The 60,948-nt window shown below is 31.3% G+C and overlaps 1 protein-coding gene across 1 annotated transcript; it reads right to left on the bottom strand.

Moving 5' to 3' along the window:
• Window positions 1-16,415: 16,415 nt before the first annotated feature.
• LOC127715251 (allene oxide synthase-lipoxygenase protein-like) lies at window positions 16,416-55,197 on the bottom strand. The gene is made up of 12 exons (XM_052221584.1): window positions 55,120-55,197; window positions 50,450-50,547; window positions 48,067-48,202; window positions 42,763-42,858; window positions 40,158-40,254; window positions 37,428-37,545; window positions 35,550-35,610; window positions 29,375-29,483; window positions 28,656-28,747; window positions 22,971-23,144; window positions 20,484-20,647; window positions 16,416-16,826 (listed from the first exon to the last, which is right to left on the bottom strand). The coding sequence occupies exons 1-12, from the start codon at window positions 55,183-55,185 to the stop codon at window positions 16,712-16,714; spliced, it is 1,326 nt and encodes a 441-aa protein (XP_052077544.1). The 5' UTR covers window positions 55,186-55,197; the 3' UTR covers window positions 16,416-16,711.
• Window positions 55,198-60,948: the final 5,751 nt, after the last annotated feature.

Below are 60,948 nucleotides of genomic sequence, written 5' to 3'. Positions count from 1 at the left end.
AAGAGAAACATAGCGATCCTGCATTCCGTCGTCGGCGTCGTCAACATTTAGGTTCAGTTTGTGGTCAAATTTTTTTCAGACATCAATAACCTTTTCTAACCTTCATTGATTAAAAAAAAAAAAATGGGCAAAAGCTTTTTTATGATAGATATACAATATTCAGAGTTAAATTTAAAATTTCAAAAATATAAATTTTCATTTCCCGTATTTTATTAGAAAACGGACTTTAAGTTTTTCATGTGTCCCTCATTTTGTTAAATTTTCATGGCGTTTTATGAAAAAAGAAAGATTTATTTTGACCAAAAGACATTTTCCAAAGCATAATTTTGAACTTTTTTTTTATTTTACTGATAAATGGACTTATAATTAAAATACAGTATGGAGTAGAATATTCTTTTTCATCCTGTCGTTTTTTTTTTCAGTTTTATACTAAGAATAATTAGGAGGAAGATTAACCACACCTTTTTACCCACGTTTCAATGCTCTTCAACTTTGTACTTTATCTGTCCTTTTTAATTTTTTTGATTCGAGCGTCACTGATGAGTCTTTTTTAGTCTGGCGTACACAGTTTCAATCCTGGTATGTATGGTGAGTTTATTTGATGATTCAAATGTAGAAATGTCAGCATTCCAATGGAAATTTTGTATATTGTTCCGATGTCTGGGTGTATCATTATGGAGCGTTATTTGCTGTCGAGTTTTCATATGTTCCGCGCATGAAATCATTCTTCATGATATGTGTTGTATCACGTTGAATTTTTGTAAATTATATTGAGGCTAATTGGAGAGACGAAATGTTTACATTTGAGCGATTTTCCATTTCTTCAGTTGTTTAAAGTTACATGCAATCCCATCTTGGTGTAGTGTCTGTTCCTAGTAACCAATAGAAACGAAAAGAAAAGTGAAAATTTTTTGTGATGCTCAAAATATGCATTCATGAAACAGAAGAAAATAGGTGTCATCCTGGTTTGCCCACTTTTAATTACATGCATATGTAAACATAGGGGGAATTGTTGTTTTAACAATTATAGTTTCTTTCTGAATTATAGTCATATTTTTTACCTTTTATTTTACCTGAATAATTTTATAAAAGATACTGTATTCTGCTATTAAATCAAGAAAAATATGCAAAAATAATTTATATTTGATTTAGTTTATAGCAGGAAAATGTATTGAATTTGACAAAAAGACAAAACTGTTTATTATTTGTACAATTAATCACAAATAGTTTTAATTGTTGGTATATTCTGGAAAAAAGTAAAAGCTAAAGATAAGAATAAATGTCATTTAAATTTCTTTTTATATATTCAACTTATTTTTTTTTATAATTTTAATGAATACACTGTTCTGAAATTTAATATAAAAAAATCCAATTAATTCTAACAAATAGAATATAAAAGCAACTGTTCAGTAGCCGTTTTTTTTTTTAGAGAACCACTACTACATAGAAGGACCCTGCACTACCAATCACCTGGAAGGATGGCACAACAAAATTGAGAAGCGACTCCAACATGCCCATCCCAACATCTCGAAATCATTGAGTTACTAAAGAAGACCCAGGCCCTAACAGAATGTTCTATTATCCAGTATGCAGGCGGAGGAGCACACCCACCAAAAAGACGAAGATACAGAAGAATAGACACCAGACTCAAACTGCTAAAAGACAGATACCAAAAAAAGACTCGGGGATCAGTGTAAAAGACTGCTCTGACGTAGCAACCCATCTTCTCAATTTGAACTGAACAACTTAGTGAAATATTGTAATTTGTGACTTGGTGAATATAATAATTTGTGACTTTTGATTGTATTTCCCATCATTATACAAAGAGTGCCCCATATTACCTATTTTACCCTAGTGCTTTATTCATTTCCTTTAGTATGCAATGCATTTATAAACTTGATTCATATATTATATAAATTATGTTTTCAATAAAAGAGAACTTATATTGGTGTATTTAAATCATTAAAATCAGTCAGAAACTATTGAATTATTAAGACACCTTTATAACTGCATGTCATTGTTTTGTACATGCATGTTAAATGAATCGATTGAAATGATATTAAGTTATTGAGAGAATTTGTTTTTTATTTATTCTTTATTTTTCTATACAAATGAAAATAGAATTACAAAATAAAAAATACCTGAATATATAGAATGATCTATATACCTAAGTTGGAACAGAATATACAATTGTATGCTCATTAAACCTTTTGTCTTTTTTGTTTTCTCTACTAATAGATAATTAGCACATACTTACAACTTCTCGTCCAATCAAATTGCATATATTTAGTTTCACATTAATTTTTAAATATCCTGCTATTAAAATCTTTGGATCTAAAAAATGTTTTTGACAATTGCAAATTTTATCATTTAAATAAAGGGTAACACATATGGTTCTTTATACCTTGATTAGAGTACAACGATATCTTAAAATTATGATAATGTATCATCCATGCAATTACTTTGTACACAGAAAAGTGTGTACTATGAAACCTTGTAAAGGAAAATTAAAGCAACTTGGTGATAATCTTTTAAACTTTCTTAAGGAAAGTGATCTATTTCGTCATGAATTGATTGATTTATTGATTATTGGTTGCTTAATGTCCAGTGGCAAATATTTCATGCATGTTCAGGACGATGTCATGAATTGAAAAACTGTGATTATGTCTGAAGATAATGTGCCACCTATATATATATATATAAACATATTCTGATAAATCTTTTAGTTTTTACTTTGAACTAATAAAAAAAAAAAAACACAGAACCTATAATCTCTGATCTATTTGTAGTTGCTTTTTAATGCCTATCTGCTAGACTATATCTTTGGGGACAAACTATCTATATGTTTCAAATTTATTATAGCTTTAGTTTTACTGTGAAATTAAAAAATGTTCAAAACATGTAAAGCTTCCACTGCAATTTAATTATTGCCTGCTTTTGGTCAATTTATATTGTCATCTTACCATGTAAGAAGAACATGTATAGTAAAACACCGCTTTATATCAGTATACATACTTACACCAGCAGCTACCATCTTTTCATTCTGGAGTGAAGGGCCTTTTGAAATCACATATTTTACAATGATACTAGTGAGTAGATTTGTACGACTTTGCCCCCAGCAGAGCTATAGAAAAACAGTACATTAACGGGTGTTATACGGACACTTTTTAGATGATACACGGACAATTTTTAGTTGTTACACGGACACTTTTTTATGAATAGAATCACTCGTGCATGATCAGTGAGTTCATGGGCACTTTAAATTTCAATTAGATTTGAACTTTTTGTTTCACCGACATATTTCCTGTCTTTTTAATTAAAATATTTTCGTTAGCATCAATAACTATATTTGTTTCAAACAATTCCAGTAACTATTCATATTAGTACACTAAGGGATTGACCATTTAACTTTAAAAGGTGGGTTATGGTTTTTTCCTAAAAAAACCATTTTGATCCCCAATTTTATGAGAAAAAATATATAATTATATTATATAGTTGAACAACTAAATAATTTTCTTACTCAGAAAAGAACACACCCCCTTTTTGAAGCTAAATGGTCGGTCCGTAAATGTTTTTTTTCTTCAATATATGGACATGAATAGTATTCTGGACAATGCTGAAAGAAATGCTGGTGCCAACGTTTATACTTCAATAAAAAAGACAGGAAATATATATAAAAAAATCAAATATAATCAAAAGATAAAATCCCTATCAACTCACCAATGCACGATTGATCCTATAAATAAAAAGAGTCCGTGTAATACATGTTCAAATAGGCAGCAAATCTGGAAGAAAATCATTCAACTTATGTCATCAATTTTGGACGGTAAGCTCTGATTGGATTATATAATGACACGTGTTTAATCCTGATCAACACTATCAGAGACATATAAAAACCTATAAGCATGATTTTTAATCCAAAATATATGCCTGTATGTATCTAATAACAAGACAAAATCCATTTTTTCATAACATTTCATTCACTAATGTACGAAAGCCTATTAGGGTCACAAAAAAAATATTTTTATCTCGTAATTACGAGAAAACTATCGCGTAATTACGCGATAATTATCTCGTAATAACGCGATAATTATCGCGTAATTACGAGATAATCATTGTTTTATCTTGTAATTACGAGATAAATATTTTTTTTTTACCCTAATAGGCTTTCGTACTAATGAGATAGGAAATTCATTTTTTTTAATACACTTATATTGTTATTGAATGCATATATATTGAAATCATATATTTGGCGGCAAACGTACAATTTTTATGATTTTTTTAGGGGGAATTGGGGGCTGAAATGGCACATCTTGCATTCTTTCAACAAAAAAATGATGAACCCTGTTTATTTTAAATTTATTTAACCCCCCCCTTTTCCCCCAATAAAAATCAAATGGTAGCTTGCTTACCTCTGAAATCTTTTTTTATACATTACTTACTTGCGAAGTTGCATTTCAAAAATTCTCAAATGTGTATAACATTCACCTTTAACTTGAAATGGTTCTTTTTATAAAGTTATTAGATTCTTGAATTTTTTGAGAAAAAAACTCTCGGCTGAAGGGAAGTGAGAAAAAAAATTGAGTTTAAACTGTAACTTACATTAACTGGTATATGGCCATTTAAGTTTCTAATATCTTTAGTTTTGCTACCTCTTCTAAATGCAAAATGTACTTCTTCCTTCTTGAAACGTCGTACAAGTCAGATACAAAACAAAGGTAACTAAAAACAGGCCGGAAACAACCTGCCGTATAGTTTGTCTGCACTTGTAGTCAGGTCAAGGTCCTCGGCTATCGCCTCGGACCTTGACCTGACTACTCGTGCAGAAAAACTATCCGGCAACGGTTGTTACCGGCCTGTTTCTTTGTTACCTTTGTATTGTATCTAATACTTACAAAATTCGTTAATGAGCTCCGTTTTACAAACACCTGTGATACAAGTAGTCAGCCAAAATAAACTATCAATAGACCAATTAAAAGATTACTCGAGTTGTAAATATGTGCTATTGGATAGTCTATGGAAAGGTATATACTATGAAATTAAGAGCTCGGGGCAAGCCCCTCGCTCTAAATTTCATAGTATATACCTTTCCATAGACTAACCTAGACTTGGTATAATTAAATGTGGGCAAACCAGGAGTAAACCAAGAAAGTAATATGATTTCAATAGTCATCGTTAAAGGTATTTCGTTAAAGATAGCTTTTAATAGCACACTTTTTGCAATTCCCCCTTTAGCGTTTGAAAATTTGAATGCCTGCTGGACAATAGAACCATGCAGTATGCCTTCGTTAATCTGGTATAAGGACACTGCATTGTGGGTTAACATCAATTTGTAGCCGAATTAGCGAATTAATTAAAATTTCACTTAAACAGAAACATGTATTACAAGAAGGAATAATATCAAAATATACAAAACGATACTAATTTTAATCGTTAATCTTTTACAAAAGTTTAAGATCTTTATATGCTAAACAAAAACCCACAGTACGGTCTCTATACATTAAGATTTTTAAATATGATAATTTTTAAACTTGTCCGTTTGTACGATGTATATTTAGGGATACAAGGCGATTTGTGATACTTAATTAATAAGACAGCGACCCAACGAAAGAAAACATATGTCGTCAGAATACGGTCTTAAACAATAGACAATTATTATATATCAATACATGTTAATATCTAATTTTAGAAATGTGTGAATGTATATTGTCAAATTTGCATTACTTCTATTTCAGCTTTTACACGTTTATTTTGTGAACACTTCTGGTATTATCAACACTTAACAAAGAGGCTTTGTTACTGATATCGGCTACACACGAAACATGTCCACAAATAGTAATACCAGTTAGTATTTTGTTATTTTAACTTGAATACGTATTAACGTATGGTAAAGAGAATCCATGTATGTATGCTCCACAATTTTATAAAATAAGTTATTATCATAGTTATCTTAATTTGTATGATTATATAACATTATGACAGGTTGTTGTTTTCACACTTTAGTGCTTCGATGGTCTCTTGGTAGTGTGTTCATATTGAATTCGAGAAGTCATGAGTTTGATACCAGTCGTGTAAAACATCAATGTGTTGAACTAAAATTGCACGTTATATTTGCCTCTTGACTTTGAATTCACCAGCCGTCGAATACTTTATCATATCTTACTAAAAAAAGACAACTATAGTCCATCATAATTATTTCATATTTAGAAATAACTTTTAGTAGACAAAAAATATATATAATGGTAATGTAAAATTTAAATGATACAGGTCATTGCACAAATTGTACAAGCATTCAATTTAAATAAAGACACACAGCTTTAAATTTTATCGTCGTTGTCCACGCGACCATATTGCCAATACAGTGCTTTGAAATGACGACAAAACATTAAGTACTCATACTTTACGATTTCATGTCAATGAACTATCCTGAAAATATGAATAATTATATATCGGAGATATAAGCAGAATGTTGCTATATTTACATAAACTGAAAAGAAAGACAACTTTATTTTATTTATTTTCCCAGGGCCAATACGAATTGCATTAAGGACAGCACAAGACAGCATCAGTTTAAATTTAAGTATTAATGATGGATCACGCGACAAGGAAAGAAATCCGCAAACTGAACAATTCACACGGAAGTCATCCAATTTTTGCGATCCAAGAAATATGGAAATTGAACTTATCCATTATAATGATGAAAAGATTGGGGAACAAGAAACGAACACGTGGTAAATATATTACTTTACTAAAACGTCGATGTTATGCTATCCAATGGGATGTATTGGGAACAAAATATAAACTCAATGGAACAAATTGCCCCTGTTACATGTACATGTACCTCTATAAAAGCTCAGACACTGGTATGGGAAGATTAGAGGGACTGAATGATTTATTGGCGAACTGCTTGTTGTTTTTTCCTTAATGTCTAGTGGGAAATATCTCTTAAAATAGATTTGACAAATAAGCTCTACAATGTGATACGACACGGATAAATGGTCGAAAACTTAAAATGTCAAGAAAACTGAGATTATGTTGAATATGGCCCATTCTTCATACTTCATTCTGTAATTATCACAACGACCCTCATACATTTGTAAAGCAGCGTAAAGAGAATTACGAAATGAATCTTAAGTTTGGGATATATTTATATTTAATTACGTTTGAATTTAGTATCAAATAAGAACGTCTCACAAGTCTCCTCTTGCATATCATAACCTATAGCTACATGAACATTACATTATTAAGCTAGATATTTGTCATTGGAATACATTTAAAAAACATGCTAAGAAAATAGAAAAATGTAGTTTGTAGCAGTGCCATCACTTTGCCCACGATATCAAATATATAACAAAATTATGTTTATTCAGGTAAGGGCTATCTATACAAATACATGATAAGATCACATTACATCAAAATTTATTGGAAATACCAAAAAATTAAGATAATTTATGATAAAAAAAAGCATATCCTAAATAAGACAATTTTGTAAAACTCGTGCTAAATGTATTAACAACTATTATCATGTTAAAATGATTGATTAGTTGCGGTTTGCTTAACGTCCAGTGGCAAATACTTCATTCATGTTCACGAAGATAATTTATTTTAAAATTTATTTGATCTTGAAATGTTTTCTTTCATTTACGATGTTCAAAAATATAGGTAAAATATTCCAATTTATCATAAATATAAAATAATGCTTGATTTGAAATATTTAAATTTAAAATTAGTTTACAAAAGCGCTAAATCTAAAAAAGATATTATAAAACTGACATTTTATCAAGATTTGCAATAGGTCTATTAAATAAAAATTATTTTGTCAAATTTGTTTTGTTTGAACTGTACAAGACATAAAATGCAAATCCTTTCCACACGTCTTTTTAAGCCACGGATTTCAGAGGATCGTATTCCTGAAGTAAAATCTTTATCTAAAAAAGCAGAACGTCTCTGAACTAAATACAAGTAACGTATATGGTGTATCGATTTATTTTAAAGGCTGCAAACCGAGAAATAATTGTCTATGTTAAAACGTAAAAATCAAAATAGTACTTTGTCATGCAGAACGCACTTTCAGTTATTTCACGCTAGTTTGTCCCAAAATGTTATTGAACTTTTGATATGCCTGCTCGGTTTTTCGATTATCAAACAAAGTCAATCAAGAAGTGTAATAGCTAGGTATTTTGAGTTACGGTGCCCAACAAAAAGTATCTAGTTATCGCCAATTCACACCAGTCCATCAAATAGACCGAGACCCTTCAATATGTGGTACATGTCCGCTTAACGAATGGCTAACTACATTACTTGTGAATTGCATGAAATTCAATCTCTTTACTAATTATTCCCGTGTTCGTACATGTAAAATGAAACAATCTAATATACGCGGACGAACTAAAGCCCTTACTAAAAATAGATGAATCAACAAGATTCTCTAGTCTTAGTGCACGACATTGCTTGCTATCTTACATATCCTGAGTCTCATACTATTATGAAACGTTTATGATTGATCTTTGATGTCAATGAGCTACTCGTGCTACCGAACACGCCTTTCACTTTCAAACGACTATCAAATTTAGTTTTTCAGTCAGTTCTAACATATTAACCAATCAAATTTGAATATGAATGTAACACGTTCAGTTCGAAACCGAATAATAAGTTGAAATGAGCATTTCTGTGACATAATTGATACGTTTTGTACAGAAAAACTGGTACAAGCAGAATTTATTGCTAGTTTGGGAATGGATATTAACCAGTCGACAACACATTTTTATTACATATATCAACGTGAAAACGCCACATGTGGGTTGTTTGACACGGATGGCGGCTTCGAAGTGAGCTGAGGAAAAACGATCAAGGAAAGTAAAGTATCAAATTTTCTCATTTGAGAATTGTTAGCACCAAATGATATACATGTAGTTCACGGAAGGTAACGACATATAATCTATTTCCACCAAGCAGAAGCAGACGTCCCCAGTACTAAATTTTCTCAAACAGTACTGTAACGGTGATATATGCATGTTTTTATTGAGCTTTACTTTTACTTCAGTTAGACACCAACATGATTTAAAACATACTTTTCTCAAATTCTCCGTTGATAAGATTAGAAATTATTAAAAAACAAAATTGTTTTGACGTTGATTTTTGTTCCCTTTTGATCATATGGCTACACAAGCACTGAAGAACATACATGTATTTATACTTTTTTGGGCTTTGAGCATTCCTGAGGAATACATGTATAAATCAAGAAAAAAGCGTTTCGGACGCACCAATTAATAAAGTGTTATTTCCATCTTATTGTTTTTTTGTCTATTTTATGACAACTAATGACACTAGTCTATTAGGCAGGGAAGCTTAGTAATCTTTGCTTTTTCTAGATTTTAAATGATCTAGAGGTGCATTTTCCAAAATACAAATATTTGGTTTGCAAGTTTGCTGTTCATGTAGATAATTTTTTCAAACGGAATAGCACATCCTAATCTTTACGGTCATGTTGTTTACCGTACCCGGAAATTTAGATACCGGCTATGCGAATAAACCTATCAATCCTTTAAATAAAGTTTTCGACAATAACTTAAAAATGCTTTTTAGCCGTTTTCATGGAACTTTGGTGAATTGTTCTTATCTGTTGACGTAAGCTCCTTTTCGGTTTTTATAAATTTTAGATTTTACGTTTCAAAGTTATGGAATTTTATTCATAAAAAGTGGGGATTTTTCAGTTTTCAGACAATAACTCAAAAGTGCTTTGAGCAGTTTTCATGAAACTTTGGTGACTGGTTTATATCTATTAAAATAATCTCCCTTTAGTTTTTTTTTTTTATAAATTTCTGATATGACTTTGAGGAGTTATGGAACTTTATTCGTTGAAAAAGCAAAGAGCGTATCATGCGCTAATGGCGCAGCTCTTTAATATAGTTTGCTCTATTGTTGTACTGTAACACCACTGTCCCACGTTAGAGGAGGATTGGGCGGTCACAAATATGTTTATCCCCGCCAGATTCTTTGAGATCTGTCCCAAGTCAGGAACATGTAGTTCACTGGTTGTCGTTGGTTCATGTCTGTCATACTTGTTTTTCGTAAATTGTTTTGTTATGCATTAGGCCGTTAGTTTTCTCAACTGAATTGTTTCATATTTTTCATATCGGGGTTTTTTTTATTATAGCCGACTATACGGTATGGGTTTTTCTCATCGTTGAAGGTCGTACGGTTTCCTATAATTGAGTACATCCATATCATTCGAATTTTAGTGGATAGTTGTCTAATTGGCAATTATACCAGATCTCCTTGTTTTTTTTATACAAAATTATTTCAGTCAATTAGACGATGTTTACGTCTTGATAGGATTAAATACAAAGCTTGAAATTGACTACAAATTTATATGCGATTTGTGATTTTTATATGCAGGTGACACGGTCATTTGATATATTTTGCAATAAGGTCTAGCCATCTTTCAGCTGTTCATTTACGATGAAATTTAACTATACTTTTACATGTATTTTATGATAATAAAGCGAGTATAATCCTGACTTAGTATAAATATGTACTGTTGTCTGCTCTATGGTCGGGTTGTTGTCTCTTTGACACATTCCCCATTTCCATTCTCAATTTTAATATCCAATGAAAAAACCAGACCAATAAAATAAGGTATCAAATGGAAGGTAGTTCATCACTGAAGGTGTAGTTTGTATGATAGAAGGACGAAAAAACTAACACGGCATTCAAAAACCTTTAGTTTAAGAACGACAGTAATCACCATGAACACGTACGAGTAGGCAGACAACAATTTTTCTTGTATTGTAATTAGATCTATTTGAAGATTTTACCGCAGTATAAAATTCATGATAACCTTTGGGAATAAATTTAGTCAAAGGATCAATGAGTTAAAATAGATTGCATTTAAAAAACGGGACCCATAAACAACATCACCGTTAAAATTAAGACGTTATATCCCGCTTTATATATGAATTATACAGGTACAGCCAAAGTTCCAAACCAAATATTTGTATCTTTGAAAGACATTGGTAAACGTTTTAAGTAATTTATGGGTATTAACGTAGCGAAATCCTTGACTTAATGATTTACTAGTTATGCATAGATTACTTTCATTGAAATCTAAAACACGGGGACATAGCAAACGATATGGTTATAATAGGTACACTCATTGATTGATGAATTAAAACATAACTAAATATGTATTGCTTTACATTGATGAAAACAGACTGTCGATACTATTTACTAAACTTTTAGCATTGCGCAAGGCTTTTCGTAGGCTGATTATGGCGTCCTCACTCTTTATCTGTTGGATGTGAATCGATTGATACTTAATTCTAGGATAACAGAATTTATTCAACAGTTGTAATTGGCTTTGAAGTAGCTTTCAATACCTGCGAGTACTCTTTTGTTTTTATACTAGTTGTGTTGATACACCATTTTTTTTTGTAAAACCCTGACTCATATCGAAATATTAATAAAAAGATCTCGAAATGGTGCTATTTAGGCAGTTTTTGCATTTCCACACAAAATCATGAAGTTTGAAGCCCAAATGCAACCATTTGAGGTAACAGTCTAATGTCTTATGCACATCTCAAATATGTTATCTGGCAAACCTTTGTTTTTTTTTTATTTTCAAAATCATTGGGCTTTAAAGTAGCCTTATCTAACCTTTCTTTGGTAAAATAAAGATTGAATTTTTTAACAGGTTATTTAGTGCTTTTTGTGCAATGCATGAAACAGTACGCCTTGAATAAGTATTGCGTATAGGTTAGAAACAATATCGCATATACATAATGATGCATAAGGTATCGAATCGTTTAATTAAATTAAATGATTGTAATAATAATTATAATAAAAGTAAAGGAATCTTAAGTTGCACATATTGCATGTACACTGCAGTTCCGGTCAAAATAAAATAAGTAAACGATGATGTAATCACGATGTGTTTTTTTGAAAGAAATGTTATACTTATTAATCAGCAAAATATAGATTAGAGTGTGATGTGGTAAACTTTTTTCAGAGGTTGCGATGAAAGTGATGACTTTAAAGCGTATTTGAGTGAAACAAGTGTCACAGCATTGTAAATACCATTATATTAGTGTGGAAGAGCTTTATTGGATTGATATATTAAATATCGTATTGTTGATTATTAATCTTATTAGAGTTTTTGATATTTCAGTTACTCATTGTTTCTATTTCTAGCACTAATGTTCTAGTATCATTCTCTTTTCCCTTTGGTGAAACTCTTTTCTTTCACATCATTTTGGAGGGAAAATTCTAACCTTTTGATTGGTCAATCTTTGGGTCATAGGCCTTACTATAGGTTTTCTTTGCTTCTATTAGATTTAGACTGCAGACATATTGAAATGCAGTATTGAATAATTACCTATTTGATAAATTTATTTGTTATATTCATAATTCTTCATATTCTTGGATTTTCCATATTCTTATATTCAGGTCAGTTGCTTTACCTTATTATTAATAACAAATTAATAGTTTGTCATTTTAATACTTTATGAAAGGGATTGAATGTATGTATTGGATGAATGAATATTTGGAGTATGGAAGAGTAAAAGATTAAATTATAAAATAATAACACAGAGTCATATCAAACCTTTTAATATAAAATATTCTAGTACTTTAATTATATATTATAAAGTTGCATTAAAAGTGATAAATAGATAAATTTCGTATTTGAATAATACAGAACTCCGGAACTACATATTTTAAATTTATTTTATTCAATCAGTGAAATAGTCCCGTCATTGGACATATGAATGTTATACTATTATTTATTCAGGATATGTATTGAGTAGTGACAGCACTGTGCTATTTTCAAACCAGCACACTGACCTATGTACCATATATGGTAAGCATTATTTCTATGTTGTTTACTTGTAATGTCTGTGCTGTCTAGTTCTACATAAGTAATTGCCTGTCTTTGTGAAATGTAGTTTGTGTGATATTTTTATGTTGATCAGAATTCATACTTTGTATACAAATCTATTTATACAATGGACAACTCATTAAGAGATTTGAGATGTATATATTTAGTTGTTATTATGAGATATATGTGAATATTGTATTGGAAAATTAACAAAAAAGTTAGATTTTTGTGTTTAAAGGGCTTATTTGAATATATTGATATTTGAAAGAAATTAGTAATAAATTTTAGTTATTCCCCTTTGCCGATATGTTACATATACTGTCTTGTCATGTGAATATGGGCCCGTATGCATAAAGCTACTTAAGTTAAGATATCCAATCGTAATACTAATTTATCGTAGGACATGAGGAAAAATCCGTCCGTTCGGAACAAATCTTAACTTAAGTAGCTTTATGCATACGGGCCATGATTTGTTATTACATGTTTTAGGGTCTAAACATATAATGTATTAAAAGAAGCGAACCTTTAGATTACCCCGTTGTAATAGAGGTAACCGGTGAGATCACGAATCACGTACGAATCACGAACGTATCACCTACTTTGCCGTATGACAAGAAGCGGGATCATTAATTTCAAGTTAATTTAATTGTGTTAATAATGCTTATACATGTATATATACATTTTATTGTAAACTTTGAAGGTCTGATAGACCGTCCAATCAAGATTGAATATTTAGTCAGTCTATGTTTTATGTAAATTTAAAATGAAGATCACGTTTGCTTTAGTATTTTTATTTATTTGTCACCATGGAGCTGTCATCTGTATTACTATATTTACTTCTTGGTTTGAATAATGCATGAGCATGCTGGGAAAGGAAAAAGAACAACAGTTCATGTATGCAAATAACAACTCCTTTGATAGAAAAGTGGTATCTGACAAGATACAACTACCTGCAAACTTGAAGCTTTTAAAAACAAGTAACAACTTTAATTGGATGCAGTACCAAACTCTCCCAAACGGTACACACATTTCGCGTTGAAATTGTGACCAAAACATGAGTTTAGGGACCGACCATTTAACTTGCATGGAAAAGAGGGGGGTATTTTCGGTAATAAATAATTTGATTCCAAATTTTTAGAAACTGAATGAAAAAAAAAAATGGCTAGAAATGGAAGAGACAAAAATAATTTCTGACGAGAAAATTGAACATGCCCTTCCTTGAACATGCCCTTCCCCCAGCCCCATTTTCAATTTAAATGGCTGGTCCCTTAGTTCAAAATTTCTGCCCCAATCATAGATTTGCCTGATAATTTTCGCCTAGTCATATATTAGGCCTGAAATTACCGGCCTAGTCATATAATAAGGTTTAAATTTCATACCCAGTCATGTATTTGACAAGTTGAAAAATGACTGACCAATTCTAGCGGAACGTCTGTACATACTTTTATATAGGAAGTGACCCCTCCTTGGGTGCATACATGCAAAGCTTAAGAAAGAATTAACTGAAAATTTGTATTAATCCGAATCATTGTTTAGAATGAGCTAAATAACAAAAGAAGGGGGGAGATTCCTTGTACTCTTTGTACTTAGGGAAAAAAGAAAAAAACGAATACCGAATACTTAACAGAAAACTTCATATATACTATGTGTTCTTTCGCAGAATAAACGACGAATAACCAAATAAGATATAATAATATAATTTTATAATTCCAGCGTATTAAGTTCCAATTTTTTTTTTCGGCGTACTATTCTTTTTTCACGGACCAAATATATGAAATAATACCAGCAATACCGCATACTAAATGGGGGTTAGGGGACGACTCTTTGATTCTAGGATCGGAGCTGGTGTCAAATGATTTTTTTTTATTATTTGTTGCAAATTTCTTGTAAGGGACAGTCCCTTACAGTCCCTTGCAAGAAATTTGCAACAAATAATTAAAAAAAATCATTTGTCCCGGACCGACCATTTAACATGAAGAGGGGGCGGGGGCATGTTTCTTTCGGAAATAATGTATTTGATTCTGAATTTTGAGAAAACAATTAATCTGGCCAGGTAAGGAAGAAAAAAATCTTATCTTGGATAATAACCACAAAAAATAATGTTAAATTTGAAAAAAATAATTTGTCGCGCCGCATAAAAAAACCTTTAAGTTAAATGGTCGGTCCCTAATAGTTTAAATGTTTATTTTTGGACAAATATGTATTCAATATCTTCTATATGTTTTTCTATCAAACACATGCACCGTGGTATTTAAAAGATTGTCCTCATGATTAAATCATGCTATCATTCCACGTGACTATTAAAAGTGTAGAAGGTGATCACCACAGGTATATAGACAATAATAGTGCATTGACTTGACATATCAACGATATAAGGATGAGGCTTAGAAACGGGGAAATGCGAGGCTCTGCCGAGCTTTTTCCCCGTTTCGGGCCGAATCCTTATATCGTTGATATGTCAAGTCAATGCACTATTATTGTCTTTATACTGCAATCTAAAAAAAACATTTTCAATTGTTGTTTAATGTGTTAATGTTATTATTTGATTTAAATATTGGGAAACTTCCCCCTTTTATAAAAAGGCCTCATATCATGCAGTCGGAGAAATATACAACACGATGAAATGTACATTACCTGTTGAAACCCGCAATCGATGGTGAACGAATTTGTTTGAGAATGAACTAAAATATCAACAATAAGCATAAAACATAATGATTTATAGTTTGCAAACCAAAAATATTAACAAGTGAAATATGTTTTTTTTCTAAAAATTGCAAAAGAAATAAGTTTGAGTCGTTGTATACATTGGAAACAAGAACAGGTTGAATAGGTCATATGAATAATTAATTATAATTTCGGCAATTTCTATTTAAATATTCATGAGGAAAAGTGATATCAGGTCAGTGACTGTATATGACATAGAAATATACGGTCAACGCATTTTGACTGCTCAAATAGAACGAGTGCAGTATAAATACATTTATACGTACTGTTTCGTTTTAATCCGTACATAGGCACTTCCGGTATATAAGTTAAAAATACATTGTCTTATATATCCATCCTTATACTTGAAAGCTCGTATTTTATCATTGTTTTCTAATAAAGGAAACTTTGTGAGGTGTCAAGGGTTATTTTAGTCGATTATTAGATTTTAATGAGCTTTACCCAATATGAAAATCACTGTTCCCAATACGTTCGTTCGTCATTATTCGTCGGTTCGTGATCTCACCGGTTACCTCTATTATGCAGCATACATCATGTAACTTTATATAACCACTTACATTTCTTGTCAAATTTATAAGTTGGCTTGTAAGATTTGTAAGTTGACATGCTAGATAATAATCTGACAGGTAGGAGGGATAAATTCATATTATTAATGAAAGGGTTAAAATATTACTTTCACTAATACCAATTTTATTTTTGACTGATTATGAAAAGTGTGGAATATTTTGATCGATGTTGTTATGGAATACGGGAAAGAATACGAAACCCAGTTTTATTTGTTTTGTTTTTTTAAAGCAAAAAAAAAAAAAAACATATTTGTTTTCGAAAGTCACTCAGTACGGTTGTTTGTCCTTATGTACAACCCTCACAAAATGTTAGAAATCGGCACCATCTGCAGCTTAACATCCTGTATGGTGATTTATACTTGTATTTACTTTTTTAAGGTTCACGATATAAACTGCATTTTGGCAAAGTATAAAGAAATTCAAGTTTTTTTTCTTTTCGCATAATTCCTTCACAAGGCACATTCATTAAGTTAATAATATTCTCATAAAAGTCAGCATGCAACATATTTATATGATGGTGTTATCGTTGTTGATTGAAGCGATAACTCTAAATAGAAATAGAATTTGGTATAGTTCTTGGATGAAGCCAGTCATAAGCTGGTTCTCTCAATTTGTTCCGTTCGTCAATTGTTTTACCAATATCTCTCAAGTTTTGTTGAAACCTACGAGAAAAACAACAAAGAAAATTAGTGACATAATAATTTTGGTTTTAATTTCCTCTTTGGTTTATTTTTATTTAAAAAAAAAGGAGCAAAGATTAAATACAGGATTTAGTTTGATGTTCATTCAACGTATGAATATTACACACTCCCATGTTAATATATCACAAAATAATAATATGTCTTGAAATGATACAAACGACAATACAATCCAATATAATAATTCTATTCAAATTTGTGATCGGGGGACCAAATATATCAAATATGAATAAAACTGCACACATCGGATGGAATCCTTATTTGAGCTAAGTGACTCATTTAGCGTACTAAAACGTTATACCTCGAAAGATGTATTTTATATAATTAATTTTGTTACAGCGCTCTAAACTTAATACATTCCAAAATAAATGTTGTTGGATTTCTAGTGCTCAATTGTTAGTTTTCTTTGTAATGTTCTATGGACAGTTTTTGGTCTGTTAATTTTTTTTAATTTTTGGCCATGGTATTGTCTATTTTTCTTCGACTTATGGTTTTTGATAGCCTCGTTTGTATCATCTCCCCTTTGTTCACAAGTTTGTAAAATTTTGCCATATTTTTCACATGAGTTTATCACAGCACTCTTAATGTGATAAAATGATGTAACATGTTTTATTCAAAACATTTTTTTCTCGGACGGAACCGTTCCTTTGTTAATGTATATTACCAGTGTAAAATCTGTCAACGTGTAAGTTTCTTCCATACAATAACGAAGATAGTTATAGCATTCTGAGAAAAGCAGAGAATAGGTTAAAAATGAGAGTACAACAACGGTCGAAATATACCAAATTTGGTATACATCAATTAAAGTGTAATGTAGCTTACGTTTACGCAACTTGGTTAATACGTCACACATTGGGCTTGTTTTACTTACGCCCATTGCATTGATAAAGGTAATAGTTTCAACCTTCAAAAACTGCCCCAGCTAGGTACTGAGTTGTCAACCTTTTTAAAAATACATTTACTGACAATAATAAAAGCTGACTTATGGTTTGTGGGATTTATAAATAAAAACCATCTATATTGAGAGATATTAAATGAGGACAGCATTTTCCTTATTTTTATCTAGAAGCGTAGATTGTTCTTTTTTTAAATTTAAATTTGACGCAATGAAATAAAAACTAGCATGTATCATTCACCTCCAAGACTTGTATGCAAAAAGCGTTTGATGAGATTACCCTTGTACCAATCATTTAAAATTCTTCAATTAAATATGTAATGTCGTTAAACCTTGTAATGGTACCGTTTAAAACAAAAGTTTAGTTATGTAACCAAACTGTGGTTTAAAAGAAGTATATGTTTTGAAATTATTACTACATGTACTAGTAGTACAATCACTGTTGGACTTTAAATTCTACAATATTCTTATTTTAAGATCTACAACCATATTGTTTAATTCTTCTCATCAGATTATTTTTAATCTGCTACATTTTGAACAAATAAAAAATAACTCCCGATTTTAATGGTCTTAATTAATGTATGTTAATATGAATCAGTATACATTTAGAATATAGCAAAGTGCTCTCGACCAATGAAATTGTAGGATTTGATGCCTCTTAATTGTGAAGAATGAATGTAAATCATGTTCTTAGTAAGGGATTATCCTATTATGAGGGTCTATTTACAGTTCAAAACAACGAGTTTCTATGAATGAGTTACAACTACCCCGAAGCACATTTATCCGATTGAAAGGATTTATCACACAGTGATTAAAACTGACTAAAATTTGAATTGTGAAACAAACAAAAAACTCAAAATAAGTTGAAGTTTACTGTGCAGTAAAATTGGTAGAAAAAAAAGCTTTAAAATAAACAAAATACCTAAATCTTTATAGCTTTCAAAAACTTTGATCACTGGATCAGCGGTTTGGAAGAATAGTTATTTCCAATATTCTGATGAAAAAAAAAAACAGGAATTTGTTTAAGTCTTGAACATATTAAAAAATTTTAAAGGCATTTTATTTGAACATTTCCCTGACATAATGAAATAGTATTTGATGTACTGAAAAGCCGTACCAAAATATTGGCTGCTAACTAAAATTTAGTTGTAACTCAAATGTATCAATTGATTTCAACTGTAAATTAAAAAAAAAGGATAATTCCACACTAAAACATTACATGATTTACATTCATACTCACAATCAGAAAACATATACAATTCCTTCATTTTCTTTGTTCTGTTGTGTCACATAATATGTATAACGCATTTTTTAAAAAATATTTCCCAAATGATAAGAAAGTCCTCACATCACTAAAACTAATCCATAAACGAAATGCCTAAAAAGGAAGTCATGCATTAATTATAAACATTGCACTAACAATGAATCTAATTCTTATATACAACCAATTAAGAGATCATTTGAGCCTTGAGCACTTTACAATATTCTAAGTTTGTAAGAGAATGATAATCCCTTACTTCATGATAAGTACTCGCTAACGCTCGTACTTAATCATGAAGAAAGGGATTATCATTCTCTTACATATACATACATGATTGAAGGACATTTCTATTACAGTTCACGAAAATGTTCACATATTTAGTTTGCTTGTCGGATTCATTTGTTTTTGATGAGAGGTATTTTTATTTTACAGTATTGGATCTTGTAGAATAGAAAACATGTGTACATTTGCACGATTGCCAATAATGTCGAACCTTTTTGAGGTCGGCTCTTTTATTTTCTACCTGCGAGTGAATGAAAAAATAAAGATTTCAAATTCTAGACTTAGGAACAAAACTTGCTGCTTCATATGCAAATCTGATAATGGACCATCTAGAACATTTTTGTACTACAAAGAAGCGGAAATATTTGACCAAGATTTCCGTAAATGTGCTCTAGAACATTGGAAATGATATCTTGTTGATATTTAGGATCAAATCAAATGATGATCTAAACAAGTTCAAAGACATGTGAACTCTTTCCCTCTGTCCAGTTATTTCGGAATGAAAGAAATGATTAGAAGGATAATTTCATTTACAGCCACCGACAGCCAAACAATTAGAAAAGGCATTTAATAAGAGCTAAATTCCAAGCCTGTTATCTTTGATGATTTTTTTTTATTGGAACAGAAAGAATTGTTCAGTTAAAATTTGTACTGAACCGTAATGCAGCGTATGTTCAAAATATTATAACTACGTTGAAAGACAGATTTTAGATATTTTCCCAATTGACAGAAATTCGCACCTTTCAAACGCAACAAGGGGTGCGAAGTACACCGACTTGAAATGAAGCAACATTTCATTAAGATATTTTAACCAAAGATAAACACCTCAATAGAAGAGTTATACAACTTATCTAATTTAAAGTAACGCCATATTATCTTATACGGCGTCGTTTTCCTTAACAACGTTATCAGTGTCCATACAGATGGATGACAGCGCTAGAGAAAAAAAACCACTTGTTTATTTCTTATAATTTTATTCTGGAATATATTATAAAATGCATACATAAAAAAGATTTTTTTTTTTTTTTTTTACATATATCTGATTAAATAACCAGGTTACGATTCATTATATACATTTAGTTATATATAGTAAAACATTATATTTTCGTTTTCTCCTTAAAAGTTAAAAAAACAATGTAGATGAATATCAGAAATATTAATGATGCCTGATTTCTAAACTTACTCTTCTAGTATTTGAATGGCTGGTGGATCTGTAAATGTCAATTCCTCAAAATCACCAAGTTTCTGTTTATCTTTCTCACTTAGTAGTTTCGTGATTGCCATTAATTTTAGAAGTTCGTCTTTTGTAGCAATAGATTGCAAAATAGTTTCAATCGACACTTCACCCTTAAATTTTAAATTTGACAAAAACACAAATGTGTAGTTAATATAACTTTGCCCTCACTTAAGAATTTAGAGCTGTTGTTTATATATAACCATGATTACGTGTTTATCCTTTTTTACGATTGTCGTTCTTTTGTGTGCATCTTTTATTGTTTTAAGTTGTCTCGATTTTCCATTGCAATCGATTAAAAGGTCGATGTCATTTATCGTTTCAACCTCAGTGTATATACACAAATAGTATTTCCAGACACATACTTTCTTTACAAAGAAGTCTAAGCTAATTTTGTTTGAGAGGTGAAATATGAAGTAATACTTCAACTTTACATAGCTGAAGCAATTTAGTGTTTACTGCTACAATTATGAAAAATATAGATCTTTACTAAGTATTTTTGTTGTGCTTGAAGAATAAATATATGCGAGGTAAACATCATGTAACAGCAATACATCAACACATTTAACCAACATAAAATCCATAGGTAATCATACAAAGTGTTAACATCGTAAAACAGTCTACCAAATTTGCGTTTCATAGCAAATAGACGACACAAAAAACAAAACCCTCATTCAAAGAATTTAAAGTGGCTATGGCACCGACGGAAATTCTGATTTGAGAAAGATATATATATAAGCCTGTTGTATGTGTAAGATATTTAGATTAAGAAATCATAAAAAAGTAATGTTTCAATCCATATTCGACAATCTAACTGGCGAAATATTGAAGAAAATCCTTAAAAAGATACTTCTAGAAGCTACTTGGTTCTTACTTTATACAAGTATGTTTGAAAATCCTTGTGTTAACAGCACACCGAATTTTTCTCAACTATGAGTTCACAACCTTATTAAAAGACGGTCAATTTAAAGCGTATCCGTTTACTTATAAGTAACTACATGATCTACTTAAAACAACATGTCACTCCGAGTTTGTTGCAAGGCGTAAACAAATCTTCATTTCATTGAACCCTAAAACAACTAAACACTCTTTTTCTAGATTGGTAATGGTGGTGTTAAACGAAATGCAGGCTTGTGTAAATAAACGGATATGGGGGTAATGGCACGAAGGCTGTACAAAATTACTCAAAGCAACACACAAAAAGACACCCAACCCATAACTGACCATGTGTATCCAATAAACACTAAAACGTATAATATACTATTCAGGTCGAGTCCTATGAATATAATACAAACGCGTTTTAATCATTAATAAATAATAAAAACAATGTCAATACATAAGTTATCAAACGAGTAAATATAATTGAAAAATTCAAAAACTACTAAGTGTCATCCTACTCGCCAAAAATAAATTCACCAATGCCATTTTCTTTATGATAATGCTATATAATTGGACTTGGAAGTTATTGTAAACGCATATTTTCCAATGTATTCAACGATATTTCAGTCAAAGGTAGTATGAGATATAAAATTGAAGTAAACAATTGACTATGGTGCAAAGTCTTGAGGCATGTAATATCAAAACAAATGCAAATTAATCAAATTTTGTTCGAATTATTCCAAGTTTAATCTACTTTAACTCTAAAAGAGTTCATTTTGTATATTTAGTTATACTATTATTCATTTAAACTTGTATATCCCTAGATTCGAATATGTGAGCGTACCTCGTACGGTTAAACACGGTCAAATTGATCAACGTCTATATCAAGCAAGGGAAAACAATTATAAATGAGATGAGTCTTGTTTTTTTCAGGAAGCTAAAATATAGTTAATGGTTCACATTTTTCTTTAATTCTTTTACTTCCTGATTATTAGACACAATAGCACAAAATTGATATGAATAAATAAAACATTATTAACCTTTAAAATAAAAAGAAAAAAGAAAAAGTAAAACCAATATTGGGCCATAATTAAGTATTTTAGTTAAATCATCAACGTTTACCAAAATATGCATTTATACTTTTTTGTTTACATATATTAAACATGCATACATTAGAGGACCTAAAAGAAAAGTAGTATTATATAAACTTTTAACAAGTCTATGGTAACAGTAAGCGAAAATTAAACAGAATGAAAACAAATCAGAAAGCATAAATTGCATACAGGTTACGGCATGTGTATTACTAGTACTATATACATTCTTTGTTTGAAAAATACATTTGTGGCGGTTTTTGCTGCCGTTTTGGTATTTTATCGCCAGCAGAGTATCTTAACTCATCATTGAAGACCTTCAACCATCAGCTGAAAAGGTATATAAAGGCCACGACATTTGATATATGCTTATGTGTTTCGTTTCAATGGATTCCAACTGGTATGAAGGAGTTTTATATCTGCTTTGTTTTTTTTATTTTGAACGAGATAGCAGAACACATCTCACCTTTTCCTTAGGAGGAACTCCATGCATAATAAATGGGTAATTAAATGGATCTCCATACTCTTCATACTGTTGGTAGTTGGCTACAGCATGTCCAACGCTACATGCATAAATGATTGGTGTCAATGTCATAACTAGGTGGTCAGTTGTTTCAAATCTCCCTCCATTTTTGACGCCCTGCAAGTGATATAATACCATGTGCTAGTGTGATTTTCAAGCACATTCATGTAATCATGTACGTACATACACGTTCTATGTTTCTGAGAATATCATAAGAAATACGGTTGTTTATATAAATTTAAATTGTCCTATCCCAGTGAGTATTGTAAAATTAAAAGTCTTCCGAAAAATTAATGCTCCTATACAAAATGCAACAAAGTCTTCTAGCGACGTCATGCACTGTAACAATCACTTGTGATAAACCATTGCACTGACAAACATTCATGCCCAGTTTTTAAAATAGTTATTCATCAAACAGATAGAAAATCGATTATTCGGTACAATTTAAAGTTTCGGACGCAATATGAAATTAGTAATTGAAACAGAAGCTGAATAATTAATAACGAAAGTTATTGACAGATGACAAACGACCTTCCAAGTAAGTGACTGCAGTACCAAATCCATTTCGTTATTTTAAACATATTTTCCGAAATGTAACATAGTTTGGAAAAGAAGGAATTTAATAAAAAAAACTTAATTACGTCAAAATTTAAGATGATGATAACTGGTATTCTAAGAGAATGCTATTTCAAGCTTTTCCAATGTTTGATGAAATCAAATCGCTTGCATAGCACTGAATCATTATCTATTTTCAAGGGCGCTTCATCGATTTTTTTTGTAACTTGGTCGGAAGAAATGTTCTTCTCATCACCATTCAATGATGTCACTTATTTCAAAATGTATTTTAGAAACAAAAATCTACAGGACACCTTTCTCCCCAACACTATTATATTTCCATGGTTAGTTAACCACTACAATGAATATCTGGTTCAAAGCCCTTATTCTAAATATAGTTTTGAAAACGTTCACACCATGACCAACACATGCAATAAGTTGCAAGTTGATGTGATCAATATTAAGTGGTGAACTACCTTCAACCAAAACTTTAACCATGACCAGACGGACTAACTGACGAACAGACAGAATACCAGACAGGAAACTAATACAGGCTGGTAATAAACAATTTTAAACACAAGCGAATGAAAAAAAATTTAAATATTTTGCACTTGCATACATATTCGTTCTTGATTTCCTACAGGTAGCAATAAAATGGTTGATGCCAAACAAATGAAATAAAGTCATTGAACAATATACCGTCATCTCATGATATATAATCGATGTACAATTTATTCCCAAAGCTGTACGTTCTGAAGCGACAAAATAACAAATAATGTAAGGAGTTAATATACAATATTAAAATATAGCTTATGTATATACACAATTTACATACACAAAATGTGTCATACACGTTGTATGCATGTTAATTAAGTAACCTATGTTAATTATGAAATTCCAATTTAAAAATGCACATATATTGACAAACAAAAATCTCAAAACTGCGATACAAATGCTTAAGATATGCAAACAATTAACTTAAAATTACAACTGGTATATGAAATGCAAACGTATTGTCCTGTAGAATATGTCTATTGCGTTGTAATTGTAGGAATTTCATTAATAAAATTACCATTTACAGTGTATAATTTGTTTTCTGTACCGGTACCGTTCGTCGATTTTTATCTGAACCTTAGTTGCACATGTTTGTCCTAATGATGAACCGTTCGTTAACACAAGAAATATTGTTTAGAACTAATGATATATGTATTGTAATACCCATATTTTATTTTTTTTGCAGTTCAAGTTAGCGTTAATTTTTTACTGATATTTGTACTATTACAATATTGCTTAATAGTGCGGTTAACAAGGACAGGATATCTTAAATCGAATTTTCCCATCGAACACGCACTTGAATAATATCTAATTTGAAAGGCGAAACCGTTTACTATAAGAACGCTCAGAAATGGTCACAGTCGTTTAAAACTTCACAAATCGTTATCAATTTTGATATTTTTCCCTTTTCTATATTCTGTCTAAAAGAAAAGGTATATTAATTTGGTTGTAGTAACGGTAGATTATAGTATCGAATCCTGCATATTTGTCATATTTCAGATATTAGACCATTTGTCAAAATAATGGTTTTAATTAAAAAGCTCAAAATATCAAGCTTTCGACCATATACAGTCAAAATGACACTGACCTTACAAACTACTAACATTATTATACTAAGAATTATTTTTCAAGATAGATAAAAAGTTATGACATTAGCAACAATACTGAAATGCACCTTTTGAAAGCTTGGTTTTATAAGAAAAGGGTTATTTCATGAACAGCTGATGCAAATTGATAGTCTTTCGAAGTATTTTAACGATGATAAACAAGCTCTTGCCATTTAGGTCTTTAATCCTTACTTTTGCCCTTCACTTTCAAGTAGAAAACTCCCAAAGTTCTTGTCAGTCATTTGTAACCCTAAAATATGAAAGTGAATAAACACGCCTAATCTGTCCAACTTCAATACAATGCGAACGTTAAAACATGTAAAAATCCGGGTGTGATCTCAGATGATCCGGAAATGTTAGTATTTTCTGCTTCGAAGAGAAACCCATCGTGTTACTCTTATGAAATACTTTGACAAGTTATATCAAGATATTTAGCATCATACATCAACTGTGTCCATATGAAATGTGTAGTAATTTGTCCTGATTAAAATAAAAAACAATTGAATTTGAAGGGCATATCTAAGCTCTTCGTGAACATACTCAGTAGTCAATTCGTTTCAATTTTGTCAAAATTAGCTAACACACTGATTCATTATGGATTTGAAAGATGTTAATTCTATTTCGTTTCTATCTATATGTATGCAACCTATGTATGCTATGATTGACCTTAGTTGGAGATTTATTGCGCATGTGCGCTGATCGTGTTTACTTTAAAAATAAGTTCCGAATTAAAGATTACACCCCAGTTCTACTGTTATACTTCATAGTTTCTATTTCTGAAACATGTGTAAATTGAACAGATCTATTGTTTACGAATAACAATGGATTTTGACCACAGGGTGTGACGAGCGGGGTTTCTGGAAATCCCTGCTTCTACACCCCGCATACAAAGCCCATTGTTATTCGTAACAATAGAAAATTGATGATTTTTTAAATAGCATGAACATAAGAAATTGCTAATAGTGTTCACTACAAATTGTTTCATGATATTAAAAAAAAAAAACATTTTAGGAAATTCCAATAAGCATCTATATGGAATACAAAAATAATCCTTTAAATACTCTTTTGCTTGAAGGTAATTTCTTTTTATCGCAGTCATATGTCTCTATTCTAAAGCATTGATCTTTAAAAAAATGGGGATTCTAACCCCGGACCGCCCCCCCCCCCCCCCCGTTTCCCAGTGGCCGATCCGGGGTTGGGGGTTTCGCGGGTTGGACCCGTCTTTTATTTAAAAGATCAATGCATTTGAATGGTTGGACCCCCACCCCCCTTTTCTCTTGAGTTGGGAACCTCCGGGGTCAGCCCCTGATTGCCCCCAAAAAGGGAGTTCTTCTATATTAAATATTGTATGTTGAGCGTGTCTGGTAGTCGGGTTTTTAATGCAGACACACCTATCCCTTAGTATGTTCGAATATGAATGTTTGATTATTCTCGAGAAGAGGGGGAGGGTTTTTTTTTTGTTTTTGATAAAATCGTAAGATATAAAATACAGTTATGATTACCTTTATTAAATTGATACAGGTAAGTACTTTGGGTTTTAATATTGTCTTTGTCTTTAGTCTCTTATACCAAATCCAACGCTTGCCACAAAATGTCGTCCGTCTTATACCCGTCCATATTGACAACTGTATACCAGGAGTATGATGTATTTTTTGTTTGTAATAAGAATACACGAAACAGTCAACCTTGACCTGCTGATCCATATTAGCACATGGATTTAACGGGAATATGCAAAACAACTTGACATTTGTAAAATATACTCACTTGTCAAAGTTTGAACGAAGATAACCAAAGAAAGGTTACTAGTGGGGTTTCATGTAACAAAAAAAAAAAAATATTTTTATAAATCATGGTTTGATATTGTCAATAAATATGCTATCGTTTTTTTTCATTTAATAATCAATGTTAACAAATATAGGGTTTAGAATGTGGTGTAAGTTAGTTACACACCTCGGTGTATAACTATTACAGATAAACTAGGTTCACACAGAAAACCATTTCGAACATAGAACACTGTGCATCTAATTCACCAGATAACAAACTTAAGACGAATACACAAAACCCTTGTTAAAAATAGACGTAGCAATTTAATTCAGTTATACGGACCGTCATGTTGCGGGTGTTCTAGTACTGTTTATTGATATATATAAGTCTAAATTGAAAACAACGTTCAAACCTATGATTGCGTTGGATAAAAACCGCAATATTTATACGTGTGCATGCAACACAAATTTCTTGTAAGAGGGGTCTAAATACAGCACAAACAACATTTTCCAAAATACCAAAAAAGTGAAAAAGTATATTTAAGCAAAACGCATTTAAATATAACATACACCCCAAAACATGAAAAAAGGTTGTTATTTAGACGACAAAAAATATGACCAAATAAGGAGCTTAAGGTGGCTCGGGTGTCTTCCTCCATTTTGGATTTCGAAGTAGCAGATAACGTTGGTCTAGATATTTCATGAAATGTGCAAATTTTGAGAGTAGTCATTTATGTAAAAGACTTTTGATGTAAATATAGAAAATTGTGTGTTTTATCATAATTACGGCTGTAATTTCTCAAAACCAACTTATTTGTGTTTGATTAGATTTTTTTTCAACTTTGCCAAATAAGGGGAGATAACTCAGATAAAGTAATTTTTATAATAGAAAGTGTTGTGAATTTACCTATTTTGATATGTAGCAAGAAAACAAGTTCGGTGACCCCATTTTTCTCTTTCTTATCTCAAAGCATCTTATAAGAGCTATCTTCTAACATTTTATCCTAAAGTTCTATCAAGTAGTTTTCTTTTTATCACACAAAATTTGATTTTCCATGCATAATCTATACAAAATCTGACAACTTTGCACAACCTCTAGCGTGAAAAAAAGTTCGGTGACCCATACTTTTTATTATATCTTTGAAAAAAGCATAATTTTCACAAATTATCAAAAAATTCTATCAATTTTAATTAAGACGCCCCAGCCACCTTAATAGGCCTTAATAAAGAATTTTCAGTCTGAGGGGCACTTTATTCAGGTATGCTGATATGATATGCTTATTTCCAGCTGTATTCCCTATGCAATTGTATTTATTAGGTATGTGATACATTTATATATTTAACATATAATACAATTAGTTTGTATATAACTCTTTATGTGTTAAAGTTACATTCTGCTATAATTTAATATATAATATATATTCAAAAATGAAAATTGGTTGAATGGCTATATTGTTTACAACATAGTTAATGCCCAACAGATTGGATGGTTGTCCGAGAAAATATGAAACCGATAGCAAATAAGACACAGACAAAATCTAATGTGTTTTAAACTTTACAACCAAATAACCCATTCAATTCTAAATCAATACATCATTGTGTTAGGAGTTTGTAAACATATAAAATATAAAATGATACAAATTACAAACCTTAACTCCAGCACCACCATCATCTACTGACATAACAATTTCTGCACCCCAGTCCTGTATTTCATTGTCTTCTTGAAGTGAACTATCGTTTTCTGTTACAGAAATAAACATCTTGTTAACCACTTTAGACATTCAATACTGCCATTGATAAATTAAGACGAACGCTCAATGTTTCAAAAGATAACATAATACATATGGCTTTTTCATCTTGGTGTTCGTGTCACGCTGGGAGAGTTTAACCATGTTTAACCATGTTTAACCATGCCACATTCTGTATGAATCTGTCTCGAGTGAAGAGCCTGTAATTCAGTTGTTGTTCAGTTGTCGTTTGTTGCTGTACATTATAATTGCGTTTCGTTTATTGATTTGTACATAAATTAAGCCGTTAAATTTCTCGTTTGAAACGTTTTACATTTCTAATTGCTGGGTCGTTTATAGCTTGCTATGCGGTATGGGTTTTGGTCATTGTTGAACGCTTGTGTCGTTTGATCTCTGCTGGAGAGTTGTCTCGTTGGCAATCATTCCACATCTTCGTATTTTTATATACTGATTTATGTTTGCAATTCAATGTTCTAAGTGTTGGGATTAGTAAGAACCATGCTAGAGCTGTAATGCTTGAATACAGTGAATAAATGCAAAAAGGCTTATACTTTCATAAACCGATAATTGGTATTTTTAAGGAACAAATATGATAAAAATGAGTTATATAAAAAACTTACCATAGTAGTGAGTCACATATTTCTGAACGTAATTTTTGATGGCGTCATAAAGGAGAAGCGCATCATCCCTCATCTGATAGGCATCAGTTAAGACAGACTGTTCAAGAACCTAAAAAGTAAAACAGTTTAGCATTAAGCAATATTACGGCCCTGTTATCAAACTGTAGAAAACAGACAACACACATTTTGTGTTACATACATACATTATGTCATCATGCAAATATACTTGTTTTAATGTTGCAGAGACCACTCTTGTATGGACTATATGTTTATTCATTTTTTAAATTAGCTTAAACCAATTGCAATACATGAAATTACTTCACAAAAATAGTTAGTAAATAATTTTGATGCGTCCGAAATGCTTCTCTGGATTTACTTTCATCAGGAATGTCCTACCGCAAATTGTTATAGTCAAGGGTGTTTAATCTTAAATATTAAGAAGCAATATGATCAAAAGGGATAGAAACAGTTAGCCGAATATACTAAGGGTCAATTCTTCCTGAGAGTGATATAACCGTAGTTTCTTAATGATAGAAATAATTATCAATTTTCCTATCCTTCATAATGATGTTCCGTTAGCTACTTCACACAAAGAGTAAAGAGGTACATCTATTTCCTTTGTATGTGTTTCAACCACAGGGTAAAATATAAATATATCAAATCCTACTTGAAATGGAACATTAAAGAGTTTACATCATTATTTTGATTATTGTGCAACAATTGTACATATTTGCATTAAATCAAAATGCTGTTCAGCACAACATGTTGCTGGTGAAGGCATTCTAATTCAAAGTTGCAAATTTTACATGTTTTTGTCAAATTTTGCCTCGAAGGACATCGCTTACCAATATCTATAGCTTATCGACAAAATATAGCGTCACTTCGAACAGAGTTTTTGTTTTGTTTTAAGATTTCCTTCTAATATTTTTGGGAAAAAACTCAAAATTTGCTAAAAACCTGTCAAAATTGCGGTTTTTGGCTATTTTCTGGCGTCTATAATTATCTGATGTGTTTAGAAACGAGACATACTATGGTCAAAACCTAAAAGTTAACACGAAATATACTGTGAGTTTTAGATAAGATTGAAAGACTAATTTTTAATAGCCCTGTAGTGAAACCAAATTGGCCCTACTCAGATTGTGCAATATGTTTTGTAGTAATGACTCAAAATTCAGAAATTTGAATCTTTTGTAAGAAGGATATAGATGACAAAAAAGTGGTTAGCAATTTCAACAAATTGTATCTCAAATGTAGCTTTTTCTTTTGTGGCAGAAACTGAATGTCAAATAAACTTAAAGATATCAAAGATACAATAAGCGCTGTATAACAATCAACTTTTACTACAAAACTTGTCTACAACAATCGGGGTACAACAATGAAGTGTTTGTTTAAAACAGTCCATACACAACTAGTACAATCACATAAACAATTTGAAGATTCCATTAAAATTTTGCAAGCTGTCCTGCATTAAACACTACAAAAATCGTATTTTCTCTGTCTAAATGACAATATAATGGAACACGGGAACATATAAAATAAAAATAAGAAGATACCAAGGGAACATTCAAAACACAACTAAAATCTAAGACAACACCATCATGACCATGGCAAATAAATAAATAAATAACTACAAAATGACAAATAAGTCCACAAAACACTACATAGAAAACCAAAGACTGAGTAACATGAACCCTACCTAAACAGGGGTTAGTTTCAGATGATCTAGACGGGTTTGCAGAGTTTGCTCTACAAGTGAAACCCGTCGTGTTATGCTTATAAAACACGTTGACAAATTGAATTAAGGTATTAAGCATCACACGTCAACCCAAATTTACTTCTATTGGTATCATGAATATTGTCGATAAAAACACCCTCTGTAAAAATATCAATAACATGAATAATGTTATAAAAGAATTCAAGATCGACTTATTTTTAAGGATGAAGGATCTCTCAAAAAGAAGTCATACATTGTTAGGTCGACTAGGCAAAATACCAATGAGTAAATCATATAATAATTTTAAAGAGTGTGATACAGTATCCGTTAGTCCAATCTATGAGTACATGTGTATACTTTCTTTTATCCATATAGGATGTTCCGACGAACGGATGAACTTGAAGATCATAACAGGCATTTTCTTAGAATAAAAAAGATTAACAGAGGTATTGATTTAAAGAACTTATTTACATGACATAATCGTCCAAATCATAGAACGTCTTTATCTTTTTTATAACCACACATTATTTGAATAAAATAATGATCCATTTATTTTTTCAAATTTCTAATTATACGTGAATGTCAATATATCATAAAAAAATAGGATATGAATGCCAATGAGACAACTCTCCACCAGACCAAGTGACAAGAAAATTTGCAGCTATAGGTTATTGTACGGCCTGCAACAATGAGCAAACACACTACCGAATAGCAAGCTACAAAAGGCTCCGATATGACAAATGTAAAACAATTCAAAAGACAAAACGTACGGCCTGATATATGAAAATGTACGAAAAACAAATTTGATATATCATAACAAATTACCACCACTTAGTTACAGACTCCTGACTTGGGACAGGCACATTCAGACTGTGGCGGAGTTCAACATCCTTGTAAATAAACAGTTCTTCTTCAACATGATACTGTATGATATGCTTTCTTTGGTTATGTTATTACATGGGACAAACAGTGTTATCCGAAATTATTAAAATATTACTTATGATTACTTATAAATGAATTACTAATATTGATTACTTAAAATGAGCAAAATAAATTACTTAAAATGTTCCCAAATTACTAAGAAATAAATCACTAGTTTTTACTAGTCAAAACTAATGATTATTACTCATGATCAATAATTTGGACAAATTCACCTTTTCGATTGGTGTTAGTGAATTACTTTGGTGGAAAATCTGAGTATTTTGTTAAGAGTCTTCTATTTTCCATCTACAACTATTTAAAAAAAGAAACAATTCAAAAGTCACCTGAAATATACCAGTGTAGAACGTGAATGCAACTTTAAAAATGTTATGTTTTACTTTTATCGAATAATGCATTTTTATCGCCTGTGTATATTGTTGATATTTAGGCATGAATATATTTTACCTTTTTGCCTTTTATCTTACGTTGTTTTTCTTTTGTTTTCTGTATCTTGTTATAAGCTTTAATCAAATTGTAGTAACTTTTTTGAAGCATTTCACATTTTGCTATACCATACTGATTCCCAATCAAACTTAGGCTATTATATTGAAACGGAAAATAAAAATCAGATTTTCCTTTGACTTAAAAATATTTTTTTTTAGGATTATGTTGATTGTACATACACCATTTACATGTTTTCGCTAAATTTTAATTTCTTATATTACTAAATGTAATAACATGAACACTATCAAATTACTGCATTAAATGCACATTTCGACAAAAAAAATTTCATTTCTATTGTCACAAAAACTAAGCATACTATTCAACTACTAGGTTAAAATTGAAAGCTTCAATTCACTATCAATATTTGGGTTTGACACGATATTAAGAAGAAGAGTTGCATAGATACAGTGTCACCAAGACTAAACAATTCAATCCTGTTTATCCATAGTGCTTTCCTTTTGTGTTTCGGTGCAATATTGTGTAGGTAGTGGTAAATGAATACAGATATGCTGGACACACTGATGTTCTTACCTCTAATAAAATTTTTATATGCTTTGCTGAGCACACATATTAATGATAAAGTCAATTATTTTCGAAAACAGTACATTTGTTTTATATTTATACTGCATAATCGATCACGACTGGAAAAAAAAGATTCTTCATATGTAGTTAGCAATACTGATAATATTTCTAAAAAATAAGGAGAATATCTTTGATGAAAATAAATGAAACATTGATGAAAGCTTCTTCATGAAAAGCATTTTTTTAATTTTGAGTTAGTTGGAAAATATTATTATACTGATACTTAAATAAACATTTGAATTATTTGGATTATTGTATGAGTGTTCGCTGTTAGAGTTGAAATAAAAAAATATAAAAAAAAAAAAAAAAAAAAGAAAAAAAACCCATAAACGGTACATAAAAGACGACACAACGTTTATATTCATTTTTTACACTAAGTGAGTTAAAACGCAAAATATGTGGAACTTCAGATATGTGTGTGTCTGACCTAAACATTGAAACTGACAGAGAAAGTCAGTTGAAAACTTAAATTAAAGACGGAGAAGATGACTTTGATTTTCTCAATTTGCAAAATAAAGACATCCTTTTGTCCTGTATGAACAATTATCGAATTCAAATAAATAACTACTTTATATAATGACATTGGAATCAGTTTAACACCCCTTGTACATGTATATGTTGTGTACAAGTTATCATTTTGTATAAATTGTAATTTGTATTTTGAATATGTACAAATTGTAATTTGTACAAAAGTGCTTGTACAAATTACAATTCGTACAAAATTTGACTAAAGTTCACTTATAACTTGTACAATAATTTTTAGTATGTATTTTGTAAATTGGCCTCAGTGACAATTCTGATAGAATAATAAAAATTGGCCCCATTGACTATTCTGATAGTATAATAGAAATTGGCCCCAGTGACAATTCTGATAGTATAATAGAAATTTGCCCGAGTGACAATCAGGATGACACTGAACTTGCTGTGGGGGATAATGTCATTATACCAATTCCTCAGTATGATCGTGCCCCAACTGATCCTCGAAATATCCTAGGTGAAATTAATTAATCTGGAGAATTTGGGTACCGCATTGGAACAACTGTAGGAATTTTAATAGCGTATAGCGGATTATTTTCGCTTATTTTGGCGGGTAAAGGAAAATTGCGAAATAAATTCCACGAAAATTTACGCATACGTCGGTACTTTCTAAAAACTAAATCGTTTTGTAAACGATCTGTTTTTTCCAGGTCGACAGGTCAATAACAGTTTATGATAATTTGAACATCATAAATGCCAAAGGGTATTATTCACATATATTTAATAAAAATATAATATGGCTGTCAGGTGTTAATAAGTTTATTGGTGTCAAATGATATAAGAGTATAGGTACTCTGCCCTGTATTTTATCCTTATTAATTAGTGTCAAATTATATAACAGTTGCAAGTCACTCTTGATAATTTTATCAACTAATTAGTTCATCAAAGGTTCCGTCAATTTCGTAACAAATCAACCGTAACATTTACAAGGAGTTTGTACGCCTTTGACAGATATCTAAGTACTGGTTTTCTATACTTTAACTGTGTCCAAACGTAATCAATAAATAAGACGTTCTGCAGGTAAAACAATCATTTGACCATAAATATAGACACTTGTTTGTCAATTTTTACAGCTTTTTAACTGCACCTATTTCAGTATCCGCTAAAATATTTAATTAGAATTGAAGAATCCGCCAAAATAAAAACCGCCAAAATTTCTCGTATACTTTCTTGTCCCTAAATCGCGAAATTTTACACCCGCGAAAAAAACCCGCTATACGGCAGGACATTTGTCGATAAATCAAATTGAAGCTGTTAAAAACACATCTTTATTCGCAGTAACGATTCCTGAGTTTCAACTTACGCTACGTAAAGCAGTTAAAATGCATTCAAAAACTGGTGATCAGCGGTTTCTTTCATGTAAATGCAAAGGGGTGCAGCACTTCTTAATGTAAATAAAAAACCAAACGATATTGTGCAATTCCCAATGCCACAAATCATTCACATGCTCAACAAATTGATATAGAACTATTTTTGGTATTTTGTAAATAAGGTTTATTGTGTGGTCATTGAATAAAATTTTTTATAGTGTGTATCAATGCTGTTTTTATAACAAAATCCATACTATAAATTATTGTTCAAATTTGAAGTGAATTTTAGTCAAATTTTGTCCGAATTGTAATTTGTACAAGCACTTTTTGTACAAATTACAATTTGTACAAAGTCAAAATGAAAACTATAATTTGTACAATATTTTTGTACAAATTATATATGTACAAAATGATAACTTGTACACAACATATTCACTGTAGTAGGAAGTATTCCCACTTCCAAAGCTTTTACAGTTCTATCTAGTTTTGTAAATTTTAGAAAGTGTTTTCATATTTGCATCTTTTTTTCTTCTGGGCATAGTTTAGTCTGTGTTTTCAGCTGGGGATTATAATCGGATGCAATCTAATTTTCTTAATTTAAACGTACCCCTCGTCTTTTTAAATCAGCTGGTAATGTCCCATAGTCTTCCAAGCTCCAAAAATCCATGCTAAAATAGGAAATTGTAAAAATAGGAAACCTGATGATCCAAAGAAGATAATTAGCATTATATACTGGTAGCATAAGTGAACAAAAATAAAGGCAAGTTTTTGGAATAATTAATTTTAAGCAGTCAACAGAAACCATTAATTTGTTTCGAAATTTACATTTTTGTAACCTCTTTGGGAAACCCCTGCATTACGATCTCTTGGTTTGGTGACCTTCGGTCAGTTTCTACACAATGTATCTTATTATGGCACATTCTTGTTGATATACAGATCAATAACTTGTAAACAAGTTTTTAATTTTGGATTTTATAAACTTATTATTAGTTATTTGAACTTTTTTGGATATATATAAAAACGACACCAAGCTATTTTTGTTTGTGCATTTGTTTGTGCATTTTTCTTTTGAACTGACGAAATACTGATGATGAGTTGGACCTCATTCGCCGTGTTGAATATATATGTACACGAACATTGACTTCGAATATGTAAATATATCGCACACATTAAAGAAATGTTATATAGTAGTGTATTCAACAACAGCGTTTACGATTGTTATTTACACTTTTTTAAACTTTATTTGCGTTAAAACTATAACATTGCAGAAACTGTCGGAAGTTGGAATTTATACAATCTATATGGGAAGTTGTTTTCATTTCTTCGTTCTCGCCATCTTTACGTATTGACATTTTGCCTAAGGTGTTGATACTAGGACATAGCTATACAAATGACCTAATGTTACAACCTGGATTTAATGTAGGGCATTGTAGTGCGATTTGTAATGGATTTGGTGGAGGCACACATTGCAAAACAACGCAGCCTGAGATTTAAAAGCCCAATTCCTATACAGTTTCAGCCCTCAGTGGTAATTTGGCAAATAGGACGAGATGATCTGTGTGATGAAAGCTTAAAACGAGGAACATTTTTATGTTATATTGTTAGGTAGTCCATGTCTTTTATCCTTTAAGGTAGATCATATATTCATCAAAACAAATATGGTTTTTAGATATATACATTTTATGTAGATTATGTATTTGCTCCATAGATGCTACTTACAAACATGTATTTGGTAGGGAAATGTTGGACCATGTATTTGGTCAATAGATGTTACTTAAAGACCATGTGTTTAGTCCACAGATGTTAGCAACAGACCATGTAAATGGTTACTTAGTGACCATATATTTGGCCAGAGAAACCCATATGGACGCAACGTTCATTATCTTTGGCATCTACCTAGTGGTTGTAGAAACGGATCAAAGATACCAAATTTATAATTTGATACTCCAGACAGGTACGTGTATGACTACCTTTCCTGTTATGTAGATACAGTGGATATATATTCAGTTTCAACAGACTATTTCTTTCATTTTTTCATTTTTTTTTCAATAAAACTCGTCAGTAGTAATATTGCTTGTACTCACCTCTTTTTTATTAAGTGGAATACAGCGTTAATTCCACCATTTGATGTTTTGTCAAAGTAACCTCCCTTGCTGACCAGAATATTACGACCTATCCTGGATAATATATATGCATTTCTTATTTTCGAAGTAATATGTCAAAACCGTCTACAGTGTTTAAGACTATTCAAGATATTAGAACATTTTTGACATCTTCTTTTAACGTTGCATTGCTAATTTTTTTTATCAGTTATTTGTGTTTGGTGTTTGGTTCAATAGATTCAAAATAAAAAATACAAATAAAAACACATTTAAAACAAAGAATCAAGTTAATTTTCTACTTTGATCAATTGATTTAAAGATTTGAAATTGTGAAAGATCTAAACTACATGCTTTATTTGATAATAAAATGTTAAGTTACATACGCGTTTACAGCCATAATATATTTGAAATGCGGATGCAGTAGTATAAACATAGGATGCGATGGCGACAGTTGTCTGTTTGTTGCAACACATATTCCTTCCATCATGAGATGGGTAAAATCTAAAATCAAATATCACAATAATAATTTTATGTGCATGTCTTGCTTGGTTGAAAGATTGTCGTCAGTAACAAAAATGATTCTTAAAGTTTTGAGAATTTGCAATAATAATAACATTAACATGTTAGATAAACATGTAACGATTGTTTTAGCTGTGGATGTCTATCATAGACATGTTGCATTTAAGAAAAGACAAGACCTTACATTTTTTCTAAATAAATCAAGGTTTTTCATTGACAAAAATGGCGGATCATCAAATTTCAATGTTTTCTTTTATTAATCGGGGGAAGAGACAGGCAGATGACGTTGGTAATAAGGAAAATTCTAGGTCAAATAAGTCAACTAAAACGGATAGTTGTATTGAAATTGTTGAAATGGAATAAAAAGTATCAAAACAACGGAAAAGGCACAGAAGCGATCGCGAAGATAAACAGGTTGGAAAAGTTTACGGGAACCTGTATGATTTTAAATTTGCATACAAGTTTAAATACGTCTATCCCCCAAATGAGTGATATCCCTTAAACGTGGGACTGTCTCTCTGTCAAGAGGCTATGTTAATTCTGTTGGAGAAAAGAAAAGAGAAAAACTTAGATTTTTTAACTCAAAAGGGGAAAAAATCGTTATATTCAGACCAACTTTTCTAAAAGAAGGTCCCATTATTTTTAATGATAACGAAGAAATAAGTCCAGGAATATTAAAACATTTTTGGACATGTTTTGACCATATAATAACAAATAGATGTATAGTTCTTTGGGCAAATTTTCTGTAAAATAAATAAATATGTGCTCATTTGTATCTCGTTAAATGTACCCCTCATAAAAGAGATAGTCATTACATTGAGAGGTTACCCTTCTTTGATAAATATAAACAGGACTTTAAATGGCTAATCGCCACAGAAGGAGGATATTACTGCTTTGTGTTCTAAAAATACAGCACTAAAGCGAGGAACAGGACAGAAACTAGGATCGATAAGCTATGCATATGCAAGAGGAGGGAGTCCTACAAAAGCCATATCCGAGATCCGCAAAACTAATTTGTCAAATGAATGGCTATCAGTGATAGCAGAAGAACAGTTCAATTTTATTAAATGTGTATACAATACTAATCCTTCTTTTTATGACCCCCCCCCCCCCCCCCCCCCAACAGTAAAAAAAACCCGGTTGGAAATGTTAAAACACAAAAAAATCACCCGGTTGCAAGTAATTTTTTCACAACACCCACCTTACCTTAGTGAAAAATGGAGAACACTGTGTTCTATTAAAATTCTTTAATTTTCATAATTCATAGCCGTTTTACGTTTGAATAAAGTGACAGTCATTTCATGTCAAAACAGTACCTTTGCCTGACTTGTGCTTAAAAATATCACCAGACAAGTAATTGAAAATATGAAGGCCCTGGTTACCGTAGATTCGGAAGTGCAAAAATAGGTATATTTTTGATCTGAAAAACAGACAAAAAATGCCTTTCTATTTCAGTTTTGTACATGTTTTATTATCATTCAGAACATGCATAAAAAACTGTGATTCCATGTCCTTTATATAAAAAAAAGTAGATGTGGTATAATTATAAACGAGACAACTCTCAACCAGAGAGCGAATGACATGGAAGTTAAAAACTATAGGTAATGGTACGGTTTTCAATTATAAGCAAAAGCCATACCGCATAGTCAGCTATAAAAGGCACCAAAATGAGAAATCTAAAACAATTGAAACGAGAAAACTAACGGCCTGATTTAAGTACAAAATAATGAACGAAAAACAAATATGATATACAGCTACAAACGACAACCACCGAATTACAACCTCCTGACTTGGGACAGGCACATTCTGAATGTGGCGGGGTTAAACTAGTTTGAAGGCGCCATAAGAACAAACTATTGAAACCAGTTGAAAATGACTTAACTCATCAGATAGATACAAAGCAGAAATAAATCTAACAAAAGTACAGACCGAACGTGGTAAGGTACTTATACATCCCCCACAATAAAAAAAGACACTAAAATACCAAAATGACCCAAATATTTCATATATTTTGTAAGTTGAAGTTATGCGTAGGTTTGTTTGAAATATTTACTACTCTCTTATCTGTTCTTCGTGACCGAGCAGGAATAGATGGTTCTACACCTTCAGGATAAGTGGTCGACTGATGTTTTGTCATCAAATCTTAAATGTCTAGCATAACTGCATCTATTTTAAAAAAAACTCTAGCACGACTAGTGCTTTGTATACAATTTACATCCTGCAATTTTACATGAACAAAATCTGGAGTTTGGTTACAGTAAATAAGTCTTTCGGGCAATCATATCCTATGTGCAATATCTTAGTAATAAATATATTGCATTAGACCTAAGTTAAATATTTAGTTCATGCCGTTTGAAAATAAGGTTTCAACCCCCTCAGGCAAAGTTGAACTTAGACGGATTTGGCTATTTTAAGGTATTTTTTGTCATACAGCTCTTCAACTGTTTCGGTTCTTATAATCCTCAGCTTTTAAATATTTGGCTTTGAGCGTTCCTGCTGAAGGTAAATCCAAATAAGCGCTTCTGACGCATGAAGTTATATAACGTGTATTTTTCTCCTTCATTTTTTGTACATTCTGTTACTTCTTTACGTACTCAAATGAGTAAGAGCTTGGTGGTATGTAGCATCAGCCAAGTTGTACCACATCTTTGCAAGTAACCACGTGTATGGTGGATCTGATGGTAAGAAGACCTGATAAAAAGAAAAGAAAAATCTAAAAATATTATCGTATTTATTTGAAATAATCTACGAACGTAAACCAAGGCATTTCTGTCTTATGACAGTTGTTTTCCATTCGTTAGATGTGTTTGAGCTTTTGATTTTGCCATTTCATAAAGGACTTTCCGTTTTGAATTTCCTTTGGAGATCGGTTTTTTTGTTATTTTAATTCTTATAATAATAGAAATTATGTTAAGAAACATACGAGCCTCAAGTGAGAAAACAATCTTTTTTATAATATAAGACATTAATTTTTGGAACATCTTTGATAACATACATCTAGCATTTAACAACTGTGCCATGAAACTTTTATGTTTCGAAGATAATCTGAAATTGAAGACATTCATTTTTCAAGAATAAAATATCAAAAGTATATAAGACTTATCAAAGGGTTTGTACTTACATGAACAATACCACGGGTGCCACTTGTAGATCAGTAACTGCTTACCCTTCCGGCGAACCTGAGAATACCCCAGTTTTTGGTTGGATCGTGTTGGTCAGTTTTTAGTTTTCTGTGTTGTGTTTTGTATATTTTTGTTTTAGGTCATTTTTTTCGTTTTTGCAATGGCGTTGTCAATATAAATAAGAAAATGTATTATGAGTGCCAATAAGACAACTCTCCATCAAAGTCACAATGTGTAAAAAGTAAACAATTATAGGTCAAAGTATGGCCTTCAACACGGAGCCTTGGCTCACACAGAACAGCTAGCTATAAAGGACTCTAAAAAGTGTAACTAGTGTAAAAGTATTCAAACAGGAAAACCAACTGTCTTATCTATATAAAAACAAGAAACACTTATGAACCACATCAACAAACGACAACCACTGAACAACAGGCTCAAGACTTAGAACAGGTGCATACAAATGCAGCAGGTTTAAACGTTTTAACAGGCGCAAACCTTCACCCTAACATGAAACAGTAGTGTAACATTACAACATAAAAATACACACTATAAAATATCAATTGAAAAGGCTTAACTCGATCAAAAAGACATATAAACAAAAACAGGTAAACATACACTGAACGAATAAGTTTGATCTATGACACAATATAAATACAATATTAATAAAAAAAAGTCGTGGAACAATGTCAAAACGACAACTCTAACCTGGTACAAAATGGCGTTAAATAAAATAACGTTCACAGGTAAATTTTAATAATTTTGTTGTAAGGAGTACGGAAATATTTTTTCAAAAAAAATAAATTTGTTGTTTACAGTACGAGTACAGAAGTGAAAATTTATCGTCATACTACATACTTATTACAGTTGGTACATATTAAAAATAGTGAGACGAGATATAACACCAAATAAGTAAACATTGAATAACAAAAATGCATTACAAATTGTGTCAACAGGTCAAATTAACACGAAAGTACGATTTGAGTGTATTTTCGACTTATGAATTGGAATCTCCCTTTTGTAATTTTCACCTCTCGTTTAAACAAATGATAAAGGGAATTAGCTTTGCTAAAAATTGAGAGAAAACAATACATCACTAGTGATTATTTTACCCGTCAATGTTTTTCCCTTAAATTTTCAGCCTTTGAAAATGGGGAATTTAGCACTGAGACAAACGAAATCATTTGTTGACTGTTTGATTGCTTGCTGCTATCTCAACGTGGCAATAATAATTTGAAGAAGAACAGAAAATTCTTAAGATAGAGACAAATACGAAATGACAAAACCAGTCCATACACAACTGCACATAACTCAGGAATAAGCAACACGAACTCTACCAAAACTAATGCGATAATATAGGTGCTAATGAATGGTTGAAAGTTTCTGCTCTACTATTGTCATCTGTTCCGTGCCAAAACATACTTTAATTGCTAGTGGTAGTATAAATTTCACTCGCTTCAACTATTTCGACATGCTCTTTCAAATCTTATTAGTGTATTTATTGCTAATAGTTTAAACATGCAAACAAAAATCAAGCAATCAATAATGTTCAATCAAGAGTACAATTAAGAACACCTTATTTAGTAATCACCTTGTAGTTGAAAGTTTTGAAATTAAAAGTTCACACCAAACTCTCAATGTTAGAAAGGATATGAAACAGACTTGTACGTATCTATGGCATCCTTTATTTGAAGCCCAATTGGATTGGTGTGATTAATATCTAGTGACATGGCATGTTTTATAAGGCGTAAATTCAAGTTTAAGAATGATAGCTTAGTGTGATTTTCTATCTTTTAATATCTTAAAGGCATTTTTGTCACATAGCATTTGTATATCTATTTCAACATAAATGTCTAGCTACAAATAGGAAAGATGGCTATACTTTAAAAGCAGTTCACAAAAAAAAAATATGCATATTTTGAAGAATATATTCCTAACAATCTCTCATTTGTCAGGCTTTTCTCTGCAGTCTAGCATCAGTATATTTCGAAGTATCATGCCATAATTTGGTTATGCATACAAAAGCTCATGATATATAAAAGATAAAGAAGTATTAGTATACTACTGGTAATTCACTTACTGGATTATCCGGTCCTTTCTGTTGAAATAACTGAATGGCTATCGGCTTAAGTTGGTGGTCATTGTTGAAATAAAACAGAGCAAAAGGACAAGTTATCTGCAAAGATTTATACATCACGAATAAGCAAAACAGAAAAAAACTGTAAATCAATAGTAAAATACATACTTTACTATAGACAATTTGCATGTTACATATGTGGTAACTTTAATATCTTCTTAACCCAAAAAGAAGAACGAAATAAATCACTGTTAAGCTTACTCTTTTGAAACACTGACGCAGACGTATCTTATTCTGGAAAGAAGTAATAGAATTGAAAACCAGTTGTTCACTGAACAATTTGAGGTCTTTCTACCCAAAATGCAAATAATTTGATTGAAAAATATTAACTTTTGTCTGTATATCTAATTTCCAGTTTCTAGTGTCAGTAAAAAGATTTTTTTACGCTGAATCCAAAAATATATGGTTTCTATAAACTTTCGTTTAAAGCAAGTAAGACATGTTACTACTTCCGGTTTGAAATATGACACATCCGGTATTATATGATAGGTTACTTCTCACTGGTTCCAAAAATGTATGGTTCTAGCTAAGTACTTTTAAATGAAACTAGGTCAACATATTGTAACTTCCGGTTTACACTTATGGTTGACCTTTCTAAGTCATGTCTTTAAACCTAATGTAAAAAACCGATGGCTTAGGCATGAACAAATATGAAGGCAAAGGTCTAAATCTAGAACGTCAAATTTACCTTTGACATAAAAAAGGAAGGGTCTCATATCCGAAGAATCTAGGTGTCTACGGCGTAAGATAAATGAGTTATATCCTCATACATCTTATCGTAGACATTCCAGTTAATAAAACTCCAATTAAATGTTACTGTACTCCTTCAGTCAAATAATTTCTGGTTAAAACATGTTGCAACTGTCAATTTTATGAAAATCTTTTGTCGATATATATAACGATGTCTTAGAAGTAGCGATGATCAAAAATAAGATCATAACATTGACCTTTGGCATTGACCTCCTTTTTATTTTGATGGACCCGGGCCCTCAAATCAAAAGACTCCAGGTCTCTATCACTTATGGTTTATGAGTTACTTTTAAAACCTTAAATGCAAACATTTCATGGACAATAACTCCTATACAATGTCATCAAATTGCGCTGAATCAGATGTACCATATCTTCATTGAATAACGCAATATTTGCGTAAAATACTTTTATATCTATCTTTATTAGTTTCGGTTATTTCACCTATTAGTCCAGCGGATATCAGAACATTTGATCACTTTATGGTAAAAACATAATTTGTAAACTTTGCACAGGTTAGTTACTAGAGATCTTTTTTTAGATATGGAGCAACGCAAAATATATAATATGGTCGCCACATTAAAGATGGCAGAAATAAGGTACTGGAAATACAACACCATACAGTGAACATGATTTAACTTCAGTTCAAATTCAAATATGGTATCAAATGAAAGTCCATAGTATTAGCTTTCTAAAAAATATCACTTTTTTTTCCACAGTTCTTCTCAATTTAAATAAATGCCCATACTCGATGAACAATACAAACAAAAGAACTATGTCAATTGGACCTGCTTTGATACTGTATCTGCCCTTGAATGTTTACTTGATAACATTTTTGTTCGCTTTGAAGATTCCGTATATCGTCAAGTTATCGGAATTCCGATGGGGACTAACTGTGCACCACTTATTGCGGACCTGTTTTTGTATTGTTATGAGTTAATGACTAAAATCAGCAAAGACCCATCGAAACAACATGTAATACAAAAAATTAACAATACTTTTAGATATTTGGATGATATATTGGCTCTCAATAATGACGACTTCAGTATGTATACTAAAGAAATTTATCCTGTTGAACTTACTTTAAATAAAACAAATACTAACAATGACCACTGTCCTTTCCTAAATCTTGATATCTATATCATTAACGGGAAGCTTAATACAAACATTTATGATAAAAGAGATGATTTTTCATTTCCTATCGTTAATTATCCATTTTTAGATGGTGACGTTCCCTTGTCACCATCTTATGGTGTTTATATATCTCAACTTGTACGATTCGCTCGTGTATGTAACAACGTATTAGATTTTTAGCGAGAGAAATTTATGTATTACTGAAAAATTATTACACCAGGGTTTTCGATATCATAAACTAGTCAAAACATTTACTAAATTTTATCGTCGGTATAAGGACATCATTCGTAAATATAACTCAACATGCAGACATCTTAAACGTTCGGGTATTTCACATCCAATCTTTTATGGTAATATTCTTTACAAAGCACAAAAATGTCAGTATCCACCTCAAAAGCTAACAAAACCTTTAAACAGACTTATTAAGAAGGGATATAGTTACGATACTGTTGTCAGGTCATTAAAGATTGCATATTTTGGCTTTAATATTGATTCACTTATAGGGTCTTTGCATCGGAATTAAACATATTTATTCTGAAACCAGTTGTTGGCATGACACGGGTGATGTTCTTCTCATATAATTGATGATGGTATAATACTAAACCCCTAACAGGAGGGATTGTGCCTGATATTCATATGATGAAGACATAATCTTTCAATCAGTTTAATTGAGGTCTGGAGCTGGCATGTCAGTAACTGCTAGTAGTCTGTTGTTATTTATGTATTATTGTCATTTTGTTTATTTTCTTTTGTTTCCTATTCTGACATCGGACTCGGACTTCTCTTAAACTGAGTTTTACTGTGCGTACTGTTGTGCGTTTGTTTTTTCTACATTGGCTAGAGGTATAGGGGGAGGGTTGAGATCTCAAAAAACATGTTTAACCCCGCCGCATTTTTGCGCCTGTCCCAAGTCAGGAGCCTCTGGCCTTTGTTAGTCTTGTATCATTTTTAATTTTAGTTTCTTGTGTATAATTGGGAGTTTAGTATGGCGTCCATTATCACTGAACAAGTATACATATTTGTTTAGGGGCCAGCTGAAGAACGCCTCCGGGTGCGGGAGTTTCTCACTGCATTGAAGACCCATTGGTGGCCTTCGGCTGTTGTCTGCTCTTTGGTCGGGTTGTTGTCTCTTTGACACATTCCCCATTTCAATTCTCAATTTTAATATAAAAAAATGCAAAAAAAAAGTTCTTTTAGTTGTTAATAAACACCAAAAGAATAATATTAAACAATCGATAAGTTGATGTATTCTAATATATTTTGAGGCATTGGAAATATATGATGATATTTTTAGATTTGAAACACTATTTATGGTCAGATTAATCAAGATGTGGAAATTGTAAATAAATTTTTATATTTCAATATTTGCCAAGATTTCACCTTCTTTTGCCTCTGATATCCAATCTAACAGTCTAAGGGAGCAGTTCGTTTGATATCAATTCAGGAAATAATGTTTAAGCTTTCATATAAACACCACACATTGGTAGTTTAGATAGGATAGATATTATAAATATTAATGAATTTTACCCCCATCTCCAAAAATTTTCAACTAGAAATTGTAATTATTCACAGATGAAAACATTGATTCTTCAACCGAAGTATAACTTAATAAAAATTGGCATAAACTATGGACAACAGTTATATTTAGAATTTTTTTTAAATCTGAAATTGTCCGGGGTTTATATATTTTTCTGTCGTTTAAGAAAAGGCTTTGGAAGTCTTCGAGGCTTTGAAAATAAGTGAAATAAATTTAAAAATGATTGATACTAAATTTTATGATCTTAAGCCATTCTCCGTAAAATATTTACATTTTACCTTAAATTTGCAATGGGTAGGGGTAATGTTTTCCTTTTTGATAAGATATTGTTTGACATAAAACTTAATCTCATAGACCCTTAATACATATTTTCACTGGAGAAATGTATTAGTCATGGGATTAACATAAGCATTCTTAGTTCATACGGACTTAATGACAAAACTTGACAAAAAATCTTAAAAATCAAAAATTGTCTGTTTTTCTAAATTTGTTGCAACAAAAATAGATTTGGATAAACTTGAGTATTAGTGATGCATGTGTTTCATTTTAATTCAAGTTATTTGAACCAAAAATTGTCTAGATATGTGATTTGTACCCTTTATTTATCAAATTTGTGTGTTTTTGTTAAATTTGCAAGGAGTCGGAATTATATTTTCCATTGCCATAATATTTTGCACAGGGAATTGATAGATATCTGGGGTTCACCAGATGTACAATAAATTTTTGCATTACACGAAGGCCACGTCTTTTTGAATACACACATGAAGAATTTGTTGTATATTAATACAACTGATTTATACCAGACTATTAATCAGTTAAATGAATAAAGATGCTCAGTGTTTGAAATTCATAGGTTTTAGTTGAAATATGTTGAGAAGGGGATAATATTTTCAAAGTTTTAAGGTTTTGTTAATACCTGGTTTTTTTTTGTTATTAGAAATCTTTAATAGTGATCTATAAAATGATTACCATCAAATTATAAGTTAATGATCAAAATAATATTTCGGTGAACAATTGCAAAAAAGGTCAAATGTCGCCAAATGTATTAGGTTTTATAATAGCTATCAGAACACATAAAACTTGTAAAAATATTGTTTATATTTCATATATTTGGATAGAAAGAATACACGTTTGTTTTAGCAAATTTGTAGATTTTTCATGGGGTAGGTTCATACATTGTAATTGTAAGAATACAAAAGCTGAAAACCTGATTATCTCAAGACAGCTTTTAATATGGACTTTCATTTGATACAATACTTGAATATGTACAAAACTCGTGTAATTGGCAGACATCATCATGCATATGATGTTGTATTTCCAATCAGTACGTTATGTTGGCCATCTTTAATGTGGCAGTCATATTGGATTTCTTTCGTGACTTCATATCCAAAAATGCTTGTTAGCATCATAACTAAGAATGTGCTAAATTTCATGCTTTTACCAGAAAGTGATCCACTATGCCAATATATTGGACATAACTGCTAGACTATACAATAATTTCGTCGTTTGCGAGAAATAACAGGACAAACACTATGAAGAAACCTTCCATAACTGGCTATATGATACATTTTAAAAGCTCGAAAACTGTTTTTGTACTGAGTTGTGTCCTTCGCACCAAGGTAAACAAAATTCACTTTTGTCAAGGTAATGAATGTCAATCCCCGATCGTGAACAGATTCCCCTTAACTATTCTCTACATTTAAAATTTACAAATGATATAAGAAAATGGCCAACCGAAATCAACGGCCTCAGGGCAAACGTATAAAGGCCATCACCGAATTGGCATTTCATCTATTTAATAGGAATATAAATATATCACAATCACTTACAACGTGTGTTTCTGTCTTTGCAGGACATCCTTCCAAAATTTCCAAGTCAATAATGAATAACTTATTTTCTTCAATGGCTTTGCTCATAGTCATACCTTCTAAAAATGGTTTGATCAATTCTTCCGTCACTCCAAACCTGTTTAGATGTTGAATATTAAAACTACCAGTAAGTGTTGAAAATCGAGTTTGATATAATTATAATATATTGCATACTTTTCGAACTTCATGGGAATAGTTCGCTTACATTCTAAGATTGAAGTGTGTCCTCCTAATGTTAAATCTATATAAAGATGTTTAAAAAACAATTATATATCAATCCACCTTCATATTTGCATGTGTTTATAATTCATATTTGACTAAATTCAAAATCGAGATAAAGGTCAAATTTGTGTTCATAAAATATGCGAGATAAATAGAAAACGCTAGCATTTCCTTAATAAAAAATAATAAAATTGTTAGATATATTAGCTGTTTGGCGATAAAATAGTGTTACTTCTGTTTTTTTCAATACCTCAATATTCTCATATCCCAAAATATCTTACCATTGACCTATTCTAAAGGAATTTGCCTATGAAATACAGGTTACAAGTAGGTACTCATGGTGTCAAGATAATCATTGGAGTGCTAAAATATAGCTTTTCCCATTTTGAGTTCACAAATATGGTTTGCATATTTGAAAAAACTAATTAAACAAGAGATAATTAGTAAATTATAGTTTAAACAGTCGTATGATAGATTTCATAGAAGTGTTTAAAAAATGTACGCTTCCTTATGAAGAAAATCGGCTTATTATAGTGTCAATTTTTGTTGTTATAACATTTACATTGATTCAGTTTGCAAAAAACAAAAAACAAATACTTAAAATCATCTTTCAAGGGCAATAACTCCCAGAGGAGATAGATTGATGACTTCGGTCATATTTGACTTATTTGTAGGATTTACTTTACTGAACATTTTGCTGTTTGAGGTTTCTCTCGATCTTTAATAGTTTCTGCAAAAATTTTAAAAGATGAAAAATATTGTCCTTCGGCTCGAGGGCAATTATTCATATAAGGATTACATTGAAAATTGAAGTCATGTTGCCTTATTTGTAGATCATACCATGCTGAACATTTTTGCCATACAAAATTTCTATCAAAGTGTATGAAAAAACCTTAATATTAAAAAAAATTACGCTTATTGATATTGACCTACAGATCTTTTTTACCCATGTCAGACATGCTCTAACTGCTTCAGTTTTGATAATTAACCCAAAAACTGCATTTTACTCCTATGTTTTATTTCAAGCCATGGCGACCATGTGTGTTGACTGACCGGAATAGAAAGCACAAACTTTATTTTAGATACCATATGTCACCCCATGTTTTGTTGAAATTGGTTTGGTAGTTTCGGAGATGAAGATCTTAGAAAAAGTTAATGACGACAACGGACGACGACGGATGCCTGGTGATGGCAATAGCTCCTTTAGACCAGTTGAACAAAAACAAAAAAGATTATATGTTGTTTTTATTGACATCACCTTCTTTCAAGTAACACAATGTCACTTTTGGTGTCATACATTTAAAAAAAAATATTTAAAATATTGGATTAATATAGAAAAATACTCTGTATGTTTCTTAACCCCTGCGCAAGAAGTAAAAATGGATCAGAAGTGGCAATTGTTAGAAGCAGCTTTTAATAAAAAAAAAATCAATTGTAATATTTATATCTTATTATATCATTATGACTTGATTGATCTTACAAGTGTTACTTAATTTTCTATGATTTGTGTCTAATACTGCAGTATGTAATTTCACATGTTTCATCATGAAAAATAAAAAAAAAATACAAAAAAAGTAGATAATTTTTCATTGATTTAGAAAGGTGATTGATAGGGACGTTTCTGTTAAAAAATCAACTACTGTTGATTTTAATAAGAACATTTTCGACGTGATCTTTTTCACATGTCTGCTGACAACATGCAAAATGCTGTATGACCTTGAACCAGTGTGAAAGAAAATCAAGACAAATTTTCTATTTTCCAATAACTCCCATAAGACATCGTTTGATCTATTTTTGGTTCAAATGAACTAAATATGTATCTCATTAACCTCAATATTTTCATTCTTTTTGTATTTATCTTTTACAGTTTAAGAGATTATAGGACAAGAGAAGATATAATTTGAGAACATCGACCTTTTTTGCTTGGTTTTGAGATATGTTTTTCCAACCCTTAGAACGATAATTGAAAATATTTGGCAAATGTGAAAAAAAAATATAGCAGAAAGGATATATAGGTAAGTACGAGAGCTGTATGCTATTTCAATAAATGCAATGACCCTTTATTGAAGTTGTCAATCTCAAGTATCACTTTTCTAGTGATTTTTGAACTCAAAATGTTTACTTTTCTGGTATTGTTGTACACAGGCTGATAAGTGAAGAATTCAAACTGGCAAGTCTCTGTCGTCCAAAAGCTAAGTCATCGTTGAATTTATCTGCACCCTGTAAACAGAAAGAAAATAATATTAACACAAACATACCGAACGCTAAGGATAATCCATCAAACCTGACAAAATCTTTTTGCATTGTTTTATAATTAACAAGATCATGGCATTATGAGCAATTCTGCCCTATCAAACTTCTTAATAATTACAGTCTTCAAGATATAAGACTATTAATGCACTTTGCCCTAATTTTTTAATTAAAGTAATGGCGATCACGTTGGTTGATTGACAAGAAAAAAAAACGCAAACTTATTAAAAGAAGTTATACGTATCAGTCATTTCGAGTTTAGTAAAATGGGTCTGTTGTTAATAGAGGAAAAGATTGTACAAAAAGGTTACCACGCACTCGACAACGGACGACAACGTACGGCAAGTGATGGGAATTGCTTACTGGTACCATTGGTCCAATTTAGCAAAACACAACGATGAAAAGCCTTAAAATAATAACAAAGTTGAATAGAAAATTAAAGATTGAGATTCACGAAACCCACCCAAAAAAAAACCAAAAAAAAAAACCAAAAAACATTTCTGTCTGTAGAATTAAACATTATTTCTATGATGTAATTTATAGTAACAGATCATTTATTTGTTGCATAAATGTTGACTTTCAGCCTTTATCGTATGTTTTCATGTTTAAAATCCATGATAGTAACAATGACTATGTTTGATATGTAGCATCAACTTAACTTAATTAAAATTTTGGTTGTATAAAGACCACTATTCTCAATTTAAAAAAAAACCTATTGTCCATCTTTACAGTCTTATATCAAATCATGATTATAATCGTTCTTAACTTCTTTAATTCTGCATTGATGTTTACTTCTTTAGTAGTGGTGAGATTTACTTTTCCCTTACCTTGGACAATAATGTAACAGCACAAAATAAGAACAAACTGTAAAATTCAATTGGAATTGTCTTGACTCACAAGATAGGCACGAAGCACTAAAAGCAACCTACGTAAAGTACCGATCTAAGATTACTTGTAGTCAATGACACTAGTTCAAAGACAATAGCAACTAAAACATAAATTATGTTCTCCGAGATTGAATTACAGATGAAAGATAAGTTAATCGTATTTCTTAAAAAAATACGGGAGAAGGTAAGATAAGGCATTAATTTTGGCCCCTAGAATACGAAAACCAAAAGGTATTACTAATCAACAAAAACAAAGCATCCTTCAGAAGACTGCCTGTCAGGCATTAGTAATTGCATTATTGAATTTCAAATTACCTAATACAATTAAAGATAAAAACACCCATTTAACATGTTTTATGCAAAACATCAAAAACTGCCATAATAGCCTCATTTTGCGATCTTGTCATTCATATTTAGATATGAGAAAAAGCTTTACCCAAAGACAATTTTGCTACGAATGGTATTTTCTAAAGATGTTAACGTGTTTGGAATATCTTTTTGGGTACAGCTGTTGTCATGATGATATAACGAAAAACTTTTGATCACTACACTGCAATTTCGGAAAATTTGAGCATAACTGAGGAAAGAACACAGGTTGCCATATGCAGAAAAATATGTTTTATAAGTAAACACAATCTGTTGAAAATACGTAATCTGTATATACGCTTTGGTTACTTGTAGAGAAGAGCGAAGCCTGGACATGTGATCTGAATTTGAATATTATTGAAGTTTACATGACAAAGTATGTATCTTTGTCCAACAAAAACAAATTATCGGATTGTATTCAGAATTGTCAGTCCTAAAAAATATGACGTTATGTTCATTTCAATATAATGCAATATAAAAGTGGAAGTTCACCTACCAACAATCAACAGATATAGGGGAAGTGGTGCATAATAGGCATATTAAAAGATATAACTTCATATAGACGAGATGAAAACATGACCGATAGATGTAGAGAGAAGTCAATTATTTCAAATCTACAACACACAAGTATATGTAAAAATAATTGTATATATGTATTATTTAATAACTTGCATATGAGTTTTGAATGCTCCGTTGATGTCATTAAAATCTTGGTCTTTAGATTAACTGCTCACTTTTTCCCTTATTAACAAAAGAAAGTTACAACCATGGGTCAACCTAATAAAAGTCATCTAAGGTACCAGGCTTATAATTTTGTAAGCAGCGCCTGCATATGACGTATATATCTCCCAGTTGATATCATATTCAAGAGCTTGCATTTCTTATCATGATTTCCCTGATAGAGGGTTGCTCCTCAAAAGGAAGCTATTGGACCAAGATTTCCATATATTGACGTTGATATCATCCATTCGACAATTTACAGACGTCATCATGAGTTGGTTGGCCGTTATGGAAAATCTGTTTCACAGCTGACGACGGACAGTGTCATAACCACAATATTCCGTCCTCTTTTTCTCGAATGTGACCTACTGAATTAGACTTATCACCGGAATTGTACTTACATTAGGAAAGGTAGCAAAACATTTTGGAGTTGGTTTTCGCATTTTGGCCCTGTGAATTTTTCAAATATGAAAGTAATTGTGAAGTTAAGTTGATTTTTAGATAGCTGAAGAATATTGTAGCCTTCAAAGTAGTTAATATGAACATCAAGATTGTTTTATGCATGCTTAATAGGCCATTTTCTGTTTGACAGTATGTTTTTTTCACATCCGTACCGCCTATAGGTCCAGAAAGTTTTGTAGTGTTTTCCAACAAATATTTTACGCTCGAACTTTTCAATTCATTTTAATGGGAAAATGAAGCAAATGTATACAATTTCTATTCGACCTCTTGATAGAAAAATGTCAATGGTTTCAAAAAGTTATCACTCAAATGGATTAAAATTCGACTTTGGACCAAATATTGGAGACTTTTGGGACATTTCCACCTCCCGTTTTGCAATGTTTTGTATCAAATAAATGCAGATTGTTGCCATGATTAAACAAAAAAGAGATTATATGTCACCATTTTAACTATTTGAAATTAAAATTTATGGAAGATGCTGTTACTAAACATATGCACATACATGACAAAACAGTAAGCCTTGTTTGTTAAAATGCAAGGGAAAGAGGGTTTTAAAAATTTTGGGTGTCAATTTTAATTTTTTTTCTTACTGTGTATTGCTACCAAAATGACGGGTGCCACTAGTGGAGCAGGATTTGCTTACCCTTCCGAATCATATGAGAACACCCCTAGTGTTTGGTGGGTTCGTGTTGCTCAGTCTTTAGTTTTCTATTATGTGTTTTGTAAACCGTTCATTTTCTTTGGGTATGTTTTCGATTTTTGCCACGGCGTTATGCATGTTATGAGTTTAAATGTTCCTTTGGTATCTTTTGTTTCTCTTTTAGTAAAAGCATACGTCGAGTGTATTATGTGATTTAGAGACGATGTTAAAAAAAATATTGATTCGAATACTAGTATTATTGAGTCATCCCATTGAAAGTTTTACAGTCCCAATTATAATTTGGTTGACCGTAATGTAATATCTGTGTCACAAATGACCGCGGATAGCCACAATTCCATCCCTTTAATCTCGATTATGTTATTACCGAATGCGACTTTTAATTGATTTTGCCATGAACAACATTTCACTGGTGCCATTAGTGGAACAGGATCTGCCTACCATTCCGAAGCATCTGAGATCACCGTTGATTTTTTGAGAAGTTCGAGTTAAACAAACTTTAGTTTTCTGTGTATTGTTTTATAAATTGGTGCTTGTTTGACAAATTACAAACGTAAGTTATTGGTTTCAATTGTTCCTGTGCAGCAAAGTCATTTGTGATTTCATACAAACTGAAAATACATTCGATGTGGATCTGGACACCTAGATATGTTTTTGCTAATATCGAATTATTAAACTTTATCATGTGTGTCGCATGCTGTTAACAGCAAAGATTTTAGGCCATTATAGCATGTCAGGGACCTTACAATGGGTATGTACATGATTACATTCCTTCCATATTTCTATTCATAAAATAAAAGTTTAATCATAAAAATCTTTAAGAATTTGTTTTTAATATGATTTATATAATCATATCAAATTTTCGTTGAAAGATAAGATAATGTTCAATGGCAATATCATTCAGCAATCGCAAAAAATACAATATATGATCAAATATATCTCGAGGCAATATCATTCAGGAAGCATATCAGTCCGGTCGTTTATGCGCAAAATTTACGTTGATGTTTTAAATGAACACAAATGGCGGTTTTTTTTTTAAATGAGTGTCAATTTAAAAAATGTAACCTGTATAGTTAATGGAAAGTAACTAAAATTATGATTGCTATAGAATATTATTAGTGAGATGTCAGGTATATGTCAATGAGACAGCAACACACATATCCAAACGTGTGTGACGTCGTTTTAGTGGGAGACAAATCATATATGTATAAAGCAAGTATCTCAAAAGGTTTTACAACGGTGTAAATTTCTATTGATTTCGGCCTTCCTTGCATTTAAATGAAAATAAACTGAATTATTCCATGCCATGAGATCATGTGTTATCCATATAATTGTTTATAATATATGTAAGGTATGATAATAGCGCATCTCTTTATATTTTGTATACAACCACGTCTTTAGTTGTGACATTACTGCGTGTAAAGTTGGCTTGCATTGTGTAAGAATTACCTGTGGTTTACCAAAGATTGGGGTATACACAGCCTTCACGTCATCTACATCATGCCAGACTGTCATAATCCTCTTGCCTTCGTTGGTATACTCCCTTATAGTTTTATCTAGGTTGTGCTGTTTAAGTAAAATGAACAAATGATCAATAAATTAAATCAGACAATAGAGAATACATTTGAAAAAAAACTAGTATCATCAAATCAGGAAATCTGCATCAAAAATTCGACCAATGTATTCTTCGTTTTTTTTTTTTTTTTGACATACAGGATAAACTCACATCAGACCGTTGTTGTCTTTTTCTTTGTTTTTCGTTTTTTGTCATGGATATAAAAATAAGGAGATGAGGTTTTATTGCCAATGAGACAAATATCCATCAAAGTTCAAATGAAGTGGATGTAAGCAATTATAGGCAACCGTATGGCTTCACCAATGAGAAAAACCCATACCATATATGTCGGTTTCTCCATGACTCATCTTTTAGTGGTCTTTTCAATATAGGAGTAACTTGATGCGCTATTTCATTCTACTATTTAAAATGATAATACATTGACAATATATAGTATTTTCAAGATTTTGACAGAAACAGATAAATTAATTGATGTAAGCAATCCTAGGATTTCTTACAAAGACGTTATTTCAGGATTTTTAGATTTGCACCCAATTGATCAAATAGTTAAACATAACAGCAGGGCAAATATTTTCAAGTGTAAAGTGTACAATTGATTAGACAATCTCTCATTTTGAACAGTATATATATTCTAACCATATACTCTTATTTCTATATAGCATAAACACATGTTCCAATATTATAGAGGAAATAATAAAAGGGGTGTCCATAACCCCAAGCGCCTACAGAATTATTTGAGTATACATTAATTACCCTTGCACTATTTATGCTGTGTGTAAATCTGTATACAGGCATGCTTTAAGTTGCAAGTTGTGGTTTGATACGTGGATTTCTGAAACGATGACACTGGAAAGCATATTTTGTTTATGTCTAACCATGTTGGTCGTTATCAAAGACGATTCTGCTTCGTCGATATAAATTCTGTGAACGGTAAGTGTGTACGTCACGAAAGGTAACAAAAATGAGATAAGTATGCCATTGGTATTAGATCTTTGACGTGTGTTACGATAGCCCTGAATTTTAATCAGATTGTCGTAGCTACACATGTACCCATACACCTTATCGCTGTTTAGTCCAATCCGGAGACTAAGACAACTTCCTGTTTGGGTCAAGCGTTGCAAAAACAAAGGTCATCAGTAATGAGCCGATGACGGAAAACGTTAGATGTGAACATTTTGATAGTTTATATGATCCAAATTTTTATAACACAAATTTAAGTAATAAAAAATGTTTTGTTTGAAGTGTTAACGATGGCAAAAACACAGGTTCAACATGTTTTATGTACAAAAATTATTCAAACGGGGCCCTAGATAGCTTCAACTAGATTGCGACGTCACGAAAAAAAAGTTGAATTGTAACCCTGTAACTGGACTTTGGAACAAAGTCTGTTTTGGAAAAGAACCTAAAATATTTAAGGTAAATGTAAGCATAGTAACAAATGAAACCCATATTTAAGTGTAACAAAGTGTTGTAAAAGTGTTACCCAGTGTTACTAAAAGTGTAACCAAGTGTTACCAAAAGAGTAACCTCGTAACTGGATTGATCGATAACTGAGTAAAATCTACGGATGCAAGTACTGTATATGTAGACATTCATTGAACAAAAGATCTGAATGATTTCTTCTAAATGATCTCATATCCTACACATACATGTATATTTATATCTGTATACTCACTATATGTTCGTCAGGAAAATTCTCATCCGTTGGCAATTGTTTAATCTGTAAAATTTATCAAATATGTAGTTTATCAGAGTACATGTATATTTTTTGTATCACATTTCAATAGTAATATCACTCGTAAATAGCTACATAGACAGTATTTAAAAAGCGATAAACAAATGATCAAATCACGACATGCTGTTTAAAATTGACATCTTCGTATGCAAATTTCATCGAAATTACGTATTAAAAAAAAGATTAAACACAAATAGCGAACTCCAAGGTGAAGTAAAATCGGGAAAGTCCATAAAACCTGACAAAAAAGCTCGACAATGAACCAACGGCACGAATGGAATACAACTCTCATATTACTTATTTGGTACAGACATTTTCCGAAGAAAATAGGTGGTTAAACCTGGTTTGATAGCTAGCTAAACCTTCCACTTGTACGACAATTGTTATACTTCCGTTATTTGGACAAAATCGGATGAGCAACACAAACAAACATAACTGGCCAACGTGACAATATGTGGGATGGAGCAGCCAAACTGTTTAAAATAAACCACAGACATACAACACAACCTACTTGAACAAATCAAACTCACAAACGTGTACAAATAAATTTCACAGAGGCGCCAGCAAAAAAATATATGTTTGTAGTTGATAGTACATACAGTTTAGTAAACCATAATGACATATACATTTTCCTAATAAAGCACAAATTAAGTGGCATATAGATAATATGGTATACAAAATATAAACAGCACTATATGTAATGTCCGAATCACACCTCTAGACCCTTCCGCATTAGGAACGTTCAATAAAAAAAAGGCTGGATAAAAAATACGAAGACACGCAAAGAATCATACGACCAAAAGAAACATTCATTAGAATGAAAAATTAAGGGGGAAATGTAAAGGAAATACAAATGTACAAAACGTATATTATTTATAACTCAAAACCATCCTGCACTATTTAGAAAGTGGACACAGATGTGTATCTATTAGGTCTTGGTACTTTCTGATGAATATTAAAAAAAACGAGACATTCTTTGACAAAATCCAGGCTCATTATTTCAATGCTCAGACACCGATCACGTTTACAAAGTCTAAGTAGCAGCTGCAAGCCCTTACATATCGTGAGAGTTGGGAAATGTATACTGCATACGCGAGTGAAATTGGAATATTGCTGCTAAGGTGAGGGCAATTTATTATTTTAAAATTGAAATCGTCACGTTCATAGACTCTTGTACTAGGATAACCGCTGTTATAAAATTCTAGGTTTATGTATAAAAATCGGAAGAAGCTGTATATGTGGTTTCTTTAATTTCTAGCTACTTCAAGAGGATATATTAATCGGACGCTATAGTCTTGGGTTTAGAGTTGTACCGTCAGATTTGATAATTGGATAACTTAAAATGTTTTTATTTCGGAAATCTGTGAATGTAAAAATTGAAATCCACTTCCGCGCTTCATGCACAAATTTTATAGCCACTTGCTTTTATTTCGTTAAAATTTTCAAAAAGCAGAATTAAGTTCTATATGAAAAATAGTCTTTTAGTTGATTTAGCTATTTGTAAGACATTAAGTTGAATTTTATATTGCACTTTACGATAAACATTGTTGCAAAAATACCTGAGCAGGTTGTCCAGAAGATTTGATTTCTAACTGATATTTTGTCTGCCTATTCTGTAATTCACTCATTCTTTTTTCTTTTAGGGGATCGTCTTGTGGTAAGCATATGGCTAGGTTGGTCTACAATAAATTTACAGGAAGTGCAGGAATGGAAATGTACAAAAAGTCCCTGGAGCAAGGACTATATACAAGAACCAATTTATTTTTTTCAAATTGTTTGTACATTTCAAAGAATTAATGATTAAAAATGCTGCGAACGTAATCTATGATTGTAAATTAATAACACAAACACATATTAATGGAATACTACAAGATAGGTGTTAAATTAGTTGTTGACCCATGTTCTATCAAATTCTGGCTCGGTTTATAATCACTCACGAAACGAAGTATTGTAGTATAGGTATATTTACAAGAGTATTAGGTTGTTCGTCATATCAATCATTGAGATGTAGGGAATATATATTATATGACTTGGAGCTTGGAGTATGACGATTCGAAATCAAGCTTTTGTATAATAAGCGATATCAACGTATGAGTATATCATGTATATGGTGAAGTAGTATTTGAAATATTGACAGATAAATATTTATGAAGCAGTATGAGTCTTTCAAAAATGTACAGTATATTAGCAACATAAGATATAAAAGCCTAGACCCAACCTACAAAATGTTTACCCCGATAAACATCTTAATCATATAAGATATCTTGAAGCAAAATTTCTTTATGGCTATATTTCGCATTGGCTCTTATCTTGATAATAATTAGAAGATCTTAAACATGTTATCCATATAGCTATTTGGTTGTTTTGATATTATTCATTTGTTTCATGTCTGACGCCCTAATAAGAATATGAAATAAATTATTACCCAGATAACGGACCTTTTTCACAGGGTAAGAACGGAACTGTAAGGTTTGATCTTTGTAGCCATTAGGCTGGCTATCAAACGGAGTTCCGCCTTTCGAAAGAATAACAAAGTTGTTGAATGTAAAGTTTGATTTAGACACATGCTATCTTATGAAATTTCCGCTTGCAAATTTTGGAACAAAAACATTCTTCATGTATATATAAACCAACGTTTTACCAATAAAAGCGGAGCTCAGAGTAAATCGATCAAAACTATCACACATCAGCGATAGAAACTGATTAAAAACATGGAAAACCTAATAGTTGCTAGTTGCTACAACAATTCAAACATACGACCCTTTTCTGATTTTATAGTCTTACCTTTCTGAAAGTTTAATAGCAATTGTCTCAGTTAGCTTCTATTGTGTATATTTTGCTAAGGCTCGGGTAAAGATATCTTTACCAGAGACATTATTGAAAATTAAACAATCAGTAAATATATAAGACAAAAAGTAACACTCAAATGTGAACAAAATCATTTATTACAAAAATATAGCCAATTCTTCCACGTTTTCTTATACCGCTTAACTAGGTACCAGCGTCATCATATTGACTAGTCTATCACTTTTGGGTTTAGGTATGGATAAAGTTGGAAAAAGGAACGAAATAAAGGTGTTTTATTCATATTTAAGGATGAGAGTATAAACTGGTTACTACAGATTAAGGTTTTCGCCAGGAGCCTGTTGAAGGTTTTTAGACAAATGACATATAAAGGCAACAGTAGTATACTGCTATTCGAAATTCATAAATCGATTGAGAAAAAAACAAATCCGGGTTACAAACTAAAACTGAGGGAAACACATCAAATATAAGAGGAGAACAACGACACACCAGAAACTCAATATTAAAATGCAACACACACAGAAACGAACTATAATATAACAATGGCCGTTTTCCTGACTTGGTACAGGACATTTTACATGTTTTAAGAAAAAATGGTGGGTTGAACCTGGTTTTGTGGCTAGCCAAATCTCCCGCTTTTATGGCAATGTTAAATATAACATTAAAATGACAAGATTACATGACAGGACTACAATACAAATAAATGGGAGAACATACAAGACTGAGACACACACAAATAATAGCTATCAAAAGGTACCAGGCTTATAATTTAATACGCCAGACGCGCGTTTCGTCTACATAAGACCCATCAGTGACGCTCAGATAAAAAAAGTTTGAAAGCCAAACCAATTACAAAGTTGAAGAGCATTGAGGACCAAAAGTTCCAAAAAGTTGTGTCAAATACGGCTAAGGTTATATGCCTGGGATAAGAAAATCGTTAGTATTTAGAATAATTCATACTTTTGCAAACAGTAAATTTATAAAAATGACTATATAATAGATATACATGTTAACACCGATGTGGTGACTAACTACAGAATAAAAACGAATACATAAAACAACCTAAATCAGCACATAAAAAAGGCACAGCCGAACAACGTATTAAATGTTAGCTGAAGAAATCGACGCACATTGTGACGTCACATTTTAATTTCTATAAATT

The sequence above is a fragment of the Mytilus californianus genome, unplaced genomic scaffold (genome assembly GCF_021869535.1).
Source record: "Mytilus californianus isolate M0D057914Y unplaced genomic scaffold, xbMytCali1.0.p SCAF_1, whole genome shotgun sequence".
NCBI lineage: Eukaryota > Metazoa > Mollusca > Bivalvia > Mytilida > Mytilidae > Mytilus > Mytilus californianus.
Note: the sequence above shows the minus strand (reverse complement) of the source record. Positions and strands in the feature narration are given on the sequence as shown.

What these genes read in the sequence shown, in the direction of transcription:
- LOC127715251 (XM_052221584.1), bottom strand. Translation starts at nt 55,185, where the DNA reads ATGACAGTCTGGCATGATGTAGATGACGTGAAGGCTGTGTATACCCCA. An exon ending in CAATCTTTGGTAAACCACAG is followed by an intron (nt 50,548 to 55,119) that starts GTAATTCTTACA and finishes TTCTGTTTACAG; the next exon opens with GGTGCAGATAAATTCAACGA. An exon ending in ATATGTGACTCACTACTATG is followed by an intron (nt 28,748 to 29,374) that starts GTAAGTTTTTTA and finishes TTTCTGTAACAG; the next exon opens with AAAACGATAGTTCACTTCAA.